This window comes from Cricetulus griseus, chromosome 6 (genome assembly GCF_003668045.3).
Source record: "Cricetulus griseus strain 17A/GY chromosome 6, alternate assembly CriGri-PICRH-1.0, whole genome shotgun sequence".
NCBI lineage: Eukaryota > Metazoa > Chordata > Mammalia > Rodentia > Cricetidae > Cricetulus > Cricetulus griseus.
Window position 1 is genome coordinate 50,904,101 of NC_048599.1, and position 60,948 is coordinate 50,965,048.

Sequence of the window (60,948 nt, forward strand, 5' to 3'; positions counted from 1 at the left end):
ACAACGTGCTTGAAGTTTCCCCAAGATGTAGTTATGCTGAGGTGGGTGTAGGGACTGAACTGTGTACCCTCCTCCTAAATTCACAGATGCAAGCCTCAACTCCCAATGTGACTATATTTGGAAACAGAGGTTAAGGAGGCTATTAATTCTTAATGAGGCCATAAAGGCAGGGACTAACTCAATAGGGTGGTGCCCTTATGAGAGAAGGAAGAGGCACTCAGAACCACACGACGACCCTTCAGGAAGGAAGGCAGCTGTCTGCAAGCAGGAAGCCATGTTTTGCCCTTGTGATGGTCAGCCTGGCTGCGGAGTCACTGAGGAAGTATGCATATGGCTACTTAAGTAAGGTTCTTCCGGAGAGGGCTAACTGGATGTGGGTGGTACTGTCTCATGGGCTGGGGATAAAATGAGGATGTGAGCAGAGCAGAAGCATTCTCTCTTTGCTTCCCAACTGTGGATACAATGTGCCCAGCAGCCTCATGCTCCATGGCCATGCCTTCCCCAACATGATGAATGGTGTCCCTAAAACCTGGGAGACAGAATAAACCCTTTCTTCTTTAACCTGCTCTTGCTAAGGATTTCATCATGGCAATGAGAAAAACAGTCACCACCATCTTCGGCGCTCAGTCTCCATGCATCTCCCCACTGTGGTGTTTGGCTACGTGCAAACTAAGAAGTGGGATGTCACTGTTAAGCCTGAAAGACCCCCGAAGAGGTACCTTCGTAGAAGGAGACCCGCACCCAGGAATCAGCGAGACCACGAACTTGGATGCAAAACCGCAAGAGGCTTTATTGGAGATACGGGTACCCGGGCGACTTAGCTTCTGTGAGGCCAAGCGCCCCGAGCCAAGGGAAAGGGGTCTTTATATAGGGAAAAAGGCGCAAGCTAGGAGCAGGGATTCTATTGGATAATTCTAATGAGGCATCGTACAGAGCTATTCCCATTGGTCAATGTAAATGAGGCGCTATACAGGGTTATTCAAATGAGGCGCAGTACAGAGTTATTCAAATGAGGTGAAACACAGAGTCTTTCAAATGAGGCGAAATACAGAATCATTTCTATTGGATGGTTCAAATGAGACACAGAGCCATTCCAGATCAGCATATTCTCAAGGTCTGGTGTCTGGTGTCTGGTACAACAGACTCAATTCCCCCCCTCCGCTTCCTGATGGCTGACCTTGGGGGCGGAGACCTTGGGACAGAGTGTTTCTCATCGGGCAGGGGCTCAGGGGCAGGGCTCCAGGCCGGCTCACTTGGTGTTTGTTCTCGTGCCGGCCCACCTGGTGCTCGTCCTCGGGCCAGGCGTGCGGCGGCGGGGGGGGGGGGGGGGGGGGGGGGGGGGTGGGGGGGGGGGCGGGTGATCGGGGAAGCCGCCGACCGGAGGAGGAGGCAAACTTGAGAAAGAAAGGGCTAAGGGGCAGGGGTCTTTCAAAGCCCAGATCTCAGAGTCCTCCAAAGACCAACAAGGAGCCTGAGTACTATATGTAAAAGCAAAGAGCTTTTATTCAAGCTCCAGCTTGGAGTATCCATCTGTCCGATGCAGCAGTTGAGAGCAGAGAGTGCCCAGCCCAGGTGGGGTAGGGTTTTTGTCATAGTAAGGGTTGTGGGTAAGGGAGCCTGTGCTTAGGCTAAGGGACATCAGGCGATCCTATCTACAATGGTTGGAACATTAGGATTTTTCTTTGGAATATTAGATGCTTTCCCCTTAGTGTTGTGCACTGGGTGGTACCCAGGTGGTCCCAGCCTGTGGTCTCTCCTGGAGTCAGGTGTTGCCCAGGGTAACCTGAAACTTCAGGCCTACTTTCTGGTTGGTCTCCACCAAGCCTTGGTGTTGCAGCAGTGTTTCCAAGAGGCAGGTGTATGTCAAGTTGCCCTGGGCCCTGCATCACCTCAGTGTCACTGTCAGGTACCAGCAGAATCATGTCTGTGGGAGGTTTGAAGGCTTTTGGAAGAGGCAGGTGTGGCGGTGCATGCCTGTAACCTCAGCACATGGAAGGTGGAGGAAGGAAGCTCCAGAATTCAAGGTCATCCTCAGCTACACAGTGAGTTCAAGGTCAACCTCAGCTACAGGAGACCCTCAAAAAAAGAAAAGGAAAGGAAAGAGAGCCTATAAATTATTAGCGTTACTGACTTGCATCGTTGAAGCAGGCAGAAACCCACAAGGGATGCCCCTTCAGCCCCAGTGGAGCAAGAGAAGCCGGTCTTTAGAGCTCGGGTCAGTTACTAGATATTTCCACTAGGTGGCGTGCAGGCTCCACTTGACACTGGAAAGGGCAGTTCTTCCCAGGCACCTAGTTTGTCAGAGCTCAAAAACTGGGGATCTTGCTAGTCAATGCCGCCTCTGACATAGGAGCTCACCCAGAAGTGATCCTCTCCTTTGAAGCTTTGCCTACTGCCTCACAACGTGGGGAAACTGAGGTCAGGGAAAGTTCACAAAAGGTGAACTTGCTTTGGCAAAGGTTGCGGGTTGGATCAGGGCTGAAGGAAAGGAGATGGGTGTCGCATGGAGTGCCCTGCCCCTCGTCACTGTGGGCTAGTGGCTAAGGCCCTGCCGTAGGGAAATGGCCAGCCCCACATGGAAGCTTGTGACTTCAGACAGAGGTCCCTTCCGGGAAATTTATACCACCTGCTCCTTAGCACTCAGTGTCTTCCACAAAGGTCATGAAATCTGGACTTGTGCCCTTAAACAGGACAGAGTGCATGCTGGGAGCTCCAGGGAAAGCTAACCAATGAGGATGGGTAAAGACCTGGGGTCATGGAGTAAGAACCTCAGACAGGCACATATTGTTAAAAACCAACCTGTTCCCTCAATTAGCTCAGGTTTTCAGAAACTTCCAGAGGCATCCTGGTGTGCCTCAGTTCCCCTGAGGCACAGAGGATTTGCCTGCATTACCCTCATAGCAAGTCCAGCGGACAGTTGATGGAGCATCTTGGGGGCTTGAGTACTTGTCAAGATCCTGTGCACTTTGACTTCTTTAAGGTTAAAGGTTGCCTTTTTGAATGCTTTGTTGCCATTAAGATTGAAGCCAGTACATATGGCAGGCTTTTGTTATGTAGATGAGCCTCACTTCAGCCCCACCTCTCTGTTAGATAATGACTGTCGGTGATGTAGTACCCTGGAAGGAACTAATAAGCCCTCATCTGAACCCTTTCTCCCTTGTCATTGGGATCTCTACTTGGGAAATTCAGGTGGTACAAGGTTGTACTCCTAGTGTCCCCCAGGGAGAAAGTAAAAAGGGCTTGCCATCTCAAAGTCCTGTTGGCCCAACCATCTCAATGGCCCCTGGGAGCCTGCTTGATGGCCAGGGGCTCTGGCCAGGCCCAGCTTAACAGCCTTGGGGAGAGGATCAAGACGCCGTCTTTTCCTCATCATACAGAACCACATTTGGGCATGGACATGGGAGGCCTTGGTGTGGGATGTTATAACGAGACGTTACAGGTAATGATATCTTTATTCAAATAATACCGGCCAAGCACAAGCCAGAGTGTGCCCTGAACCTCCCCTGACCACGCCCTGACAGGCGTAGTCAAGCACACCTGTAGCCAGCCCTTAGGAGGCGTGGGTTATGGTGTCTCCCTACAGGATGCCACGTGAAGTGTGACACAGTTCAACAGCTGGACCTGAGGCCCATCTCAGACACTGTTAACAGATAGCTTCCGGGTACCTGGTCTGTGCCCCGGACCCTGAATATCAGAATGAAGAAGAAATGACCTCCGCCCTTGAGGAGATTGCAGACACCAGAAAAGACAAACCAGGAAGTGGTGCTGGGAAGGGGGCCAGAAAAGTTGTGTGAGGGTGAAATCCAGATGCCACCATAGGCTAGCATGAACCTCAGGCCCTTCTTCAGTCTTAGCTCACCCTCCATGGGCTAGCCTGAATCTCAGTCTCTTCAGTCTTAGCTCACCCCCAACATACATTTGTTCACTGGACTGGTTTGCTTTGGGTTTGCAGTTTAAGTGTTGAAAACACGGAGTTTTCTGGTGCCAGGGAAACAACCAGGAATCCACAAGGATGACCCCAGCTAAGACTCCTAGCAACAGTGGAGAGGGTGTCTGAACTGGCCTTCTGGAATCAGAGGCTCACCTCCATCACGGTCCACTGGACTTGCTATGATGGGTAACTGATGGAAGCAGATGCAGAGATCCACAGCCAAGCACTGGACTGAACTCTGGGAGTCCAGTAGAAGAGAGGGAGGAAGGATTAAATAAGCAAGCAGGGGTGGGGTGGGGGATGGGGTAGTCAAGATCATGATGGGGAAACCCACAGAGACAGCTGACCCAAGTTCATGGGAGCTCACAGACTGGACTAGAGAGCCTGCATGGGACCCACCTAGGCCCTCTGCATGTGGGTGACAGTTGTGAAGCTTGGTCTGTCTGTGGAGCCCCTAGCAGTGGGACCAAGATCTGTCCCATGAGCCGGCTTTTTGGAACCTATTCCCAATGGTGGTTTGCCTCCTCAGCCTCGATGCAGCTGCAGGGAGGAGTTTGGTCCTACCTCACCTTGATGCATCATATTCTTTCTGAGGAGTGGATGGGGGAAGTAAAAAAGGAGGTATGGGGAGGGAACAGGAAGAGAGGAGGGAGGGGGGTTGGTATGTAAAATAAATTTTAAAACTTGAACTAAAATAAATAAACAAATAAGGAAATACAGAGTTTCTCGGAAGAGCCTAGTGTCACTGAGTGGAAAATTTTGTCAGAGATGATCTCTTGGAGTCATAACATGGAATTTTACTGTGAAGCTTTTGTACATTTCTTTCATGTCACAAATTTACTAATTGGGAAGAGTCACATTTATTTTGGCCAACCAGTAAAGCATGTGTATAAGCAAACACAGAGAGGCAGGTGTGCACACAGCCTGGTGGACACAAAGAGTCTGGGATGCTACGAGGTCTAGCTTAAAGCAATCCCCTATGGTCTGTATTTCTAAAGGAATGTTCAGAAATACAGGACTGCTGGGTCCACTGAGGTTGGCCAGTGAGAAATGAGGCTAGTGACACCAGGGGTGATTTGAAAGAGAATGACTCCCATAGGCTCATATATTGGATACATCACCAAGGAGTGGAACTGTTTGAGAAGGATTAGAATGTGTGGCTTGTTAGAATGAGGTGTGTCCCTGGGAGGTGGGTGGGACAGGACAGGCCCAGTTTCTCTCTCTCTGCCTGCTGCCTGTGGATCAGAATATAAAGCCCTCAGCTATTGCCCTAGCATCATGCCTGCCACCCTGCTCCCTGTCATAATTATAAACCCTAAACCTCTGAAACTATAAGCAAGCTCCCAATTAAGTGTTTTCCTTTGTAAGAGTTTGCCATGGCCATGGTGTCTCTACACAGCTATAGAACACAGTTAACCCAGTCTAGGAACTCTCTCACAGCCAGGCCGCAAGATTTGTCTCCTGGATGATTGTAGCTGGTGTCAAGTTGACAACCATCACCATTCAGAGTCATGGTGGGAAAAGGAGGCTCACCCTGAATAGGTTTAGAGAGAATCATCATTTGCAAAGCTCTGGGATTCCCAGGGAGCCCCTCACCCCCTGCTCATCAAACTCACAAAGCAGGTAGAGCCTTGGCTCAAGGTCTCTGCAGTTTCTAAGCCTGAATCAGGCCAAACTATCCTGCAACCTCATGAACTATTTATCAGACTAAAACCTGCTTACATCACCTACAATTGTGGCTTGACCCAAACACTTGCCTTTCTCACAAAAATAGAATTGAAATAACACTCTTGGAGTAAGTTCACACTAGAGTGTGAATGGTATATTTGGACACCTTTTCCTTTGTCCAGTGGCTCTGGGGAGCCAACTCCCTGGAGGCCAAAGACCCTGTCCTAGGCAATTATTGCCCTTCTAATATGAGAAAATGTGGATCAAGAGCCTAGCACAAGCTGAGCCATGGTGGCACACACCTGTAATCCCAGCACTCAGGAGGCCGAAGCAGAAGAATTGTGCATTGTAAGTCAACCTGGGATGCATAGCAAGACTCTGTCTCAAGCAAAAACAACAACAGCAACAACAAAAAAGGCACATAGGGAAGTCCTTATGTCTTACTTCCCTACCTTTGACATCATGGAGGTGTGTTGTGGACCCATGATATAACGTTCTGCCTATTGGGTTGAGTGGGGGTAACTATATGGAGAACAGTGGAAAATTCTTTTTATTATCTAGCCACATAATAATGATGAAATAAAAATCATAAAAGAGGCACCAAATGGAAAAATAACATCAAATAGTCTTTTTCAAAAACTTACTGAGAAGCTTGGATTTGTTTCTGTGCCCATGCTGGTTCAAGTAAGTTTGCTTGCTTGAACTGACTAAGGCTTCCAGAGCATTTCTTGTGGGCATCACCCACAGGACTGGCAGGTAGCTGGGTATAATGGTGCACACCTGTAATCCCAGCATTTGGGAGGCTGAGGGAGGGGGATTTTGAGTAACCAATCTATGGTTACATAGTGAAACCTTGTCTTAAGAAGCCAAAACAAACGCAGGGCATGGTGGTGCATGTCTTTAATCCCAGCACTCGGTAGGCAAAGGGTTGGCTACATAGTGAGGTTTCTGTCCCAGAAAGAAGGAAAAGAAAGAGAGTGGGAGGGAGGGGAAAAGGAAGGAAGGAAGGAAGGGAGGGAGGGAGGGAGGGAGGGAGGGAGGAAGGAAGGAAGGAAGGAAGGAAGGAAGGAAGGGAGGATAGAAGGAAGGAAGGAAGGAAGTTAGTTACTAAGGGCTGGAGAGATGACTCCCAGTTAATAGCATATACTGCTCTTGCACCCATGTTAGGGAGTATACAACTGCCTGTAACTCCAGCTCCGGGATATCCAACGCCCGCTTCTGGCCTTTGGTGGCATCACATGAGACATCTATTCACAAAGAGACGCATAAATAAAAATAAAAAGTAAATCTAAAAGTAAGGCAGGGCAAGATAGATTAAAAGAAACATGCTGATATTGGGGACAGAAAAGTGTCCTCCCATCAGGCCAATTGCAGGATAATGAAAAACATCAGAAATGTCTGGGAATTAGTATTTTTTAAAGACTAAGTCTCAGATGGCCCCAACTGGCCTTGAACTTACATTGCAGTTATGGCTGAACTTGAACTGCCTCCATCTCCCAGGTTCTGGAATTACAGGTCTGCACCACCATATCCAGTCTTTGTGGTGCTGAAGATTGAACCTAATGTCTCATACAACCTAGGTGGACATTAAAATGGTAAACCAACTGTCGTAGTTAGCTTCAGCTAACTTGACACAGCACAGAATCATCTTGGGAAGTATCAGATGAGGGGTTGGGCAGTTGGCAATGTCTGTGAGAGTGCACCTTGACTGGTGATTGAGGTGGGAGGGCCCAGCTCACTCGGCAGGTGGGCCTCCACTGTGTGCTGTGTGTGAGCCAGTGAGGGAGCCCACAGGAGCTGCTCTCTGATGTGGGATAATGTTCTTGTTCACTGTAAGGATTTGCCACTCATATTGGTTTAATAAAATGCTGATTGGCCAGTAGCCAGGCAGGAAGTATAGGTGGGGCTCCAGAGTAGGAGAGTTCTGGGAAGAGGAAAGGCAGAGATACAGTCACTAGCCAGACTCAGAAGAAGTAAGATGAGAATGCCTTACTGAGAAAAAGTACCAAGCCATGTGACTAAACATAAATAAGAATTATGTGTTAATTTAAGTTGTAAGAGTTTATTAGTCATGAGACTGAGTAGTAGGCCAAACAGTTTATAATAAATATAAAACTCTGTGTGTTTATTTGGGACTGAATGGCTGCAGGATGAGGCAGGACAGAAACTTGCATCTACAGCTCTCTGAACTCCTGCTCTCTCAGTGATGGGCCAGTACCTGGAATTGCGGGATGAAAGAAATAGCTTCTCCCCCCTGTGCTCACTGTGTTTGGTCATGGTGTTTATAATAACAACAAAAAAGGAAACCGGGACACCAACTAAGCTGAATCCCGAGTCTCTGAATGTGAAATTGTAGGCAGGTGTGAGGGCTGATAGTGACTGTCAGCTGAACAGGATTTAGAGTCACCTGGGAAACAAACCGTTGAGAGTGTCCATCTGTGAGGGCTTTGCTGGGGACTTCTGAGCAGTGTTATTCCATGGATTGGGGTCCAGTACTGAATTAAAAAAAAGGGCAAGCTGAGGCCCAGCATTCACCTCTCTACTTCCTGTGAGCCGCCACCTCGCACTCCCGCTGCCACGCCCTCCCCACCCCACCATGATGGAAGAACTCTTGCACTTCACAATAAACTCCTCTTTCCCTAAGTTGCTTGTGTTGGGTGTTCTGTCACAGCAGCAGGAAAAGTGACCCATGAGAAGATGATGTGACAAAGACCTGGGGGGAGAGGGGTGAGCTCTGGTGTGTAACTGCACAACTTGGATTTATGAATTTATGCTGAAATCTAAGTTACCAATAGTGTTGGAATATTTGAAAGAATGTAGTCACCAAATTTCAAGTTAACTTATAGGCATAGAGACCTTTGGTGTTTAAGACAGAAAATGAGCTTGCTAAAGGAAAGTTTCAAAGGCACTTTGGAATGTTGGAAGAAGTTAACTAAGTTTGCAATGGAAACTGGGTATTAATCAAAAGCTAATTAAAAGTCACTGCTGGCTGCACATTAGCAACAAACACCCCACAAATAAAATGAAGAAAACAATTTAGTATAAGCACCAAAAATAATAAAGTTCTTAGTGATAAATTCCATAGCAAGGCACAGAAAACAAATGCCACTGAGAGAAATGTAAAGAGCCCTGCTGGGCATGGCGGCATATGTCTGAATTCCTAGTATTTGGAAAATGGATATGGAAGAATCAGGAGTTCAAGGCTATCCTTGGCTATGGCATGTCTGAGTCCAGCTTGGCGTACATGAGATGTTGTCTCAAGGGGTGAGGCTGGGGACCCGGGACTGGAGAGGTGGCTCAGTGGGCAAGAGCACCAGAGATGTTTGCCTGTAACTCCAACTTCAAGGGATTTGACACTTCTTTCACTCTCCAAGAACCTTTGAACATACAAGAACATGTGACCTCTCCTTTTCCTAAGTGTCCCCCATGTCCATGCTTAAACACATACTAAGAGTTCTTAATAACCCCAACTCTGATTTTAAAACACCAAGGATTATCTTAGCTATTTTGGGTCCTTTGCATTTCCACATGAATTTGGGGTCAGCCTAAAATATATAATTATATTATGTGTAACCATTGGGAATTTGGTAGAGATTTTGTTATTCTGTATGTAGATCAATTTTGAGAAAATTTTGCCTTTTTAAAAGTATATCCATTAGCCCTTAAACATGGATCTCTTTCTGTCTATATAAGGTTCTTTTGTTTTTTGTTTTGTTTTGTTTTACTAAGATTTTGTTTCGTGTGTGTGTGTGTGTGTGTGTGTGTGTGTGTGTGTGTGTGTTTGCACACTCATGTAAGAGGGCATTAAATCCCCTGGAACTGGAGTCACAGGTGGTTGACATAGGCACTTGGAACCAAATCCCCACCATTGCCCCTCTTTAAGAGCAGCAAGGAAAGAGATGCCAACTACTGGGCCGTCTCTCCAGCCCCAAACGGCTTGCTTTTGCATGCCTCTTGCCCCGTGTAAAGCTTTACTATGTCAGGACCGTTCGTTCCATTTCCCAGTGAAGTACATTGAATGAATCTCTTTTCTCTGCTTTTTGCTATTTCTTGTCTCTGTGGTTGGCATAGTGGGGACAGATGAGCAAGCCTAGTTAGTTGGAACTTCCAGAAGCCCAGGCTATGACCCTAAACTCCATTAATAGTAGTGTCTTCCAGAAGACAATGGTGTGTCCTACCTTATGCTTTCCTTCTGACATGAAGTAACTCCCAAGAGTAAACCAAAGGTGATCTGAGTTCTCTAGGGGCACTCAGGTAAGTCTGACCTGAGTTAGATGTGGACAGCTTGTCCAGACAGTCGTTGGGGTGGGGGAGCTTGTCTTATATCCTCAGGGAGAGGTCAGAAGGTAGCCAGACTTAAGACTACATCACTCTTAGCTGATGTGGTGTACATTCTTAATCGCAGCACTTGAGAAGCAGAAGCAAGTAAACTCTGTGCATTCAAGGACCACCTGGTCTATATAGTGAGTTCCAGGCAAGCCAGGGCTAAGTAGTGAGACACTGTCGCAAGACAAGAAAGAAAGAAAGAAAGAAAGAAAGAAAGAAAGAAAGAAAGAAAGAAAGAAAGAAAGAAAGAAAGGAAGAAAGAGAAAAGAAAAAAGAAAAAGGGGCTGGGGCATAATCTCTTCATACTCTACTAGAATAGATTGTTATTGCTTGTCAACCGCCAGGGAGATCCTGTTGTTTCTAGTAAGAAGAACTGGCATTAGTAGTAACTGGGACCCTTAGCTAATAGAGTTGCAATTGACAATACCAGAAGCAGGGGCTAGGCTTGAGCCTTTCAAGAAGGCAATAGAGTTTGATTGACTTCCTACTCAAAAGCAGACAATATGATATAGTTAGGGAACTCACCCCTGCTTGCTCAAATTCTTCCTCCTAAGCAGACAGACCATAAGACAAGCCTGGGCCATCTATCCACAGGGCCATCTATCTGGAACCATCTATTACACGACCATCTATCTGGCCATCTATCTACAGGGATAGCTTAGTTCCAAGCCAGGTCCACGGCAGAAACAGCTGTTGATCCAACAGAACTGCCTGAGTTAGAGTATGTAACTGAATCCAAAGAGATGGGAGGTTTTCAGTCTTTGACTCTCGGCCTAGGGAAGAGTTTGTTCCCTGAAAATGCTTATGTAAGCCCACAAGAGGTCAGAGGCCTTGGTAATATGTTGAAACTCAGAGTTATTTGAGAATTTTGTCTCGGGTCTGAATTCTTCTAGCCCCAGGTTCATCCCTTAGCTGGTTCTAAGAACATAAAAGCCTGCTGGGATTCTAGAAAGTCCCATACAGGGTTGTGGATAGAGAGGGCTTCCTGAATTGCTCCCCAAGTCCAATGAAGGGAGTAAAAAGATGAAAGTCTGGGCAATAAATAGAAGAGGTCTCAGAATTCCCCCTGCAGAGGTTGCAGGCCATGGGAAGAAGACTTTAAGAGAATTCCCCCAAGTTCCAGAGAGACTGCATCAGAGCCAAGAGGCTAGGATGAAGTTCACACTAGGTCTTTGTCATCTCCAAGAAAGAAAAAGGTGAGCATAAAGAAGCAATTTTCCTTCTAAATTGAAGGACAGTGTTATAATTCAAACTGCCACCAGGAGGCCACAGCTCACCTTTGTTGAGGCAGTACTGAGGACTCAAAGTGTTCTAAAAGGAAACCATATGGCCCATGTGGCTCCTGGGTATCAACACAAAGGGTGCCATGCCACAGATTATCTAACATCCATGTCTACTGCTGTATCATTCACGGTTGCAAGAAAATAGAACAAAGCCTCAATGTCCATCAACAGAAGGATGGATGATGAACTAGGAAGAATTATATTGTCAAGTGACCCTCAAATGGACAAAATCCTATGTTCTCTCTCCCATATGAATCTGAACTTTTAATGTGTGTGGACTACACACGCAGTTAGGAGACAGGGAAGGGGGACAACAGGTGCTGAGAGGGGAAAGAAGGGGTCACATGTGACAAGACAGGAGAAAGGAAGCTACTGAGGTATGAAAGGCATGAGGAATGGGGAAGACGTGGAAGAAGGGGGGAAGAAACAACAGAACAAATTTTATCTGAAATGCAGCAATGAGACTTAACTCTTCGTAAGCTAAAAAGTAAGTTTTTAACTAAAAAATAAAAGCAAATGTTTTTCCTCGGTGTTTGGGACTTCAATAGGTCTAATTCTTGAGATCCATCCTACAGGAATTTCTGCTCTTGAGGAGCTGGGTTTCCCATGTAAGCATGGTTGGTTCCTCAGTGACATATCTGCTCCCAGGGAAACCCCTCTAGAAATGCCTCCTGAGAGTGGGTCTAATGTCCGCCTAACAGATATAGCTATGGAAGTAGAGTTAGGATTATAGTGACATAGTTTTGAGACCCTGAGAATGGGCACTGAGTCCTCCTCCCTTTCATTTTCTTTGCAGTGTGAGGGATTGAACCCAGGGCCCCATGAGTGCTAGGCAAGCACTCTCTCTACCACTAAGCTACATCCCTACACTCCTTTATGAGACGTGGTCTTGCTAAACTTCCCAGGAAGGCCTTGAACCCATGATCCTTCTGTTTAGTCTGCTGAGCATCTGGGATTACAGGCACGAGCCACCAGCTGCCTTGACATCTCCAGCTTGCTGGCTATACCCTGACTGTACCCTCCCTGTGTGGCCCTGCCTGGCAGCTTGCTCTCCTTTGGAACGTAAAGTGACAAAGGGTTCTGCCTCCGGTCTGCCCAATGTCTTTGTCATGTCTACCATCAAAAGATGCTTTAAGCTTTATAAGACAATGGAACTGTGAGTAGGATGGTGTGACTGTGACCACTGACTTGCAGTGTCATCAGAGACTGCTCCTGGCTCCTAACTGGGTCCACATTCCTGTGAAGGGGCCTGAAAAGACTCCAGCTTCCACTACAGCCCGTTCACTATTGGGACCAAGAGTGTGCAAAAATGGGGATACCAGAAGCAAACTTTATTCAGAAAAAGAAAGACCAAAAGAAAATCACCACGGGGCACAAACGCTCCCAGCTGGGACAATTAGGGTGGGTTTGGAGCTTCCCTTTTAATAGTAAGAAGTAAGCATTAGGCACGAACAAAAGAATTTTCACAATTTTGAGGTTAAACTAGAGATGTATTACACTTTGCAATTCCTGCTAACAAGATTTCGGCTGAATTAGTGTTTGTATTATTAGTCTGCTGTTTCTTTCTTGCATCTCTAATGGTGTTTACAGAAACTCTGCACTTCCCTGACACTGCCGTTTTCCCAGAGCAGGGAAAGATGTAAAACATTGCAAAGCTGGAAGTCACATAGGGGTATTTATTTAAAGTTTATGGGCCAGGGGTCTCACACAAACCTTTATTAAAAGTTAACTTTGATCCACGGCAGTTGTCAGTTGTCCAGGCTTATCTAAAAGCTAACCCTTAGCTGCAGAAAGCAGAGCTGTGACCCGTTGTTAAACCTATTGTTAAATCCATTATTAAAAGTTAATCCCTAGCTACTAACAGCATGCTGTGAGCCCTGGTAAGACCAGCGTCATCTTCCACATCATCTTTGTTTTTATGTGTGTGTATATACATGGAATGTAGGTGTGGTATATGTGTGTGAAAGCATGTACCCAAGCATGCACATAGGGGACCCAAAAATTCAATCTCAGGCACACATGCATGAACACACAATAAATAAAAACGTAACAGCATTTTCTCTGGCATGGAGTAGGAGGGACTCATGAGCTCCCACCCCTAAGTGAAGAGCTATGGATGGTTGATGGCTTCAGAGGAAGGGAGAAAGAGTTTTCTTTAAGGGTGTGGCTGGGACCTGGTAGATCAGAATGGTCCCACGCCTCAGAACACCTGAGCAGCACAAATTGGAGTTGATGGGTCATTTTAAAGGACACAGAGTTAACAGGGTAGAGAGGTGGAGATGAATCTGAGGGGAATTGGGTAGAGGAGCTGTGAGTAAACATGATCAAAAATATGTTGTATAAAATTTAAAACATTGATTTTTATTAAAAAAAAACTTTTAAAGATTTACTTCATTTGAAAAAAGAGTTTTCCTATATCCTGTTGTATTGTCTCAGGGATGCCCACTGGCTTCGTCCAGTTTCAGCATGGTGTCCCCAGTCTGGACACAGACTTTCTGTATCTGCTGACTGTCCTATACTGAGTAGATTGGACCCAGGTTCCACGTAAGAAGCAAATGACTGGGTAGGAAATGGGGGATCAGGAGATGAGAAGTCGCTATGTCCCTGGGAACCTGGTAAAGTCAAGATACCTGTTTTTGTTGCTGTTGCTTTTTGTTTGTTTGCTTGTTTTGTTTTTTAAAGTGTCTAGGAGCAGTGGTTATTTGGGAAGGTGTTGTGTTCTGGGGTGTTGATAGAGAAGGAGGGAAGGGGTCTAAGTCACCCCTCTGACACAATAATCAGGTCTTCACTCAGACAAGCTCCCCAGACAGGTTGGGCTGGTCAGTTGAAGGGCTACTGTCACCCTCCTGGGCTGGGTTTGTTTCTTACACACCCCTGAGGAGCAACACCTCTCGGGCAGCCTTCTCCACCATCCAAGTAGGGCGGTGGTAAGGTCCCTCCCTTCCTTTCAAGGATCAGCTACTCTGAGTCACAGGCCAACACCCCAGGGCAGACAAAAACTGTTCCTTCCTCTTAGTCAGACCTACAAAGGGTCCAGGTATGCAATACTTTGTGTCAAAGGTGGCAGGTTTAGGAATCCAACAGAGCCCAGCTGTGGAGTCTGAGCATCCCTGGGCTTCCCCAGAGCCCACCCGTATGCTGGGGAGTCTCTCCCTACATTCCTCCCCTTGTGCCCTCCTGTCAGGGTTCCCTGGCTTTGAGTAAGTACCCTTATTGACACCCTGGTCCAATCCCCTAGCAGAGCACACACAAGTCATGCTCCCTGCAGCAGGCTATCACTTGGCTTGCCTGAGGCTTCATGGTGCTTTGTGATCTTAGGTGTTCCTTATCTCTAGGGTCCTAGGACAATTCAGGAACCTCTATGCTGGTACTGTCTCTGCTTCTCCAGCCCTTCCTTGTTTCTTTTTCTTTTTTCTTTCCCCTTTCCTTCCTTCTGTCTTTCCCCCTTCATCCCTTCTTTCCTTTCCTTAACATAGAGGCTCAGATAGCCCAAGTTGACCTCCAACTCAATATGCCTGAGAATAATACAGGATGACCTTGAACTCCTGATCCTCCAGCCTCTGCTGCCTGAGTGCTAGGATTAAAGGCATATGATATTATACCTAGTTTATACAGTGCTGGGGATTGAACCCAGGCCTTTGTTCATGCTAGCTAAGTGCCCTTCCAACTGAGCTATTGAGCTACATTCAGAGCTGGGGTGCTGGGGTGCTGGGGTGCTGGGGTGCTGGGAATTAAACCCAGGGCTTCATGCATGTTAGCCAAATGCCTGACCAACTGAGTTACATCTCAAGCATCCCCTATCACTCTCCCAGTGTCTTTAGTTCTATTCCAAGTACCTCAGCGGTGACCAGTCATTCCAGAGACCGAGGAAGCATTGACACGACACCACTCCGCTCCCTCAGAGGTGCCCGCTTTGGCCTTGGTAGGGGCTTCCAGACTGACACACATGTATACTCCGATGGAAGGCATGATGGGTATCCTTGCCATCACCACCCCAGTTCCTACAGGCACCTCCCCATCCAGACTGGCTCCCTGGGCTCCCACAGCTTAAATATGGCACTTGAGGATTTTGTTTGAGTCTGTTTGAATGGGCATGTCACTCCGTGGGTGTAAAAGACTGGAGAACTACTGACTTCACCTCTACATGAGTTCCAGAAAACAATCTGCAGAAATAAAAAAGGTTGCTTTGACTTGGAAGAGTCAGGGGATGTTGGTCAAATGCTCTTTTTTTTTTTCTATTTCTCTAGGTAAAGACCTATTTTTGTTCGAAAGAAAACAGGAATGCTAAGAAGAACCCACAGCTGCAGAGTGTCCATTGCCACAATCCATAGCAGGATGCAGAGGTTTCTCCTTTCTTCCCAGTCTTCATGAAGGAGTCAGTCCCTATGTGTCTCCCCACCCCACCCCAAACCCCAGGATGGAGTAGCATTTGGAGGTAGCCTCGGGTACAAGTGTGAGTTTGAGAAAAAACAAACAAACAAACAAACAAAAAAAAAACGAAGCCAAGGTCATTCCAGGTGCACCTGCTAAATTTTAGCATTTATCCAGCAAGTGTCTCACCCACCATAATGTGCTGTGGAACCAAGGTGATTTGAGGGCTGCTGCAAGGGCTCCATCAATGAAAGGGGCCCCAACACCAGCAAGATCAAGCCCATCTGGCCCCAAGCCTGCCTGGTCTGCATTCCTAGGACCCCAGGCCCAGTCCTGGGTGTGAGAACCTTGAAGTTTTGACCAACTTTAGCTGACCAGCAGAGGTATACTCAGGGACCCTGCCTAGGGCAGAGAGATTGGCTCTATCTGAATAAGGCAGAAGTGAAGCCTCCTCACTTGTGGTTGAATAGATGGTGGAGACAGTTTGCTCACGTGTCCTACCTTTCCTCCCATCCCCAATTCTTTCCTGTTCTGCCCTAAAGCCTCCTGCTGCCAACAAGGATTAATGACTGTCTGCCTCCAGATTCTTTAGTCATCACACCCTTGTCCTACAGTCCTTTTCTCCTTCTTCATGGCTCATCGATTTAATAAGGCTGTCACTTTCCCCTGCCAGCATCAGTTTCCTTGAACTCATGGCTTCTCCCTGTTCCATGGAATTCCTGTGGTTGGGTTTATTCTACCTGCTCCCCGACAATCTCACTTCATCTCCTTTTATGAGCTCTGAGCTCTATAATATAAAGAGCAGCACTGTTCCATCCTTGAGAGACGGCAAGGGGCCTATGGCAGTTGGTTCCCATGTGGAGAAGGAAGTCTTTCCTCTACTTGGTAAGCTGTTGCCTACCAGCTGATGGGCGCTTCCTCCCATGAGTGGTCCAAACCTGGATAGGCCATACTAGTGGATGGGACTTCCTGTTCTCTGTACCCCATACTAAATACTACTACACTGTGTGTGTCTGACTGACTGCTGTCTCCCATATCCCATGACAAGCTTAAAAAGGCAAAGGTCTACCTCGCTCCATGGGCTCCCCATTAGGCAACAACAACAGATTTTGTACTGAAGAAGATTGAGGGTGGGGCCCATATTCAGTTTGTTGTCACACCTCAGGGCAGGCTACCCTCAACTCAACCTTATTGTAGAAGGACTGGTCGGTGTGCCACCAGTCTGCTATGATTTGAATGCTTGTCCCTTCCCCCATTTGCATGTTGAAGCTTGACCCCCCAAGGTGATAGTAATAGGAGGTGAGGTCTGGATGACTCGGACACCACCCTTCATGGTTTGCTCTACGGTGACCAGGAAATGCTCTGTGCTGACCCAGCCCAAAGAAGGACATAGGCAGGTATCTGTCAACTTGAGTGTTATGTACCGTTTGAATGCCGTTCTCCAAGGGAGCAGGGACTTTTCTCAACTTGCACACTCTCCACCCTCAACACTGATTCTGAGTCACCCCAACAATGCCAGCCCCTGCTTTGGGAGCCTGGTCATGGTGGAGGACCATATCTCTCTGCTGCTAGAAAAAAACATGGACATAAAAGAGGCTAGACAAAGGAAAAGCAAGAACAAAAACCATGCTGAAGCCGTTTGTCCTTGGAAGTAGCAGAGTATAAAGCACCCCAAGTCCATCAAAGTCCATCAACCTTCTAAGAACCAGCCATCACTTCCAATCTTCAAATTGTGGACTTAGTGCAGCAGCCATAGTAACAGAGCCTTCCAGATGCAAGAAGCCTAGTCACCCAGCATAGTAGCCTGGGCATGTTATCATACGCTCTGAGTCTTGGTAGGGTGATGCCAAGCAAAATAGCTCTGGTTATTATGAGACATCATCTCAACCAAGGCCAAATATCTACTGATCAGAGGCTTTGTAACACCAGCTCCCCTACCCTCTAAAGCCCAGGCAGCTGTGACAGCCATTAAGCCATACACCCAGCAGGGGCCCTCAGCCTTCATGCCATGCAAAGAAACCTTAAACTGTGGGCAACTGTGGATAAATGAAATCCCTTGGGGTAAGGGCCCACCCAAGGTAGCTTTCTACTCTCAGGCCTACAAACATCTTTTCTATCCACAATGGGGATGATGACCTGCCAACTTCCCTGAGCTCCTAGACAGGAAATGAAAGGACCAGAGCCCCATTAGTGGGCTGGGATGCCTCAGGGAACAAGTGCCCAGGGCTATGTCTGAGATGACCACTAAGACTGAATTTGGGAGGCTGGGGGTGGGGTGGTCTTTGGGGAGTATTAATCAGGTCTTAATCAAGTGCCTGAAGCTTTACAGCTCAGTGTCGGTCAGGCTCACAGCTGAATTCCATCATTCGATGTGGACTCAGTCGCCTATCCCTTCTGAGCCTATGACACCATCAGTAAACTGGAATTTGCCTTTCTCAAAACCCCGAAACCAAATTGCACCTGCTATTGTTTGTTGGCAGTTTCTGTTTCACGAATATTTCCCTGAACATTTTCCTCTCCCCAAACCTGTTCCCTCCCAACCTCTACACAAGCAGGAGGTGCCCTCCTCCTGACTCATTCTATATAACAATTCTAACTTCTCAGTTTCTTCTTTGGAGAATGCTGCCCTAAGCCACCATGTAGTTAGATAAAAAGCCCAAACTCTCCTAGATCCTAGGCACTTGTTGTGCTGCTAGGAAGGCTTGAGGGCACTACAGTCAATTATCGACTAGAGCTGATTTTCCACATCTTTCTAGACCCCTAACTAAGGCCCTGGATTTTTGTAAATCTGAACCATCTGGATCATCAACAAGTGGCCCAGTACAGCCTAGAAAATCTCTTCTGAGATGTACCTGTCCACATTGCCGGGGAACTTTCTATTCAAATGGGCCCTGCTAGTGCTACCTTCATGGTTGGGCTCAGACAAAGCTGTGGCCTCCTGTTTCCTTACTTTCAATCACTGGGCTAACTCTTTGGGCAGACTGCACCGGAGAAGGTGACAGGTAGATGTGAGCAGAGACTGGTCTGGAAGCTGAGCATCAGCAAAGGGCTCCCTGTAAGATAAGAGGGTCACCAAGATGGAGGCAAATTTCCTTGACCTTGGCCAAGATGACCTCTACCAAATGCTCCCTCAAGACTCTTTCAGAGACCTCCCCTTTATCCTACTGTGGTGTGGGGTGGGGGCTGGAACTGCTGAACCTCCCCGAGTACACCAAGATTTTTCCCCCAAGTCATTAGCCCAAGTATGAAGGACTTAGCAACAAAGGTTTGAAATAAACCAAACCAAAGGCCGTCAACGCCAGGGTGCAGTCAACAGCATCTTTGTGGGTTTTTATAGTTAGGATGCTCCTCTTAGAAATTGCTACCCAGCTTCGGCTGGATTTGCTAGTGGGTCATCTTAGAGCCAGCTGGCGGTAGCTTTTTGTGGCCAGCTTGCTTGGGCTTGTCTCCATTATAATCTTCTCAGGAGTAAGAGAAACTCTGTCAGGATCCAGTGGGACTAACAAATTGTAAATTGCCCAGGTTGAAGGCGTGGGGGAAAGGCCCTGACAATTTCACAGCCCGTCATGTCTAGAGGTTTTGACCTGGGCAGCTGGGGACTTGGGGAACCTGATGCCTTGGTGAAGGCACTCACTCACAAGTCACCAAAGCTGACGACTGGAGAGGCTCACATTAGAGCAGAGTGTTTGTCCTACTTCAAACCTCTGGTCCCTTCCCATAAGCAGTTGCTCTGATCAGCTGATGGCCATGGAGTCTTGCTTTAGAAAAATACCTCGAGAAATGTATTTCTTGTAGGAAGCGGAAAGGAAAAAGAGCTGTGTGTAGGAGAATGGGAGGGACCACACACATACACCGGGTCGCGGCGTGGGGGGTGGGGGGAGACCCAGCACTGAAGCGGCACCTCGGGATGAAGCTGGGGTGGGGAGGGTTCAAGTTCAGAATCTGAGCTGGAGACTGAGAAAGGCCAATATATAAAGAGGAGGCAAATATTAGTGTGATACAAATAGCAGTTAAGGAGGTACAATACTTGTTTAAAAATAAAGGCAAAAATAAAACGTAAAATTGTGGTATGAGAGGAGGAAATCCCTACAAAGAACTAAGCAGTCAAAAGGGTCATAGGACAAAGAATGGGGAGGACTGCCCCAACCCTGGAATTGCAGGTGTCTCCCCTGGCAATGCCTGTCTCCCATGGATGCAATGCAACTTATCCCATCACCACCACCTGCAGGCAGGCCCCCAGGCTCCTCCCCCTAAGACCTACCTCCTTCCCTCCTGTCAAGCAGCTCCCCCGCCAAGTCTCATAGCTGCCCCTATAACCCATCCTGCAGCTGAGATCAAAACTGGGAACGTGTCCTCCAAAAGCCGGTTTTCACACATTAACGTCCCCAGGGAAGACTGGAGATCCAACAAGGGTTAAAGGGATGGGGTGCCTAAGGATGGAGGTTTCGGATACGTTACTGATGGATAGTGAACACCTTCCTGGAGTGTTTCACAGCGAAGTGTTGCCCCAAAAACTCTCCACCGCTCCCCTCAGGCAGATGGCACCCAAAGGTGCCACAGGTGAGTCCAGATACCCACTCCCCCAGCCCTGCAGATCCTCAAGAGCACTCCGTTGGGTTTCAGGGCGGTGCCCCAGACGGTTCAGCCTTGTCTCTGGGGCAGTGGACCCGGGCGGGGCAGGTGGCCGGAGCTCCGCCCTCCTCTGGAGCAGGCTCTTCAGTTCTTAACCCGCGCGCGAGCGCCCTGCGGCCACTGGGCTCTGCGGAGCGAGCGAGCGGTCAGCGCAGAGCCGGAGGTGCGCGTGTCCCGTCCCAAGGCCGACGCCAAGCTCGCAGGCATGGCCCCGGCAGCGGCTTCGGGTGGCAGCACCCTGCCCAGTGGCTTCTCGGTCTTCGTCACCTTTCCTGACTTGCTCTTCATCTTTGAGTTTGTGAGTGGTTGCGCGCCCTGCGCTGGGAAAGGGACAGGGTGGGTTATGCTGCTCGCTTCCTTGAGGGCTCTTCACCGCTGTCCCCGACCTTACCAGCAGTACGTAGGGGACCAAATCCGGAAAGTCTCCTCATCTCTCGGTAGTTGGTTCCTTTCTAAAATAGCGGATCCATCTCCTAGGCAGGTGCAAAGAAACTTCTTGTAGCTTCTTGTAGCTCTGCTCCTATGGAGCCCAGCTTCCTTACAAGGGTCCCCGCTTTTCCCACTCACATTCCCTCTAAGTAGACAAAGCCAGCCAAAGACCCCTTTATGTGACCGACGGAGACTTGGGACCAAAAGAAGGCAGGCTCTTTTGGCCTTTTGAAGTTTTTTGAAAAGAGTTTGTCTCTGTGGCAAACTTGACCGGGGAGAGAAAAAAATAGTGGTTGGCGTTTGCTCGTTTGCTCGGCTGCAGTCCTTGTGCCTGTGTGAGGGGAGGGAGGAGAGAGGTGAATTCTGTCGCCTCCCTTGGCTGACCTTGAGCTGACTCTGCACCTGGGCTGGGTTCTCTTAGTCTTACACTCTAGAACCGCCCCAGTAGCTTGGAGAAAATTTCCTATTGTGGGCTCCTGGTAAAGTGTTGTGAGATTTCAAGACCTCATTTGGTTTCAAATCCCCAGGGACCTTCAGCGCTTGCTTGGGCAGGAGGGTGTTTGTTTATTCTGTGGTGTGGAAACAACATCTCCTGTGCTCCCACCACACAGAATCCTTTGTGTAGAACATAGGCTTGGAAAAGAAAATGTAGAGGGTGATTTTGACAATGGGATCCTGGCTTCTAACAGCATGGATAGGAAGGGAAGATGTGGACACCAAAGACAGTAGGCTCACTCATACAGGGATGCCACTGAAATTGAGATGAGGGTTGTGTTGAACCCAAACCTGGGTGTTTTTGAAGTGACTTCACACCCCGGGCATAACCAAGGCCAAGGCTATGGAAGTAGAAACTCTGCACATTACCAAGCCAAATTTCACAACTTACAAATCAGAGCACCTAGGCCCAAAGCTGGGTCAGGCTTGCCCAAGGTCATCCAGGTCTTTAGCAAGCCTTCCAACCTCCTTGGGTTCCTTTTGTATTCAGGGTTGCTGAGCAAGTCTTGGAACAATGCCAACTGAATGTAATTGACACAGGCACTTGGTCATATGGGAGAGCACCCCCTGTGTGCTCTGGGGGCACTAGTCTTTATAATCTCTTAGCCTATGTTTGCCCAGTGTTGGGACCTGGGAATAATTAATGGGTGATTCCTCAGGATTTTAAAAAGTAGACCCTACAGAGGTCTGACCAAAAGAGATCATGTCTCAGCCTGAGGGGTGATGGGGCAAGGGGGTTTTTAAACAAAAATATGTTAGTCTAGAGTAACTTCTGTTGACTGAAGAAGAGCATACAAAGAATCATTAGAGAAGATGGTAGTTGGGCTTTATGGGTCTTTGCAAAGATTCTGGCTGTAGCCTCAACACACACACACACACACACACACACACACACACACACACACACACGGGGCTGGGTGGGGAGACTCTGGTGGTGGTGGAGGGTCTGCAACCTCCAAGAGCACACCCCCTCTTTTTAACTACTCAGTATGACAGAAAGACTGGTTCTGAGAATAGGAACAGACCAGCCAGGCAAGACAACCAAACCTACAGAAGACTTGTGGGTGTGGAAAATCTCAGCACTACTTGTTTAGTGAAAATGCACCCTCACTAGTGTGCCCTCCATTCCTCCATGTGGTAGTGGGGATTTCTAGTGCTCTCTCTTGACCAGAACTCATCCTGTTCACTGTTTTAGAAAGTGTGTCTCTTCTATCTCAACCATTGTACTATGTCTGCCCACCCTCCCCCACCTGTCACCTTCTCTAGAAAACTTTGGAGTCTTGCTTGCCATCCTTTAATCTTTCTTCCTCTCTAGGTTAGGGCTGGGTTTACAGGATGCCTTTGGAGAGAAGGAAGAAAACAGACACAGTCCCTCCAGTGTTTCCCAGCATAGGCTGTATGTGAAGCAATGTGTATCTTGCCAGAAAGCTGGAAAATTAAAAGACTGGGAGAGGCACTGACCACGCCACGGGTGTTTTCTTAAACTGTAGAATATTATAAGTCAACACCCAAAGCATGATTATAAAATGGGCAATGGCTCAGACAGACATTTCTCCAAGGCAGAAACACAATTGGGTAATGAACTCATAAGACGATGCTCAGCTGAGTTAGTCACCAAGGAAAGGAAATCAGAACCACATAGAGGTGTCACCTCCCACCCATTAGATTGACTGTTAGTTTAAAAACAGGTCCAGCGGCAAAGACTACAATAAAACTTTGAAATAACGCCCCCTCCCTCCATGGAACATAATAATCCAGAATATGGAAAACCTGTGGCTCTGCATATTGCTGTTAGGAATGTTTTACATACGTTTAGATAATGTGGAGAGTAGTTTGGTGGCTCCTTCAACAGCTACCTTATGGCCCAGCAATTTCACACCCAGGAATACGACCATAGAATCATAGCAGCGACTCAAATAGAGTGTGTACACACAGGCCCAGAGCAGTGCTCTTCAAGGTAACCAACAGGTGAAAACAGCAGAAATATCCACCTGACAGGTGGACCTGGCAAACACAATGTCCTCTTTCCCTACAATGGAATACTGTCTGGACATAGGAAGTACTGATGAACGCTGTCCAAGTGATAAGCCTTGAACAGTCTATGCTCAGTGAAGGCAGGCAGATAGGAAGGATCACATACTGTGTAGGTCCATGTACATAAAGTACCCCAAACCGAAAACCATGGCAACCCAATGCAAACTGGTGATTTGCCAGAGACTAAAGGGAACAGGGATTGGAGAGCAATTCTTGGTGGGTGTAGGGTTTCCTTTTTAGGTGATGAAATGCGTTTTAATTAGATAGAGGCAATGGGCTGGAGGGATAGCTCAGCCATTAAAGGCTAGGCTCACAACCAAAAATATAGATAGGGGCAGTGGTTGTAGGACACCATAAATGTGCATAATGACACTGATCTCATCAGTTTTAGATGTTTGGCTTTGGCTTTGGCTTTTTTTTTTTTTTTTTTTTTTTTTTTTTTTTTTTTTTTTTTTGGTTTCTGTGTAATCTTTGCTGTCCTGGAACTCGATTTGTAGACCAGGCTGGCCTCAAACTCACAGAGATCCAGCTGCTTCTACCTCCCAAGTCCTGGGATTAAAGGTGTGCTCCAACAACGCCTGGCTGCCTGTTGCCATTTTTTAAATCCATTCTTCCAATGTTGGATATTTTTGCTCTTTCCAGTTTGTTACTTTTGGCTGCTGCAGACAACATTGCCAGGAACATCTTTGTAATTCTTGCTGGAAATTTCTCCCTGGATGCATGGAGATTTGGCTGCAGGGTCACAGGGCATGAACATCTCTGTTTCCCATTTGTCACCACTCTGCTGTCCCAAAGGATCATTATGATTGACACATCCCAACCATAGATTTCCCAGGAATCTCATCAGTCTCTTTAAGCTCCATACTAACACCCACTCAGTTGTCTTCCAAGATCCTGCCTCATTAAAAGGACCCCTGTGTTATATACACAAGATTCAGGCTAAACCTGGGCCTTCTCCACTCTCACCAGTAGCATATGAAAGTCTCCATTGTTCCCCCATCCTTGTCACACTTGGTGGCATCAGCCTTTGTGATTTTCTGCTCCTCCTGTGGGTGTAAAATGCCTGATTATTTTTCAGTTCTATAGCTCGAGTGGATGGTGACTCGGGGTTAAGTTTCCCATGCCTGAGCTTTCAATATCATGAGAGATGCAGATGTCCAGGGCCAATGGGCTGGAGCTGCCCTACTCCCCAGAGCTTCTGATCTCTGTGAGATTCTCCAGGGTGGTGAAAAGCAGGCCCAGCTCAGCAAGGGACCGTGTCTTTCTGAGAACACCTAGAGCCACAGGCAGTGGGAAGACAGATGCTACCCCACATAGGCCCAGGGGTGAAATGTTTCCTTCCCTTCAACACCTCAACCCAGGACATTGCTTCTGGTCTCTGTCCCTGCCCAGTAAGGTGCTTTTCCTTTTGTAGCCCGTAATGTTTCCTCCTCTCTCTCCTCCTTCTTTCTTCCTCTCCTTCATCCTCCTGGTCTTCTCCTTCCTCTTCCTTCTCTCCCTTCTAAGCCAGATGCTTCATGACACTCTGGCCACCATTCCTGGGAAAGGAAGTTGCATGAATGCCTTCAATTCTTACACATGTCAAGCCTCACAGAGGCCATTTCTTCCACAAAGTGCTGGGAGAGAACACCACCACTACTGCCCTTACAAAACTGTGACAGACATGCCGGAAATACCATCATCACCCCACCTATCCCCTCCCCAAGAGGTGGGTTGACATCAAGAATGGCTGAAAGTTGATGGACAAACTTCCTGGAGCATGCTAAAAGCCTATTGTGATGGTTCATGCCTATGATCTTATCAGTCAAGAGCCATGAATTTGAGGCTAGCCTGGACTACAGAGTAAGTCTTTTTTTTTTTTTTTTTTTTTGGTTTTTCAAGACAGGGTTTCTCTGTAGCTTTGGAGCCTATCCTGGCACTCGCTCTGGAGAGCAGGCTGCCCTCAAACTCACAGAGATCCGCCTGCCTCTGCCTCCCGAGTGCTGGGATTAAAGGCATGCACCACCAACGCCCGGCTCAGAGTAAGTCTTTTTTAAAAAGGGTACTAGGAGTTCTAAAGGTGACTGTTTATAACTGCTTGTGCATCTCAGAAGTGTAGAGAAGGGAGCAGGGTTGGTCCCTGGTGACAACTGGTATTTGTAGGGTGCATATTTAGGGGTGGAGGCAAAATGAGGGAGCCACCTGGTTTGCAGTATTGACTCCTACACTAAGCTGGACCTGTTAATTATTAAAATGGTGGCTTTTCTGGGTCTCAGAACTAAAAGGAACTTTTTATTGTCTGAAAGTGACTAGACAGGTTGTAGTTTTTCACCTAGTTGAGGACGAGCCAGCCCGACACAGAGCCATGACTGGGTCATGAGACTGTATCAAGAAGACAGCCTGCCAGAGCATAAGGGTTGTAGAATCATAGACACTGAATTTTCAGGTTCAGGTAGAAACTGAGGCTCAGAGAGGGAGCCACTTACCTAGATCGCTGGGTCCACAGGGCCCTGGGGTCATTTCCTACACTGAGGACAGACCCACATTCTCTATACAGCCTTGGAGAACTGTTTTCTTACAAGAGTATTCTGGAGTGTGTAGCTATTCCCACTTGGCAGCTCTGGGAAGGCTTGGATCCCCTCTCTCCCATCAGGGAATGAAGGGACAACTCAGAGTCACTGGGTAGCTGGTGGCCACACCACCACCACTACATAGAAATATACTCTATGGGTTCTTAGTCACTATATTCAAGAATGATAAGCCCTACATAGACAATTGCTTCAGTGGGTGTGGCCATATGTAATCTGGGTCAGCCACCCTTCAAGACCTTTTTAAGAATGGACGGAATAGATATTTGTCAACAGGAGGTGGGGTGGGGTTCCTGGGTGCCCTGAAGTTCTCACAGGTCCATGACATGAACACCCTCTCTTCCAGAAAAAAAATGCCCCTGGTGTCCCTAGGGAGTGGGACTAGCCTTACTTGACTAGCACAGGACAAAGGTTCTGGGCCTCCTCCAGGCTGTGTGGTGGTGTGTCTTGGGCTGTGGGGTCCTCTCTGAGCTGTTTAGAGGGCAGTGTTGCCAAATTCTGCCCCAGCATTCTACTCCCCACCTTGCCTCTAAAGGCTGAATTATGGAGGTGTTCTTGGCTTTGAGAAATTACTTTTCCAGTTTTTCCAGGGCCAGTGGCCTGCTTTGATTGTAACTAAGCCGGCCAGGGTCATCATGCTGCACCATCACAAACAGAGCTACATTACATTTACATTTTGTAAAACTTGCCTTGGAGCAAAGGCACCTTCCCTGCCTAAGAGCCACAGGAGGGGGGAGGAGGAACCACGAAATGAAATGCCCGTTGGGGAGAGAAAGGTCCGCTCTCAGCTAGTTGTCTGTGCTTGTACCTGCTGGACAAGTGGAGAGACCCTGGTGCTGCCTGCTCTTTGCTTTGGCACCAGGATCCATCATTGAGAGAAAGGGCTGGGCTGGGTTGGGCACTGGACCAGGGGCGTTCAGTCCTGAGCTAGACAGAGCCAGAGGCTGACTCTTGATGAATTAAACACTTTCTGGCAGGAGTCTGTGGTTAAGATCTCCCCAGCACAGCCAGTCTCCATCTTCCTCCTGAGTACTCTCATTATCTGTCCCTGGGTCTGTCATGATTTGAGACATGCAATCCTGGAGGAAGGTGTTAGTAGAGTATTCCAGTAGCCATCTCTTATGGGGTCAGTAAATAGGAAGTCGGTGGTAAAGGCACCTTCATTTCTGAAGCAAAGCACCAAGGGGGAGTGTGGCAGATCCCACTCCATGGGTTTAGATTAATCCCAAGGGTGAGGGACAAACACCAGGTCCCTGACAGTCTCTAAACAATAAATCTTGGGTCCTTCTGCATGTTGCTAGGTAGGTCTAGTTCCCCGTTAGCTTCTGGCTGGGCACCAGCACTGGCATTTCCCAGGATCATTAATTCACTTCCTGCCTCACAGCCTCAGGCTCTGTGTGATTACTACCTCACAAGTGGGTAGTTTTCTACTCTTATCTGGGCAAAACAACCCCAGTGTGGATCATAGGACACACCAAGGTCCTTGGGCCTATGGAATGACAGGAAACCCTTCTTATGAGTTGTGACAGATCAATATAGTTGGGCAGAGGAGAGAACCCATGAGAGAACACAGCCAAGAGGAGGGCAGGAAGCAGGACAGGTCCCTGTGAAACTCTTGGCTCAACTTCCAAGGATGCCCCTGAAGGCCAAGGTACAGGTTTCAGAGAGTGGGAGCCTCGGGGAAGGGCCAAAGATGACATCCTCCGCTCGATAGAGAGGATAGGGTGGATCAAGTTTGTGCCACAAAAGAGGGCATGCTGTCCCTGGATGTTGTTCCTTCCTTTGTTATTGGGTCTTAAACACAGACCTTGTTTTTCTTTTCTAGGAAGGAACAGATGTTATTGCCACCCATTGTCTCAGTGGCAGGAGTCGCAGACATGAGTTGCCTCCCAGCCCATCTCCTCTGCCATTCCCTTCCTGTTAAGTGCCTAACCCAGTTGAGAGCCAATGAGGACCTAGGGACTATTCTCCTCTCCCTTGGTACTAATTGACCCACAGCCATGTCCAGAACCAATCCCAGCTACAGGGTTGATTTCATAGTAAATTTAGTAAGAATTCATGGGTAAATGCCAGATTCATGTCTAACAAAAAGAAACTTAGGGAAGAAAGGTGTTTCTTTCAGCTCACAATCCCAGTTACATTTCATCACTGTGGGAAACTCAAAGCAAGAACTTCAAATTAGCTTGTCCAATTATATACACAGTTGAGAACAGAGAGAAAGGAATGCACACATACTCACTTGCTTACCTGCCTGTGATCAGGCTCAAATATGCCCTGCTTAGGGTATGATTTTGCTCATAGTAGGCCAGGTCTTCTCACACAAGTTAACTTAATGAAGACAACCCCCAAAGACATGCTCACAGGCCAACCCAATTTCTCCTTGACACTTTCTTCCCAGATGACTCTAGGTTGTGTCAGGTTGACAAAGCTAACCATCACAGCATCATGAGGCAATTTTAATGTCGTCTGAAGACCACAGTGTGTACTTATACAAACTAAGATAATCATGACATCACTAGATGGCAAAATCTTATAGAACTATTCATGTGCATGTCTGTCATTGACTGCACTGTCATTATGCGTCACAGAATGTATGCACATAATTCTTAAAATATCATGGTATAGTTAAATCCAATAGCTAATAGGTACAATTATTGTTCATTGGCTAATAATTCAATCCCTGCTCTGGGGTCGACTGGTTATTCCATAGAGGATAGCTGTGGAGGGGTCTATCCAATCTTCACCATCTTTCATGTTTCAAGACCTGGCAGGGCAGGACAGGTGGAGCTGTGAAGGACACTGATATGTATCCCGGTCACCGTGTCCTGCCAGCTGCTTTCTGTGGGGTCTTCCCAGTGGCTCTTTTCCCATCACTATTCAACAACCGAGCTAGTAATTGCCTCCAGCCAACTTGATGGGGCAGCTAAGGAAAGGTGGGTGTGGTGGCAGGCAACCCCGTCCTACTTTTGTCCTGGAGACTGGGTGCTGCCCCAGTTGCTCTTGGCGCCACTCAGCCAGCCTTTGCCAGAATGGGTGGGGAGAACTTCTTTGGGGATTCTAAGCATGATAGGAATTGCTGTGTCATCTTCTAGGCATAGGAACCGATTACCAGTGAGAATGGAATTAACCTTTCCCAGGTGCATGACAGTATACAGACTGTTTGGAAGGGTACAGGTACAGAGAAGGACACAAAGAAGTATGCCCTCGCATCCCTAAACTTCTGTCCTGTCCTGCAGAGTATGGTGACTAGGAAGCCAGATTTGGGTATTAGGCCTTCTGAAACCAGCCACCGGGTTCAATTGGAGTCTCCCTCACCTGAAAGCTTGCCCTAATAGCACCCTTTCCTGGTGCTGAGTCCACATTCTGCAGGCCTGTGTTTGTGGCTGGTCTTGAGACTGTGCTCAAAGACTGGGTGCTTGACAAGGCTTTTTGGAAGTAGGATTTGTTCTCAGCAACGCTGGTAGGAAGGAGGTTGTGGCTGCTCCTACCTGGCTAACATTTACAGATCACAAGACGATCTTGACCTTAAGGGCAGGTGAAAGGAGAAACTGACGGTGGCTACCAAGTCCCAGGGCCCCCAGGAAGTGTGCTGGGACTCCATTGGGTGTTTTCGGGTATACACTTGTTTGTGTGCTCTCTGAGTTACTCACCTACTTGATGATGCCTGCCAATACCTTTTGTTTTCTTGTGGTAAAGCAACTCTTTTCTGGTCTAGTGTTTCCATGGATTTTGTCTTTTACAGGTGGCTTGTCCAGTATTTTTTTACAGAAACTCTTTGCTTCTGTTTATCTTGTTGGGCACAGCCAGTGGGTATAGGTGTGGTACAAAATTTTCCATCCACATGAGACCATGCATGTGGAATTCTCCTCCACTGGGCAGTCAGAGGGGAGCTTTCATTCATTCAGGGGCTGGCAGCTGACCCCTGGAGGGAGAGGAAGCTGTGAGTTAAGTAAGCAGGTAGAATGGGACAGAGGACTTCCCTGACAGGATGGTGGAGGGATTGCAGACCAGAAGGGAACTTTCCCCACTCTTCACCCACTCTGTTAATATCAACTGAGGTCCTGAACTCAGCCAAACAGACATGAGGGCCCCTAAGCCCTGCTCTGGAAGGGCTCTTTCACTCACTGTCTAACCTCCTCAGGAGATATAATGGCACAATGAATTTCCCTGGAGGAAATGAACCTGCTGGTGAAGGGGTCAAAAGAAAAGAGCCACTAGTGTAGGTAAACTGAGGCAGGCCTTTCTCCTAACACACCCAGTGCTCACTTAACAGACCCAGAAGTCAGTCTCCCATTAAGCCAGGATTCCCCCAACATGGACTCTTCTGATCCTTGCCCCTAGGGGAGGGGACAGTATACGGTTGCTGTGCAAAGTGCTGGCCTCTGCCTGTCCTGGGAGAAGGTTTCTCTCTGATTACCTCATACTTTCACCAGCTGCCTGAGTCGCATTGGAAGATACAGAATTGTTATCATGGGAGACAGGACTGCGTGTGTGTGTGTGTGTGTGTGTGTGTGTGTGTGTGTGTTCCATGCGAGGGATTCAAGGATTCATATCAGGGCCTTATTCGTGCTAGGCAAGCATGCTGCTGCATCTCCATCCCCTGGTGTGTGTCTTTGAGTAGGCCTGGCTCCCCGGGTGTGCCTGCCACAGTGTTGACATGGTCACTCTTGGTGCCTGTTCAGCACAAGTGAGCAATTGGGAGACTGAAGGAAGGCCACCCTCTGACTCATTAGGATCTGAGTTTCTTCTGACCAAGAAGGTGGAGCTGACATTAACTTGGAGAACTTCCCTGGGATTGCTTCTACTCTCTCAGCCTCAACTCTCAGAACAAGAAAGGGGGTCTTAGGCTTCATCCAAACTTATTTTTCAAAGGCAAAGCCAAGGAACCTTGGGAAGGCTGCAGTGTTTTGTGGTCAAAGGTGTTGCCCTAACCCCTCCCTCCCTCCTTCTCTCCCTCCCTCCTCCCACCCCTCCCTCCCTCTTGTTCCTCTCTCTCTTTCTCTCTCTCTCTCTCTCTCTCTCTCTCTCTCTCTCTCTCTCTCTCTCTCTCCAAATCATTCTCCCAAGACCTGATCCTTTGTGTCCTCTTGACCTGGCGCCATCTCTCTCCTTGACAGTAACTCATCTTTAATTTGCTTCTCTATATAAAAACACATACCTATGCAGGTGTGTGCCTAGGTTTGTGCACTCATGCACACAAACACTCATATTAACACATGCACACAATACATGAATGTATGTGGACATATGTAAGTCACAGAGACACCTCTATACATGCACATACATATATGCACACACAGAACAAGAATGTCCCATGTCCTCTGACTCACAGAATGAATCTTTTAGCCAGCTCATCCCTAGATAGATAAGCCTGCTGGAACACACAGTGATCACACTGTCCAAGTCACCACCATAAGTAAAATCCTGGTGTGTTAGCTAGGGTTACTATTGCTGTGAAGGAACACCATGAAAGGATTCGTTTGGCTTATCTATGTCAAGTCACAGTCCATTGAGGGAGGCCACGGCAGGAACTCAAGCCGGACAAGAACCTGAAGGCAGGAACTGATGCAGAGGCCATGGAGGAGTGCTGATTACTGACTTGCTCCTCTTGGCTTATAGCACTCAAGACAACCAGACCAGGGGAATTCCCATGTACAATGGGCTGTACCCTCCCCCATAAATCACTAATTTAAAAAATCCTTGATAGGCTTGCCTGTCTACAGTCAGATCTCATGGAAGCATTTTCTTAATTGGGGTTCCCTCCTGTCAGGTGACACTTGTGTCAAGTTGACATAAAACTTGCCAGTGCACCCAGTGTTGACATAACTCTTGGCTACTGAAAGAGTGCATGCACATGGCCAACAGAGTTGGGGCTGCCGTTCCTGGTGGCCTCAGGACAGCATTCATGGGTATGGAGCCTGGCAGTCCTCCCAGAAGCTTGGGGTGTGCCAACTGGCTCCTCTCAGCTGATGAGGCTATCTACTTGATTCCTCCCAGGGAATAAAGGGCAGCCTAGTATTTGGTGCGCAGCCTAGGTTCTATGGCCCATTTCCATTCCTTCCCAAGGAGTCAAAACACAAACTCCTGGTCACATTTACCCATAAGGGAGCTGTTGGGAGCCCTGATGCCTGACACAGGAGGGGGGGCTGCATTGCATGTGGGTGGCATAGTCTTTGGTTCCTATTTTGGCATATTCCCCTGGCAGACTTTCTGCTGTGGGGACCCTGTCAGCATGTAGTAACTCCAGGAAAATAACCAGAGAAATTGAATCAATCCTTGGCTTTGACCTTAGTCACCCAATCCCTGCAGTGGACGAATTGGGATGAAGCCCTCTTTCAGCTCCACAATGCTAGAAACTCCAGATGAATCTCAAGAATGTCCTGGAGAATTCCTTTCTCCTTCCACAAGTGAGCTCATTGTTAGAAAGACGGCCTTCACATCTTCATACCAACTACATTTCCTTAGGCAGACATACTTTATACAACTTAAAGTTTGGGGGACATCATGGTATTTTTTAATGCTTATATGATCACTTTTTTCTGACAAGACCTCATGTATCACAGGCCAGCCTAAGACTGCTATGTAACTAAGGATGACCTTACAGTGCTTGGATCATAGGTGTGTACCACCAGGCATAGTCCATGGGGTACTGGGAATGGACCCTGAGACTCCATGCACTCTAGGGAGCTACACTCCCAGTTCTTGAGGTGACCTTTAGTAAAACCAAACTATAATTCCAGCATGAAGCCAGCCTGGCCTATATATCAAGACTATGTCTCAAAACAAGACAAAATAAATTGTAATTTGTTAATTAGTTATCTACAACTCCCATCAAGTTTGCAAGCAGGCAGTTATACACACTGAAATCACAGCCTTTTGAATTTTTATGTGGTCTCAGGTGAGACATCTTTATTCCACGATAGGAGATTTCCACTGATTCCCACTCTTTTTGTAGGTATGGTTATCACCATTTCCTAGACAAAGGAACAGAAAGGCTAAATAACTTACCCAGGGACACCAAGTAGTCCAGGTGGTATGTGACAGAGCTACAATTCAAACTCGGGAACTCTAACCTAAAGTCTATACTTTTGCCCACTCTTGTCTGTTTCCCATAGGTGACTCATAAGACCAAGCAGGAGGCCATGAAGATAGCTCCGACTCTAAAGTTCTTACCACCTAAGCCTAACCACTTCAGTTCAATCTCTAGAACCGAAGAAAACCAACTCTCAAAAGTTGCTCTTTGACCACTGAATGTGCAATCACACACACACACACACACACACACACACACACACACACACACACACACACACACAGAAAAATAAACTAGTGGGGATCTTCTTGGGGTTCAGATAAAAGTTCCCCTAGAGGCTATCTATCTCCTGAGGAGACCATTTTTTCACAAAGATCATTTGGTTGAGTAAACTATGGATATGAACCCTTTTAAAACCTTTGGAAGCATGTTGCTGCATTCCAAACATTATCCCTACAGACCTTCTTGGCACCCAACACCGTGCACTTCCCAGACCAACATTGCCTTCCCAGACACAGCCTTCCACTCACACTCAGTGAGGCTGTATCCTGGTGCTTAGCGGACACCAAGCAATGAGCCGGTCTCATGCTCAAAGCAAGACAGGGATGGAAGCGGGAAGACAGAAAAAGAAAGTTCCCAGTGGTACTTTGCATCAAGAGGCCAGACAGGACCAAGAGCAGAGTTCTCTCATTGGCTCTGATGGAAAGCCTGCAGGACCCTGGAGACAGGACCAACTTCTCTTGTGCTTTGTCAGGAACATTCAGAATATCACCTGAGGTCTTATGTTATGAAAATGTGTTCCCAGTCTTTGGCAAAGAGCCTGGGTCCTCTGTTTCCTGTCTCACAGTTCTGCCTCTCTCCAGTTGATTCTGACCCTGGACCTGGATGTGTGCCACCAGGCATAGTCCATGGGGTACTGGGAATGGACCCTGAGACTCCATGCATGTGTGTGTGTGTGTTTGGTTTCTTTTAAGGTGCCCTAGCTAATTTGATGGCTAGTCAGGGCTGAGGACACTAGAGCATCAATCCAGGTTCTACCCCCACTTTCCAGCGTGGAGTGCTGGGATCCAGAAGAACTGGTCAGTCCATGTAGTTCCCAGGTCAGCAACTTGGAGAGCTTTACTTGAGACTACTGTTGACAGCTACCATCTCTCTGCTATGGTAGGAAAGAGGTGGTAATAGGGAGCCTAGCTTTAACAGGAACAGACCCCAGGGCCACACCTCCACCTGGTTGTATAATGTTTCCTTCTTCCCTCCCTCTCTTCCTTTCTTTTACTAATCACCTATGTGCATCTGAAGACTGAAAACCGGAAGGCACCTAGAGTTTTCATTACAAAGGGAAATGCTTTTGAACCCTCACCTACCCCCTTGCTCTTGACAAATATTTGGCCAGTGGGGTCCTGAAGCCAGGCGGGAGAGGATTGCTCACTGCCCCGGAGTGCCTTATCTCCCGGGTGTGGGTGCCCTGCTCACTCTCTCTGTTTGCCCTCTGTACAGGCTGAAGGTGGAGTGGGGTGCAAACAGGCTTGGGCCCCCATGATTCATGCTGAATATCAGGTCTCTACGGCTCACCCTTCCTCCAGCCCAGCTTCTGCCACCCCCTTTATCCTGGCTTCCCCGCCCTCTGGAGCCCTGAAAACTCTTGCAGCATCCCTTCTTGTGCAATGCTCTCTGTCCTTCCACCAAAGAAGCACACACTGGCCCCATGTCCACCCTAGCCAGCTAAGTCCACCTTTCCTTCTAAGGCACCACTGAAGCCATGCACCAGGGCAGCTACCTCACCTCCTCAGAGCCAGCTCTTAGCCTTCATTAGGCCAGAAAAAAGTAGCCTAAACTATGTCCAGTTCAGATGCAGGGTTTTTCCAAAAAAAATATTTTCATTGTAATTGTTGAGGCAGGATCTCACTTTGTAGTTCAGTCTGGCCTCCCTTCCTGAGTTACAGGTATCCACCACCATGCCTGTATTTCCCAGACACTTTTTAATCTGCAATTGGTCCAATCCATGGATGTGGAAGCCTTTGTGCTCCACGGCTGCTGCAGCCCTCAATGAGGAGCTTCTGCACTGGAACTGACTTGAGCAAAGGGCCACTCTCCAAAGCGGAAAGTCCCTGGTGGAGCCACATTTCATAGGCACTGTCTGGAAAAATACGCTCTCTCTCTCTCCTTGGCTCTGTTCCTCTCACGTTCCCCTCATCCCCCTTGCCTCCTCAGGGGGGCTGTGAGCCTTTTAACACTTCTTCATATTCCCTCTGACCCTGCTCAGCCACCCCCATCCTGGCTCCATCCCGGAACAATATAGCCTTTCGGTCTATTCCCTGCTCCCCACCTGTTGAGCCAGACAGTGAGGGGTACATGTAGGGAAGACCTATTACCAGACAGGGGGCAAACACCAGGGTTTGTAAGATGTCTTCAGAGTCACCCGCCCCCAATCTGAGGTGTGACATCAACAGGAGACTGATGGAAGAATGTCCCTAGGCGTCCAGCGGCGTTTGATAAGTTCACAGATGCATGCCATCATCTCCACAGACAACCCATCCTAGGAGCCAGTAGCTCAGTGGCTTTCTGACGCCTCGTAAGAGTCTGGTGAGGACTATGACCGTATAGCTGTTTTCCAGGGGTCCCCCTGGAAGAGAAGTATTCACCTTGAAATCATTAGGCTAAATATGATCATGAATGGCTAATGCGTATATAGTTTTGAGTTTATGAAAGTGATCTAATGTTGACTTTGGTGATGGTAGCTTGTGTTTGTAAATCTATTCAACACCATTGAAGCGTGGGTTTTCAGTGCGTGAATTATACCATGTGTGAGTTACATCTCATTAGCAATGTGTTTGCTGTTATTGTTGGTTTTCTTTATTTATTATTTTGTTTGGTTTGGTTTTTGAGACAGGGTTTCTCTGTGTAGCTCTAGCTGTCCAGGAGCTCACTTTGTAGACCAGACTGGCCTCTAACTCACAGACATACCCCTGCCTCTGCCTCCCAAGTTCTGGGATTAAATGCATGTACCACCACTGCCCAGCTTATATACAATGTTTTAAAGAGAACTGAACATGATGATACGAATCTGTAATCCCAACACTCAGGCAGTGGAGACAGGAGGATTGACATGAGTTGGAGGCCAGCTGAAGTTACTTAGTCCCAGGCTAGCCTAGTCCACAGTGAGAAACCCTGTCTCAAAAAACTGATCAGAGAGAAAGAGAGGGAGGGAGGGAGGGAGGGAGGGAGGGAGGGAGGGAGAGAGGAGGGAGGGAGAGAAGGAGGGAATAGGGGAAAGAAGGGAGGGAGTAGGGGGAGGGAGGCAAACAGAGAGAACATTCTCACTGTGAAACCTACTGCTGTCTATACCAACCAAAGGGTGGAGGGAACACCTAATTTTCAAAAGTGCCAGTTTTTTAGGTGATTACCCAGAGGCAGGTCCTCCTGAGGTCTGTCAGGGGCTAGAGACTGGACTAAGGTACAGGATGGATTTCATTCACTGGACAATTGTGGACAAGGGTTCTGACCCCAGGAATCAATCTCTCTCCCTCTGTGTGTGTGTGTGTATCTGTCTGTCTGTCTCTGTCTTCTGTGTGTATGTCCAGGAACAGTCTATGGCATACTGATACAAGTACTCACTCACATAGCCTGATTCAGTCAGACATGCACCAGAAACACAGAGCCAGAAATGCTAACATCTAGGAAGACCTTGTCAAACCCTGTGTTATTTCATTCTGACTTGCCTGTTGCCCCACCCTTGACTCCTGACCACAATTCCTGAGTCTGGCCTCATAGGGAAGAACAGAGTTGAAAGAGGTAATATAAGATGCATAAAACAGAACCTGTACTTCTGTAGACCAGGAACTGAAAAACATTTCGAAGTCTACCATTAGTAGGTGACCATGTGCACCAGCTTAACCTATGTATTTGACAATTTGTTTGCCCTAAATGTAATGATATAGCCACAGTAAACATAAACCGCAGTCCACCTTTGCTGGCTGTGCTCTAAGGGAATTCTGCAATGTCTTGATCCACTTAAACGTTTGGCAGGAGTCAGGAGAACTGACTGAAACAGACTGAAAAGGCTTGCTTTCTTCTGTGGCACCCTATGAGACACCCATAAGCATGTCTGTTCCAAAGGATCACACATAGATTCTACAGAATAGTGATCCCACACATATGGGCAACCCAAGCTGCTCCTGTGGCGGTTTTGCTCATAAGTCACTCTAGTTTAGCACAGCCATTTAACTAGCCTGGATGGAGGATGACTGTGTAGAGGATGGCTGGCTGGAAGATGGGACAGATGATTCTCCTGGCAACCCTCAGGGAGCAAGCAGCTTCTGCGATCAAGGCAGACTTCACTGTCATAGCCACCTGATCAGACAAAGTACCTTTTACCTCTAGCCGGACGCCCTTATATTGGGGCTGCGGGTTACAGAGACATGCAGGACTCCATTGCATCATGCAGACAAGTAGCCTGACTTACATTGACCCCAGATGGTTACAAGGTGACCAGGCCTCTCAGATCAAGGACACTTAGGAGAGAAATGTCCCACACTGCTGTTGTCTCTGCTGACAAGATGGATAGACCCGACTGACCTCCTTAAAAGGTATGCGGGTGCTATTCAACCCGAAACACAAGGGAGTGTCACCTGCCCTCAGCCACAGCCACTCAGAAGGAAGTGCCCTTCTCTACCACATTGCTTTCCAGACTTTTGATTGCAGAGCCATCTCCACAGGTCCCAGCCCCTTCCTCATCTGCCTGGGGCAGGGACATGAAGTTTGAGATGAAGAGGCTCAGAGAGAAGTATAGAAAATCCCAGCAAGGCTCAAGTGGCTAGACCATCCAGGGGACTTCTGGAACCTCTTTTGTTCCCCTCTGAGAATGGGAACTCTCCAACTCTGGGGACATTCATGGTGATATCTTTTGAGTATCCCTGAGGTATGCTCCTCTCACATGTGGGTCAGCCATCTGAGAAAACCAGGCTAACCTATGACCTTTCCACTCCAATTTCAATTTAAACAGTCAGAGAAGTTCCTGAACTTGGGCATCTAAGACTTCTGGTCTGGAAGAAAATGTCAATAACATAGTATAGCTAGTATGTTCACCTATGAATAACCTAAAACTTTTTTCTTAGTTGCTACAGCCTTTTTTCTGTTGCTGGGGATTGAACCCAGGGCCTTACAGTGACTAGACAAGTGGCCTCTACCACTCAGCTACATTCCCTGTCCTTGATATTTTGATAAGGGTCTCATGGTGTAGTTTAGGCAGGCTTAAAACTCACTGTGCAGCCTAGGCTGGCCTTGAACTTGCTATTTTCCCACCTCTACTTCTCCAGCACTGGCACTGGAGACCTGTACTGTCACTCCCAGCTGGGGGCTTACTGTTTCATAATATAAAAGAGAATAGACACTCCGAAGAAAGGGTAGCCCTTCCAATGCTAATACAAATAATAAGTTCTTCCAATGACGAGTTCCTTGTTTCACATGCCTCATTTACTCCATTTGACAAATGAATTCACTCCTCATCCATAATTCTGTTACTGGAATTAACTCAGTTAATAATGTTTGTGAGGCGCTTAGGACAATGCCCAGATGTAATACAATGTTTATTAAATAAAAAAATGAAAATTGTACTTAAGAAATGAAACAAAGCCGGCCAGCAAGTCATGGCAAAGGTGAGATTGGAGCTCTAGCCTGCGGCCTTGGAAGACAAAAGAGATCTCTTTGTATCCTTTCTGTGTATCCGCAGCCCCAATGTCCCTGTTCCAATCCTCTCTCTGCGTCCTCCCTGCAGATCTTTGGAGGTCTGGTGTGGATCCTCATCGCCTCCTCCCTGGTGCCAATTGCCCTGATCCAAGGCTGGGTGATGTTTGTGTCTGTGTTCTGTTTCGTTGCCACCACTTCCCTGATGGTCATGTACATAATTGGTACTCATGGCGGTGAGACTTCCTGGATCACACTGGTGAGTGCTGGGCCTGGGAATGTGTGTATGTGGTGGTGGGGGGGATGTGGGGTAGGAGGGTGTTGAACCCTCATCACTGGAAGACTACTTCCTCAACCCTGAATGGGGGTTCCCTGCAAACATTTTCCAGCACAACCCAAAGCTGAGTTGGCAGGGCCTCGGTTCAGACTCTTCCTAGCAGTAAAGGATTCCTGCACAGAGGAGGACAGGTCCATATATTTGCTGCAGATTCTTACAGGGTGCTCTGATTTCTTTTCTGAGATTGCATTTTCATACATAGCCTATCTTCACCTACCCGCCCACATGTACCTGACAGCTGTCAGCTACTCCTACCATCCAGGAGGGCTGTCGGCACCCTGGGGAGCAGAGAGATCTGGTAGCTGGGCCTAAGCTAATGGCTCTTGAGTGACTAGGCCTTGCTTTCTGCTGGGCTCCTTGGCGACTCTCATCTAAGCACATTTTCCAGAAGCGGCGGGTGCCAGAACAGCCTGTGTACTTTCTTTTGTAATGAGTTCTGCTTTGAGGCCCTGGAAACAGGCCTCAAATAAATATAAGGGAACTTGCTTATTATTAATTAAAAGAGGGTTTAGGCCACTTGGCTAGACCTCTACTTCTCCACAGCCTTTCTACTTAAATTTTTGAAATCACTTCAACCACTCAGAACTTTGTTTTAGTTCCTTTTTGCTTTGAAATATACCAGGAGCCAAAACAAACAAATAAGACCAACACAACAAAATGGAAACAATGGAAATGGCCCAGGCTTCTCTCTCCCTAGACTGACCAAAGAGCCTACATGCAAGCCATGACCGTAACCATGTAAAATTGATCTTGGGGTCCAGAACCAATTTCTACCCATTATCCTGTATTTGTTTCTTGTTGCTATTGAAAAAAATACCTCACAGTTTGAGGGTACAGCCATCAAGGACTATGTCTCCATGTCGGGGTTGGAGTGTCTCTTCTCATCTCTGACACAGCCCTTCTCACCCACAGGATGCAGCCTACCACTGTGTGGCTGCCCTGTTTTACCTCAGTGCCTCAGTTCTGGAAGCTCTGGCCACCATCATGATGTACGAAGGCTACACCTACAAGCAGTACCATGAGAACATCTCTGCAGTGGTAAGTTCCCTGCAGCCCTGCACCCTCAGTACACAGAGCATGTGGCTCTCATTGCCTGCTGCAGAGGCCCCAGGTGGAGGGTCACCCAGCCCACGCCTCTCTTTTCACAGTGCATTGCATTTGGAAGGAAGTTAAACCTTCCGCTCACTTGTGAAGCAGTGAAGCCCCTATGAAGGGCAGGGATGGGCCATGACTCCCTTAGTTGTTTTCTGCATAGGCCATGGGCACAGGATCTAGACTGACTGTACATGGGTAGAATTGATCATATATGACCCTCACAATAATCCTGTGGGACCAGCATCATTGTCACACCCGTCTCATAGACGGGGAAGCAGCCTGGACTCTTTACTAAGATTGGCAAGCATCAAAGCCAGGGTCTCAGCCACCCATGCACGCTTTTAATATCAGTTTTAAGCAGTGAGTTTGGCTACTTGGGTCTTGTGACCCTCCATGAGTGTTATCCACAGAGGCATGCAGTCAACACAAGGGACACTGAGGCCAGGATGGGTTTTCTTTTTAATTAACTAGATCCTAATGATAAGGAGTAAGAGATCATATTGTTTCAGAAAGATGTTTTCTTTTGTGTTTGTTTTTATCGAGAAAGATGTTTTTCTGAGTGGTACCCTCTGAGTAGTGTATTGATGCACTTACTCTGAGTCCTCAATATGAAACTTATTTCTAACTATGGGTGGCATAAAAAAAATGAGTTAGAAATAGTGCTTCTCAGGTTTCTAGAAATTGACCTGTGAATCATGAAAATCCCAAAGTGGAATGAGCTAACACTATGCCTGTATCTGTCATTTGCTGGAAAATAGAAAAGAGGCTGAATGCACTCTACAGGGATGTGTTGGACGAAGGGTCTTCAAAGCATCATCCTTACGGGATGCTATCCAACCAAGAGAAGCTGCATGCTCCCCTTAAGCGGCTTTCATGAACCTGGCCCCCTTGAGGTCCCTGTCACTACCTTCTCTAGTTGTCCTCCGTCATGGAATACTTTCTAACGTGGAGTTTCACCGCAGCATAGCCAGGCAGCATCTAGCTTGTGCCTTCTTCCCTGAGACTGGTGATCCATCCTCTCTGCCTCTGGCTATAACTGTTGTTCCACCTGCCTGTCCTGAGGGGCACCTCAGACCACTCCCCTTCTTAACCCAAAAGCCTTCTGAGTTCACAGACATCACAAGCATTTGACAACAATGCCCCTAAAATTCATCAGGACATCAGTAGTGTGATGTAGACTAGATGTGATTGGAGTCAGTCCATGATGGAAAAAATCTACCTGGATTGAATTAAAATTGCTGCCTGCTGAACAGGTTGAAAGCTACCTATTGCATCTCAACTTCCCAACCTCTCTCTCTGACTTCTCATCTGAAGGCATCATTCATCCAGGTTCAGGTAGACGTATGGATGAATTTCCAGAAGATGGATCTTCCTATGATTAAGAAATCGGATACATGGGGCTGGAGAAAGGGCTCAGTAGTACTGCTCTCACGGAGTTCCATTCTCAGAGTGCACACCTAGTGTGTTACAATTGCCTGTAGCCCAAGGTCTGGAGGCTCTAGCACCCTCTCCTGGCTTCCATGGGCACTGCACTCACGTGCGCATACCCACCTACAGAAACACAAGATACTTTATTTATAATAAAATATGTTTCAAAGAGCTAGGATACAGCCTTTGAGGCATATGTCTGTGGTAGAGCATTTGTCTGGAATGTGCAAGGCCTCAGATTCCATCCCCCAACACTACTAGTGTGTGTGTGTGTGTGTGTGTGTGTGTGTGTGTGAGAGAGAGAGAGAGAGAGAGAGAGAGAGAGAGAGAGAGACTTTCTTATTGGCCTTATCACCATCAGCAGTTACTAGCCAACTTCTAGTACCCAGTTCAGTTTTGCCTGCCTGCCTCTTGAAGTGAAATTGTGTGGTAAAGCTCATTCTTTTATGCCTGGCTTCTGTCTCCCATTGTATGTATGTAGGTGTCATCCATGTGGTTGGGTGTACATGCAGACTGCTTATTACATTGCTGTATAGTATTCCATTGTAGGCCTTTCACGACATCTACTCATCCACTCCAAGGCTGATTCTGCCCCCATGTTTTCTTATTGGATGTGGATAGACAAGCACGTGCCTGGCCATTTTGTGCTAGAATCAAAAATGTTCTTTGGCCGGTGTACTGGGCTAGAACTAATAATGTGGCATGGGAACCAGGTTTAAAGTAGAACTATTTCCATTCACAGTACCCTCTGGATTGGTACCAGAGAGGAGGCATCATCCTTTCTCAGGGATTAACACCTGATCTTGGAGTCTCCCTCACACCAGCCAGCCTGCCTCATTTCCCCTCTCTGGTCCTCATTCGGACCTGTTTCAGCTCAGCTTCTTCACTCTGACCTTTGGTGCCAGTGAATGGAGCTTCTTTTCCAGAAAACTATCTGAAGTTATCAGAACCAGAGATTTCTGGAAACATCTAGATCTTACTGTGGTGGGCTCTCATGACAGAAGTTCACAGAGAAGAGTTTCTGAAGGTCAAAATGTGCTTTAGAACATCCTGGGCTCTAAATATCGACCTGTGCCATTTCTTAGTCTCATTTTCAAAGTAAATCTTCACTCGCTGCCCCTCCCAGAACTTCTGAAGTGCTTCTGCTAAGGCTTTTCCTGGGGCCTGAAGTCCCACCTGAGGGGAACAGGTGACTTGAGTAGTTAGGAGTTCCCAGAAATTTGTCACTAGCTAACTGGGGTTACACATCGCCTCTGGCCAATGAGGGTGGAGCGTCCACCCATGCTTGAGTGCCATGGCTGCTGTTTGTGAGCATTTCCAAGACTCACAGAAGCGTGGCCACCCGAAATGTGCCAGAGCTGGAAACTTTTGACCCCTTGCCCAAGGTCACAAAACCAGGTGCAAATATTAGATTAGGGGGTAGACAAGCCCTTAGGGAGGTCAGCCACCCAGAGTACAGGGGCACACACAACCCAAGTGAGCACAAGTCACAGGTGACAGTCCAAAGTGACAGGCTGCATCACCTCAACAACTCCTTGGTACCAATTCCTGTTGATAGAAGCTAGGTTCCTCTCCTCCTCTGCCTCGCTCTCCAATTCCCATGAAGCCTGGTTGAATCACTTGTGCCTGGGAAATGAATCCAGAATTAAGAGGAAGGGTCTGAGAAATGGAAAGATGTCCAGTGGTTAAGAGAACTTGTTGCACAAGTGTGAGCTCCAGAGTTCAGATCTCAGAACCCACATAGCCAGCTGGATATCCTTCAAACGCTGTAAAAACCATGGCACAAGGTGGACCACTAGCACTCAGTAGCAGTCAGCTGGGTTAAAATCTACAATCTCCAGCTCACAGAGAGACCTTGCCTCAAAGGTAAAAGGCAGAGACTCGTATAGAGGAGAACATCTGATGTTCTCCTATGGCCTACTTATGCACCCCCCCCCACACACACACCTTTTTATTTTTTTAGATAAAAGGTGTGAAATCCCAGAACTTGAGAGGCAAAGGCAGGCAGACCTCTGAGTTCAAGGCCAGCCTGATCTACAAAGTGAATTCCAGGACAGCCTGGAATTCAGTTCCAAGAAACACTGTCTTGAAAAACAAAACAAAACAAAAAGATAAAGCATCTGATCAAGTACAGACAGCATGGGGGGAACTTAACCAGAGGCAGCAAACCCAGGCATCCATGATGTCATAGGCCAACTTCTGATGTCACAGCTTGGAAATATTGGCCTTGGTCTTACTGGTGTAGGGAGGGTTGTTTTCAGAGTCACTGACACCTAGCTGTGATGTCTATTGGGACTTTGATGACCCCAGCCAGGTCAGATGACCCTAGTGTGACATGGAGGGTAGTTTGCCCACCAAGACCAAGACAGCAAGGTTAGACTTACCTGGGGGGTCTGGGTACACTCGTGTGCTAGGAAGCAGTGGCAGTCCACATACCCTGAATCTGTCCTCCAGAGCCATATGACAGTCCTCACAGTCCCACTAACAACCTTCCTTCTGGTTCCAGGTGTTTGCCTACGTGGCCACTCTGCTCTACGTGGTCCATGCCGTGTTTTCCTTAATCAGATGGAAGTCTTCATAGGACAGCAGACCAGGAGCTGGAACCCAGATGGCATTAACTGATCAGTCCATCTCCCACATTAACTTCTTAGAGCACAGACGCAATGGTGGAGAAAAGAAAACAAGCCAAAAAGCAAACAAAACAAAAACAAAAGGAAGCCATGTTCTGTTTCCCTTGGGTGTCATGTTTACTTTCTGTCAAGGGTTTAGGGCTTGCTATGTTTAACCTCCAGCTGTGGGAGGAAGGGGCTTTCTTGCCAGGGGCCTTTCTGTCCTTAACAGGGACAGTGGGTGGGAACTGGGAACCTTGATCTGAAGAAATGACGATTTTCCCTTGACCCTTGGAACATGTCTTAAGAACTGCGTCTTGGAATTTTCCACAGGCTCTTTAGAGCATCCATCCCCTGGCATGTTTTAGTCTTTGTACATAGTCTGGGTGTCACAGAGACTGAAATTCACCCAACAGAGATCTCCAGATGTTCATGGTGGAAGATGAGACCCTCTGAAACACTCCATTAAATGTCTTTATATCTCATGCTTCAAGGGTATGGGGCTTGGGGGTTGTTTTTCATTCTCTGGGGTCAGGGGCACTTTCCAGTCAGATTTCTTCCTGAAGAATCCTTTGATTTAACCGAACTCTCAAGGGACAATTCAGATGTGCACGCTGGGCCAATCTTTCCAGGCTCTTTCCAGGCGTGACTCACTGAGGATCCCACCCTCACAACAATGTTCGCCAGGATAGTGGCTCCCTTGCAGGGAGATCCCAGGGGCTCTACCTTTTTCTTTGAAGACACAGTAGTCTGCTCAATTAGAATTTTCTCAATCCCTGAAAAAACTAGCACTGGGCATTTCTTCTCACTCTTTGTAAGGTGATCTAAAATGTTCCATCACGGTGTCTGTGATCTCTTGATGTATTTGGGCACGTCTTCAAATCACTCCTTTGGGGGAGAAAAGGGATCTGACTGCAGAGTGAAGGGATAGACAATGACTATTGGTGGTTGTCATATTCCAGGTTAGGGACATCTGACCGGAAAGGAGGAAATATCATTAGGAAGGACCCAAAGAATCTGAAAAGTCAGGTTCCCCACTAGGAGATATCATCTTGACTCCATGGCTTAAAGATGTGAGTGACAGTATAGAGATGCAGCTCTCCTACCAGTCTCCAGGAGAGCCAAGATTCTAGCCTCAGTCAGAAGGTTTAACTAGCTAACGTTTTGTTCTCCAACAACATAGAAGATGAGTGCTATAATTAAATTGGATTTGGGAATTTTTCTACCTTGGTTCTGAGGATGGAACCCAGGGCCTGTGCATGCTGGGTAAACACTCTACTGCTGAATCCTACCTTCCCCCTCTAATTGGGTCTTAATGGCACATCCAAGAGGACTTTTGTTATGCCAGCATCACTGGTACCCAAATCTGCCATTTGCCCACTTAACACAGCCAAAATTTCATAGTAAAACACAAGTAAAAGAATAGGTTGGGGATTTGTTTTTTAAATTTAAAATATAAACTAAGAGATGATATGAAGTTCATTATAATGTTTAACAAAATCTGAAGCAGTGTTGACTTGGGGAAGTCTTATGTTTTCAACAAAACTGCACCATAACATTATCCTAACAACAGCTCACCATGAATGAGGATGGCATTTTGACATGAGAGAGGGAAGGAGGGAGAAAGGGATGGAATAAGAAAGGAAGAGAGAAGGAGGGAAAGAAGGAATTGTGACTAAAATGAAATTTCCCAAGGATTTCTCAATGTTTCAGATTTTTAATCATTAAAAGAAACTTTCATACAATCTCTCTCTCTCTCTCTCTTTTTGTAGCAAATTGTTGCAACCATAGAAACCTGTATTAAAGGCCCTGAGGATGGTCCTGGTATAACTTTCAAACTTTCTATCCTGAGTCTATACAGAAACTTTGTAGTTTCTTTTTTAAATCTTTTATTTATTCTTTGACAATTTCACACATGTGTATCTTGACCACATCCATTCCCAACTCATCCCTTACACTCCTAACACATGTCCCGACACCCTCATACCCCTGCCCCCGTGGGCACAGAGTCCAGTTCATGCTGCCTGATGGAATGTTGACTGATCTTGTTGGCTAGCTCTTGTTTAGGTCTGCAGTGAGTTCGTGAGTGCAAAAGCTGTGTCACATCCAGAAAACAGCATGTCCCAGCACTCCTGCCCATCCTCTACCTCTTAGAGCTTTCTTGTCACCTCTTCTGTTCCCTGAGCCTCAGGGGGGAGGGTGGTGTTGACAGAGATGTCCCATTTAGGGCTAAGCACTCAACAGTCACTTCTTCTCGGCACTTTGACCAGTTGAGAGTTCCCACATTATCATGATGCCTACTTCTGAGCTTTACAATTTTCGTTTCCCGTTTGTTTCATAGTAACTCCATGTTGGAACTGAAAGTAATGGGGTGATCATGTTTTCACCTCCCCCAGATCCACTCCTCCAACACTTGCTCTAACCTACTCTTTGCCTATTCCTCACTCCTTCCAGGGCCCAGGGTTTGTAGGTACAAGGGTCTGCTGATAGCAAGCCATACCTACTAAGGTCTTCCCTTCTGGGAATCCACCATACCTAAGAGGAATAGCATGAAGAAGCTGCTGGGAAGAGCCAAACAGAAGTTAGCTGTACCAAACAGATGGCAGTCAAGCGCCTGTGTGTGTCTCCATTCTCTTCTTAAGATGGAGGCTATCTGGCCCACAAAGATTCTCTGTTACATGGCACACAACACATTTATATTGGAGTCTTGGATAAGAGGAAACCTCTTCTGGGACAATACCTTGGTGTTATCTTAACCAAGGGCAAAAGAACAGTCTTGGTTGGCCTTAGGTGAGGTACTTCTGATACCCCAGTTCTCACCTATATAGCCATCTTGCTAGTTATCTTTGGAACGCTTGCCTGAGACCAGGCACCCCTGAAAGTACCTTCCATATGTAAATATGGTCTCCTGCAACCCTCAGCCTACAGTCAATGGCCTCTATCTTATTCCATTAGGTGAAGACCCCCAAGACTCACACAGTGTGGCACAAGGATCTGTACCAGCCCCTCTGGCCCTGGGTCCTGAGCTTGACTCCTCTCCTAGGTCACAAAGACCTGTCCTTACGCAGGGAAGTGACAGTGAAACCTTCTCATGGACATGGTGACAGTGAGCAGAGGCCTGTAGTAGGGGATAAAGGTGGGCATTGGGGACAATGCCAGACCACTAGTAGGCCCGAAGCAAGGGACATGGATGGACATATGTCATGGACTCAGCCATCTCAAGAAAAGATGGTTACTCTGAGCTGCTACACCACCCCAGTGACAGTTTGGGTGTCTCCTTGGTCCACTTTGCAGCCCTCAGAGCCCAAAGCTGGCCTGTCCAGTAGACACTGTGCAAAGGAGATGAAGAACTGGGTATTCTAAATCAAAAAAGAAGAAATCACAGGGCTGTGGGTGTAACTCAGCTGGTAGAGTGCTTGCCTAGCATGATTGAAGCCCCGATTTCTCCTCCTTTATCAGCACCACGTAAGCTATGTGGTGGCACACTCCTGTAAGCCTAGAACTCAGAGACAGAGGCAGGGACATTAGAAGACCATAGTCATCCTTGGCTGGACAGCAAGTTTAAGCCCAGTCTGGGATACTTGAAGCCCTGTCTCTAAAGGGAAAATAATAATATCATGAGGAAGATGGGTTTGTGGGTAAAAGTTTTTGCTAAGACAGCCTGACAGTGTGAGTTCCTTTCCTGAGACACATGTAAGGAAAGCCAGAAGCAGTGGCCTTCATCTGTAATCTCAGCACACCTCTGGGAGGAAGAGGAGATGGGGGAGACAGAAGCAGAGGCCAGCAAGACTGGAATTCACAGTGCAGCAGCAGAAATGGCAAGAAACTCTGCCTCAGCAAGGTGGAAGACAAGATGCATCTCCCAATGTGTGTGCCTGCGTGCGCGTGTGCACACACACACACACACACACACACACACACACACACACACACACACACAGTAAAATTTAAAAATATTCCATCATCACAAAGAACAAAGAAAATCTCCTCCATGGTCCTAAGGAAAGATTAAGAGGCAGCCAGCCTGCAGAAAATACCAAGCCAGAGTCCCTGCTGGGATCTCCACCAAGTGTGGGCCTAGCTGAAAGAGTGGCCACTCCTCTTGACCTCATGTGAGGGGCCGTGGAACAGCTGGGCTGAGGGCTCACTGATCAGGCCCCCTGCTCACTTGGACTCCTATGAGCTCACAGGAACATTCAGTGTTTGGCAAACGCCAAAAGGACCCATAAATATGACTGCATGAGTGAGCAGGGTCCGGCTCTGGGCAGCTCCAGCCAACTTATCTTCATGCAGCCTGTTTCCAGCATCTCAGAAAGTGACAGAGAGTGGTCCCTGTGGTGGCCACATACAAACCTGCATGGGCTTCTGGGATACACAGTTGGGCATTTGGGGCAGCTGTGTGGAATCCTCGGGCATGACTTGGGCCTGACAGTGAGGTTTTAAGGTAATGTGATCCCTCCTTTCTTGCCTTCTGCTGCCCCAGAGACAAGTCTATAGGCCGGTGACTAGGAATGGCCAATATGGGAGAGGATGGGCACTGAGGCCAGCCCACAGCAAAAGGCAGCATCCATCCAGAGCATTGGTGCTCTCTCCTGTGACTTCTCTGCCTTTGTTTCTCTTTCTGGTGATCTTCCCCCATGAAGGGCAGGGTGTGTGGGAGGGGCTTCATCACATACAGCCCTTTCCCCTGGAGGCCAATCTCTGACATCTCATTCTGCACACAGTAGGTCCAATCAGACCAGCCTGTCAGAGACCACTTCATAGCCTTGCAAAGGCATCTGTGTGGGCACCCTCAGAAATCAGCCTGTCTTTGTATAGCAGCCCCCATAGAGGATTGAAGTTTTCCCTGCACGGGCCTTAAAGAGACAGCAAAGGGTTCGCACTGCCAGCCGTGGGCTGGAGCAAGCATGCCTTTAGGGCTACACAAGGGCCTTTTGTTCCCAGAATCAATTGGGGCCACTATAGGATTACAATGGAGGCCTTTCAAAGAGACAAAGCGCCTCTGGCCTGGCTAAGTGTCCCTGCACACGTGGGCATCTGCCCAGAACATTTAAAATAACACAATTTGAAAAAACAGATTTAAAATGTACAATCTAGTGGCCTTTGTTCTGTGTCTACCATGTGCAATGGCCTTTGTTCCATGTCAACCACATGCAGGGATGGTGGATAAGAGATGGGGTGCTGGAGGTGACACCAGAGCTCCCAGCTGGGACCTCTCTCCTTTGTCTTAGGAAGCTGGGAACATGCTCAGTGCCAGGCTCACTGGAGGACCCCAGAGAAGTCTGATTTGCACACAGATGCCAAATGGGAAGAACTGCCCATGCTTGGGAGATGCCAAGGATGCTGGGAGTCTTTCTCTTCTTCATTTGATCTTAATTGCACAGGGTGGCCTGTGTCCTTTCCATTACTGTAACAAAATACCCAAGGCAGTCAGCTGTGTAAGCTAAAAGGTTTGTCTTGGCTCACCACGTCCAAGGTTTCAATGCAAGATGGTCTTTTGGCCCTGCTGTTTGGGTCTATGGTGGCACAACCCACGATGGGCAGAGCACATGGCAAAATTGCTTTTCCATGGCACAGCATCAATGCCTTCTTTCCAGTTGGCTCTGCCTCCAGAAGCCTCCACTACCTCCCCAAACACAAGAGGCTGGTGACCAAACCTTCAACATATGGTTTTTAAGAGACAGTCAAGATCCGCATCACTAATCTGATATATAGATAGATAAAATGATTTGTCCGTGGTCACACCATAAAAAGGCTTTCTGAGCCAGCCGTCTGTCATGCCTTACGTCTCATCACAAGAGAGTTCCCATCTTTCTGGAAGCTGAGGCTCTAGATATGTCACACTTATGACAGATTTCACCAATACCAAAGGTTCTAGGTGGCACGTGAGGAATGTCAAGTAAACAGGAACCCAGCCAGTCTCAGATGAGGGAGACAGGATTTCTCTCTTGGCTGTGGAGAACAGAAGTCTCAAGAGGTTCTGGGACTCTGAATTCTCTGAATTCTCTCAGAGAAAGGTAAAGCTTGGCTCTACTGAGAAGCAGATCTTGTAGGCTTCCCACTGGGCCAGAGTAGGGATGCCAGGCAAGAGGTTGAGTAGATGTTGTAAAGTAGGAGCTAGCAGAAGGGTGTGGCCAAGGGCATGAGTCCCTGAGTTGGCCCAAGAGTTTGGCCTCCCTCTCAGCTTAGTTCCCTGTCTGCAGGGTTAGGATGTTAATTCTGCCCCATAGGGTGTCAGGAGGATTTAAAAGTTTGATTCAGGTAAGACCTGAGACCAAGGAAAGCTCCGTACATACTTGATGGAAAACATAAATGGAAAGGTCTAGAACATTGTTGAAGTTTCTAGCTGGACATATGACAGTTATTTGCCTTTGTTGGTCATGTTCTTGATATACTGACATAAATTTGGATTATGACTATTGCCTCCTGCCCCAGAAAACAGCATCATTTACTATAGCTTTACCTCAAAAAAAAAAAAAAAAACCAACCCCGTCCTCTGGAAAAAAGGCTGCTCCTACTGGCCACCTAGGAAACTGTGCCAGGAAAGCCTCAGGAGATCAAGGTCACTGGGACAGACCCAGGCCTCCCTCAGTCCCCACAGGACAGACCAGGCCTGAGAAACCGGACTCACCAGGGAGCAGCATTGCTAAGAGTCAAAGAACCTGGAGATGGAGACCCCCAAGGCTCTCTCCTCACCCCTCTTCTCCTTACCAGGCCCTGGTCCTCAGGCCACCCTGCCCTCCTCTCTGAAGGTGCCTCACAGCAGCTTCTACACTGAAGTGAAGAGAGCAACATCAGCAGTTTAGAACAGCTGTCAGCACACTGCAAGACCCACAGAGCAAGGTGAGGAAAGCCCTGGAGGCTCACTAGAGGTGACTTCAGTGTCTACTAGCAACAGAGAATCCAGCCTCTGTAGCCTTAAATTTCTGGGAGTGCTAATTAGTGAAAATCTTGGTTTTTTTTTCCTTTTCTTTCTTTTAGTGTTTGGTTATTTTTTACAATCTCACTCTGAAGCCCAGGCTGGCCTCCAACTCTTAGCCATCCTCCCACCTCAGCCTGGCTGTATGAATTACCTTCCCTGTTCTGTTGACAGTCTTGGGTATCACACATAAGACATCCATCCACAGTGGCTGGGGTGAGAGACACACTCCAGGTACACTGAGCCATGAGTGATGATGGTGTTGATGATGGGCCAGCTTATGCCTTGCCAAGCTCATATGCCCTCCCTCCAAGGCACTGTCCTAACACCTGTTCTGTTCCTGGGTGTCTGGGATTCCCACCCTCTCATTCTCTATTTAATACTGCAAGTCACCATGCCCTAGATCATGTCCCCTGACCCTACCATCTCCATGCAGGTGACTTATTGGATGTTTGTTACTTATTGGGTGTCTGGAAGGACTGAGGGATCTACCAGGTCCAAGGACTGGTTGTGGCAGACATAGGAGGAAGTGAGTTGACTTGAGGGTCATTCCTGTGACTCACTCCTAGGCATAACTAGCCTGTGGGGAGGGTACAGGTGGATGGGCAGCATATTTTCACATCTAAAATTAGGGTTGGGGCCTCTAGTCTCGGCCAGTGCCCCACCTGGGACAAATAATGTCAGGAATGCACCCTGAGACAGCATGCTCAGCCATGCTAGCCGTGGCCTGATGCTGTGATATGACCTGCCCTGCCACTTACCAACTTCTCTGAGCTGAGCAGAATGTTCTGGGCCCCAGAGCTTACAGACTAAGTGTACCAGCTCTCAGTGGGTGAGGGGGGTTGTCTCCCGCAGGGTACTCTCCCATACTCTGACCCAACTTTTTCTCTAACAAAAGGCAAAGGGTCCTGGCCTCTCTCGACTACAAGGTGTGGGGAGAGGGAATCTGGATAGACAGCGAAAGCTGGCCATTGGTCAGTTCAGATCCTTCCTGCCCTTAGCTGCATATGGTCTTCCCATGTGTTAATGGGGAGGTTTCCACAGCATTATCCGTAAGGTGGGGGTTAAGAGTGTTGTCACCACACCACATCTGAGAGAGGACTGATCTCCCAAATATACAAAGAAACAATCCAATAAAAATGGGGTACAGGACTCAGAACAGAGGAATCTCAAATGTCTGAAAGACACTTAAGGAAAAGCTCAACATCCTTAGTCATCACGGAAATTCAAATTAAAACAACTCTAAGATTCCATCTTACACCTGTCAGAATGACCAAGATCAAACACTCTGATGACAGCTTATATAGGAGAAGATGTGGAGAAAGGGGAACACTCCTCCATTGCTGGTGGGAATGCAAACTTGTACAGCCGCTTTGGAAATCAGTATGAGGGTTTCTCAGAAAATTGGTAATCAGTCTACCTCAAGACCCAACAACACCACTGTTGGGAATATACCCAAAGAATGCACATTCACACCACAAGGACACTTGCTCAGCTATGGTCATAGCAGCACTATTTGTAATAGCCAGAATCTGGAATCAACCTAGATGCCCCTCATTCAAAGAATGGATAAAGAAAATGTGGCACATTTACACAATGGGGTACTTCTCAGTGGTTAAAACAAAAAACAAAACAAAAAAACAAATGACATCTTGAAATTTGCAGGTAAATGGACAGAACTAGAAAACACCATTCTGAGTGAGATAACCCAGACCCAGAAAGATAAATATAATATGTACTCACTCATAAGTGGATTTAGATATAAAGCAAAGGATAATCAGCCTACAGGCCACAACCCCAGAGAACCTAGGTAACAAAGAGGACCCTAAGAGAGACATGCATGGTTCCACCTAGGAAGGGGAAAAAAATAAGATCTCCTGAGTAAATTGGGAGTGTGGGAGTGGGGGTGGTGGAAAGGGAGAGAGAGGAGGGAGGGAAGTGGAGAAAAATGTATAGCTCAATAATGTTTAAAATGGAAAAAAAAACAAACCCAGTGTTGTCACCACCTGGTGATGGTCCTACTATGTATACTGCTTGTCTTCAGTGTTCAGATGAAGAGACAGATTCATTGGGCCCCAATCTCACCTAACAAACACCCCTGCCAAGGGCCAGAGATTTTTCCTTGAATAATTCACACAGACATAAGAGACACACGGACTAAAGGATATTCAGTGTCTCTACTCCTCACTTTGGTCCCCAGGCCAGGCTGGATCCAGGGCTTAGCTGCTCTGGTTCTCTTGATGGTTCAAAGGCTCTACTGCCCCCAAGGACTCTTGCATTTTAGCTGGAGACCCTTGAAACTTTGCAAGAAAGTCTCTCATCATGCTGCATGAGATGGTAGAGTGGGCATTTGGAGATTCCCATAGTTCATATTTTTCTTTTTTTATTTTATGTGTATGGGTGTTTTGCCTGCATGCATGTGCATGTACCAAATGTGTGCCTGGTGCCTGCAGAAGTCAGAAGAGGGTATTGGCTCCCCTTGAGACTACAGTTGCAGACCATTGCAAGCCACCATCTGGGTGCTTGGATCAAATCCAGTAGAAGAGCCAGTGCTGCTAACCATTGCACCACCTCTCCGACCCTTGTTCATGCCTCTCCTTTGCAATCTCCACTATCCCATTGTATACATATGTCTTAAATGATCTGTTTATCTCTCGATGGACAGGAGGTAGTTCACTTTGACCACTCCAAAGAAAGCTGCTAACAACAGTCAGGCAAAAAATCTCTTGTCTGAAGGAGGGTATTTTCTTTCTTCTTGGATAAGTGCTTAACCGTTGAATGGCTGGGTCATATGCTAGTGAATATTTAGATCCATAGGAAACCATGAAAATGGTTCCCGCCAGAAATGTATGAACTTTCCAGTCCCTCTACATCCTCATCAACACTTTCTGTTGTCAGTATTTTCTAGTGTTATCCTCTCTCCTATGTGTATAGTGGTATCCTATCGAGATTTTAATGTGTATTTCTCCATGACTGATAACATAGGATGATTTTTCATTGCTACTATTGACCTTTTGTGTATGTAAATGTATGTGCATATGTGTGTGTCCATGTATGTGAAGATAAGATGTATATGTATTTTTGGTGTGAATGTGTGTTCATATGTGCTCATTCGTGTGGAAACCAGGAAACAATCCCAGATATTGTTCTTCATGTTACATTTACCTCTTACAAGATCTATCACTGGCTTGAAAGTTGAGTGCTGCCTTGTGGTAACTGACCAGACCACTCAGCATTCTGTCCTTCCACACATGTCCACAACAACTGTATTGGCTTCAGGATTAAGAACACATTTCTGTAGATGGGTGACTTCACACTAAAGAATTGTTAACTAATGAGGCTTACTCGTGTTGCATTTAGGACACCTGACCCAAGCTCAAAAAAGGATCTTTGCCAGATACACAGTTCTCTGCTGATCTAGAATTCACTGTGTGCTCAGGCTAGTATCACGCTCACTTGCCCCTTATTCATCCCTGGCCACCATGTCACCCACTTGCTGCTGCCCTTCCCCCAACAACGGTCCCCTTTTGATTTTATGTTACATGTATACCATTAAAATCTCTGTTTTTCCCTCCTCCACCTTAAGATCTCTTCTTCCCCTCTCATGGTCCCTTTTCTAGTCTTATGACCTACACCCACCACGCCCACACACAGGGACATTAGAATCGAAGTTCTGCATATGAGTCAGTATATAGTATTTGTCTTTCCAAGTCTGGCTTATCTCACTTAGCACAATGATTTCCAGTTCCAACCACTTCCCTGCATAGCAAAGGGAATGGTCAGCAAAGTAAAAACAGCCTACAGAATAAGAGGAGACTCTTGCCAGCTATATATGAGACGGGGGTTAGTATTTAGAATATATTTTAAAAATTACAAACATTGAAAAACTCTTCCAATTAATAAATGGGCTAATGGACTAGACAATCTCAAAAGAAGAAACACAACTGCCCAATAAATGTTTTCAAAAATCTTCAATGCCTTTGCCATCAGGAAATGTAAGTGAAAGCTGTCTTGAGAGTCCACCCCAGTCTGAATGGTAATTATCAAGAAAACAAACAATAACAGATTCTATCGAGGATGTGGGGGAAAGAGGAACACTTACCTGCACTAATGGGAATGGGAACAGGGCAATCACTATAGAAATCACTACAGAGGTTCTCCCATGAGCCAAAAGCAGAATTGCCGTGTGTGTGTGTGTGTGTGTGTGTGTGTGTGTGTGTGTGTGTGTGTGTGTGTGTGTGTGTGTGTTTTATAGTTTTCCTGGAGTATACTGGAAGGACTCTAAACAACACACTACAGGGATACACTTTCACATTCATGATTGTAGCTGTGCTATTCACACAGCTGAAAACATAGAACCAGACTAGATGCCCATAAACAGATGAATGGATAAAGAAAATGTGATTTGTGTGCACAGTGGAATTTTATTCAGCCACAAAGAAACATGAAACCTCATGCTTTGTTCTCTAGTGTTAAACCAGCTTTGCATTCCTAACATCTCCACTTGGCCATAGTGTATTTACTTTTAGGGATTTGATTTTTAAGTATTTTGCTTAAAGATTTCCATGTAGATATCTATAAAGGTGGTGGTTAGTTTTCTTGCCTTGTGGTGTCATTTGCTTAGCTTACTAGAACCATAGGATGAACTGGGCAGTTTTCCTCTTTTTTTCCAGTAGCATGGTACCATATACTGGATATATTATAAAGAAAAGAGGTTTTTGCATGGCTTGTGGTTCTTTTTCAAGATCAATGGTCTTCTGGCTGGTATTCCTGAGTTGTCACAGGACATTACACTGCAAGTGACCTAATCAAACTGGCTTTTATAGTGGGTCCACTATAAACTCATTAATCTAATTGCATGAATGCTGTGGGATAATCTTTTTGTACACTGTGAAGATGTCTCTTTGCCAGGTGCCTTCTGATTGGTTTAATAAAGACCTTACTGGCCAATAGCTAAGCAGGAGAGAATAGGCAAGACTTCCAGGGTCAGAGAGGAACTGGGAATGAGTCTAGGTACAGGGAGGATGCCGGTAAGACACTGAGGAAATTGGATGTACAGAAAGAAAGACAGGTAAAAATAAAAGTCACAAGGTAAAACATAGATTATTAGAAACTGATTAAGCTATAGGAGCTTGATGGGAACAAGCCTAATCTAAAGCCCAAGCTTTCAAAATTAACCTTAAGTCTCCATGTTATTATTTGGGGGCTGGCAGCTGGCAAGAAAGTCCAACTACACATGCATGCAGTAGTCCATCCATGAAGGCAGAACCTTAGGTTCCAATCCTTGTTGCCTATAAGAGTGAAGTTAGACAAGAGTGTTGGAGGAGACAGTGACCTCCAACCCATAGCATTTCCTCTCCTCCCTCCCTTCTTTCTTTGTTTTATTGAGACAGATCTCATACAACCCAGGCTGGCCTCAAACTCAACATGAAACTGAGGATGGAATTCAACTCCTAATCCTATTACCTCCACCTCCCCGGTGCCAGACTTACAGGTGTGCACTGCTATCCCTGACTTTACGTGGTGTGCCGAATGCTTCCAGGGTTTTGTGACTCCACCAACTAAGCTACATCCTCACTTCCTTTTAATAGGCTGTTTGTTGTTGTGAGTTTCAAGTATTCTCTGTGTGCTCTGGATAGCAATCTCCTTAGTAGGTGTGATTTTTGAGAGTTTCCCCATTACACAGGTTGCCTTTTTAGAATGTTGATACTGTCTTCACAAATCATTTCCATATTCATAATGTCACCTTGCTTTGGGAGTTATGTCTAAAAGAACCCCTGCCCATCCAATGTCGTGAATGTTTTGTCCTGTCCTTTCTTCTAAGAATTGCAGTTTCTGGTCAAATTTAAATCTTTGATTCACTTTGAGTGAAATTTTTCTTTTCTTTTGCAGCAATGGGGATTCAGAGTCTATCACATGCTAGGCTGGTGCTCTACCTCTGAGCTACATCCCAGCTGCATTTAAAGGAAATGCTGTGTTTAGGGTTAGCTAAGGAAGTGGCTTCACTCTTCTGCAGGTATATGCCCAGTTTTTCCACCACTATTTGCTGAAAAGGTAGCTCTTCCCCTCATTACGTAGCTTTGGGCACTTGGTCAAAAAAAACTTTGACCAAACATGCAAGTCCTGGTAGGCTCTTGCTCTACCTGATGGCTTGCACGGACATGTGCAAACATCATATATTTTAATTGCTGTAGCTTTGTGGTAAATTATGAAATCAGTAAGTTTGAGTCCTTCAGATATGTTCCTCGGCTCTCTGTCTGTGGCTTTTTTGGATCCCTTGATATTTCGTACAAACTTTAGGAAGTATTTTTCTACATATGAGGCATTTATTACCAATATTTTGCTAGGAACTGCACTGAACGTGTGGACCAGTTGTAGTAGTGCTGACATCATGACTCTTAACTTAGTCCACAAACACAGACTTGTTCATCTGTTTACAGCTTTAATTCCCTTCCATTGTTTTTTTTATTTATGTATGTATTTATTTATTTTGGCAGGCATGTCTGGTTTGTTTTGTTTTTCAAGACAGGGTTTCTCTGTGCAGTTCTGGCTGTCCTGGAACTCACTCTGTAGACGAGGCTGAGCTCAAACTCACAGAGATCTGCCTGCCTCTGCCTCCCAAGAGCTGGAATTAAAGGTGTGAGCCACCTTGCCCATCAACTGTGTTTTGTAGCTTCCATTGTGTATGTCTTTCATTTCCTTAAATTAATTCCTAAGTGTTTTCTGTATTGATGTTATTGTCACTCTTCATTCTACACACTCACATGTCTGTGTATTCAGTATTCAAGACACATGCTTATTTGCTAATGGTTAAGACTTTCTTCCAGTGGTCATCTAATTATTTCATTTCCCACTGTTTTTAAAATGTGTCATAACGAGTCTCCTTCTGGGAGTGTCCCTCCAGGGTAAATACCAAAATTCCCTTTCCAGATTATTTCTCATCAGCATATAGAAACTCAGTGGATTTGAATGAATACTTGGTTATCTTGCTATTTTGTCAAATTCCTGTAATCTAATAAAGTGTGCATGTGTGTGTTTTCATGTGTGTTTGTGTACATGTGTTAATGTGTGTGTATGTTTATATATGTATGTGTGGTCATTAGAGTTTCTATGTTTGTGATCATATTATCCCAAAAGATAGTTTTACTCCTTCCTTTTTAAATAATTATCTACTTCTTTTTCTTGTCTAGTTACTTTGGCAAAGATTCCAGTACTTCGTTGAATAGAAGTGGACATCCTTACCCATTCCTGATCCCAGAGGAAAGAAAAGCTTCCAGTTTCTTGGAGATTGGCGTCAGTTTGAGGCTTCTTCCCTCAGCGTTCAGTGGCCATCTTACTGCTTCTTCACATGGGTACTGACGGTACACACAGGCTCCCAGTGTGTTGTCCAAATTTCTTCTGAGGACTCCAGTCTCCTTGGATTAGAGCCCATTCTAAGGGCCTCATTTAGACTTAATCACTTCTTTAAAAGATTTCTCTCTAACTGCAGTCACGCTCAGAAATATTGGAGCTATGACTTCAACACAAGAATTTGGGGAAGCAGCCCTTAACAATTATTACAGAGCACTGGAAGGAAACATGGAGGCTGCAACTCAGTTTTCTTCTGGAAACAAATTAAATGATCACAGTTAATTCCTTTCCTTCTATCACTTTCCAGCTTGGACATGCCCCAGAGGTGGCTATGGCCATCGGGTTAATGGGAGGCCATCAATCACTTACCTCCTATTATGGAGGATTACACCAGCTACAGTCTACAAACCAAAGTCCTTGGTATAACAGACGCCTCATAAAGCTCTGGGGAGACACGCCTTGGCAACTTTGTGCATGGCTGTGTCTGCACCACACAAGCTGAAGCATGACACTCATATTGTCCTCTGACTCTTCACTCTACACAGTCACATGACTGTGTATCTAGTGTGTCAAGAGACATGCTTATTTGCTAATGGTTAAGAATTTCTTCTAGTAGTCGTTTAATTATTTCATTTCCCACTGTTTTTAAAATGTGTTATAACAAGTCTCCTTCTGGGAGTGTACCTCCAGGGTAGATACCAAATGCTAATTCCTGAAGAGTGCATTGAAAATTTAGTGAGTGTTGAATGTACCTCCAGAAGCCTCCTGCATGGCTCAGTGGGTAAAGGTCCTTACCACACAATCCTGACCACCCAAGTTCGATCCCTGAAACCTACATAAAGGTAGAAAGAGAGAACTGACTCCACAAAGTTGTCGTCTGACCTCCAGATCTGCATTGTTGAATGCTTGTGTGTGCACACACACAATAATAAATTTTTTTGGTGTTTTGAGACAGGGTTTCTCTGTGTAGCTTTGGAGCCTATCCTGGCACTCGCTCTGGAAACCAGACTGGCCTCGAACTCACAGAGATCCACCTGCCTCTACCTCCCGAGTGCTGGGATTAAAGGCATGAGTCACCAATGCCCGGTGTGAATTTTGAAAAGATGATATTTAAAGAATTGGTGAGATGTCTCAGTGGTTAAAAGCACTGACCACTCTTCCAGAAGACCCAGGTTCAGTTCTCAGAACCCACATGGAGGCTCATAACTGTCTATAACTCGAGTTCCAGGGAAATCTAACATGCTCTTCCATAGACTGCACGCACATGGTATACAGACATATCTTCAGGCAACATACCCATACAAATAAATTAAAATAAATTTTAAATGTTTAAATGTGCCTCCAAAGTATATGAAAGAAACTATTTTTCCATCCTTTCCCAATGCATCTCACAACTATTCTTAATTTTTGCACAAAATTATGTTGTTTGAATTTGTATTGTCTATTAGTTGGGTATTTAGTCTTTCAAGTGCATATTAGTTGTATTCTTTCTTATGAGAGTCACTTATTTACAGAAAGTGCCTCTTTGTCCCTGAGTTGTCTTTTCCCTTCAAGTGGCACACCATATCTTAACACCAGTTTATTGGACTTTATCTTGTGTGTACTTGTGTACATGCATGTGTGTATGAATATGTGGCGAACAGAAGACAACTTGTGGGAGTCAGTCAGTTCTCCTCTTCCACCACGTGGGTTCTGGGGGCTCAAACTCAGCTCCAGCCTAGCAGCCATGGTCTTTACCTACAGAAGCATCGCCTCAGCCCATCTGGGGTGTGCCTTATGGTAGACATACACACGTGGCTCACATGTGGGTGGACTAGAGTGCTTGATCTCCTTGACAGCACTGCCACAGCCTCTCTATTTCCAGGTCACAAGCATACTCTTCCAGACTTTCCACTAATAGCACAGTAAGCCTTTTATGGGTATTACCAGTCTGATGGCCTGGGCTTAACCAGTCAGACGGCCAGTTCTTCCGTTGTCTGGTCTGCTGATCACTTTCTGGGGGGGGGGAGGACTAGATGGTTGAGACAGGTAAGGTGGTCTACACCCAGCCTGGCCCGCACAGAGCACTCAGCAACACCACTTATAAAACGACTATTAGTTATCTCAGCACTCACGTCTGGATGTTCAGTCATAATCAATTATAAAATGACTGTCAGCATCCACACATGTGTGGATGCTCACAGTCATAATCATCATTCAGGCATCTGCTAGACACCATTCTGCTCTGTACATCTATAAGTTTGATTTTTTAAAATATTTTTTGTGTTAATTTTTTTGAGATGGCCCTACCCGTAGCCCAGACCTGTCTTAAATTCTCAATCCTCCGCCTCTACCTCCTGAGGACTGGCATTACAGGTATGTGCCACTGTGCCCAGGTCTTAGTTTCACATCTTGGATGCTCTTAAAATATTTTATTTATTTATTTATTTGAGACAGGCTGGCCTTGAACTTTATATGTAGCTGAAATTAATCTGAAACTTCTGGTCCCCCCCTGTCTCCACCTCTCAGGTGTGCATCATCATACCTGATTACATGGAACCCATCTGACTCAACACACACACACACACACACACACACACACACACACACACACACACACACACATATATATCAGTCCTGTAGTCTTTTTTTTTCCTGTGTGTGACTACTCTAACCCCAGTGTGCAATGGTTTCTCTTTCTCAAGTAGAAAGACACAAATTAAACCAGGATCCGGGGTGTGCAGGCCCTTTTCAATCTCACCTCCAATGAGCTCCTCCGG

The 60,948-nt window shown here is 46.7% G+C and overlaps 1 protein-coding gene across 4 annotated transcripts; it reads left to right on the forward strand.

Annotated features, from left to right (window-relative positions):
* Positions 1-20,416: 20,416 nt before the first annotated feature.
* Mal (mal, T cell differentiation protein) lies at positions 20,417-43,892 on the forward strand. 4 transcript variants are annotated; one of them, XM_027421866.2, is made up of 4 exons: positions 20,417-20,509; positions 38,543-38,710; positions 39,701-39,826; positions 43,818-43,892. In XM_027421866.2, the coding sequence occupies exons 1-4, from the start codon at positions 20,417-20,419 to the stop codon at positions 43,890-43,892; spliced, it is 462 nt and encodes a 153-aa protein (XP_027277667.1). The 4 variants fall into 4 exon arrangements, with proteins under 4 accessions (XP_027277667.1, XP_035301926.1, XP_035301927.1 ...); XM_035446035.1 differs by lacking the exon at positions 39,701-39,826; XM_035446036.1 differs by lacking the exon at positions 38,543-38,710.
* The last annotated feature ends 17,056 nt before the right edge of the window (positions 43,893-60,948 follow it).

Coding starts and splice junctions, on each gene's coding strand:
- Mal (XM_027421866.2), top strand. CDS start 20,417: ATGGCCCCGGCAGCGGCTTCGGGTGGCAGCACCCTGCCCAGTGGCTTC. Junction 20,510..38,542: donor TGCTCTTCATCTTTGAGTTT/GTGAGTGGTTGC, acceptor TCCTCCCTGCAG/ATCTTTGGAGGTCTGGTGTG. Junction 38,711..39,700: donor AGACTTCCTGGATCACACTG/GTGAGTGCTGGG, acceptor TCTCACCCACAG/GATGCAGCCTACCACTGTGT.